Source organism: Anastrepha obliqua, chromosome 1, assembly GCF_027943255.1.
Source record: "Anastrepha obliqua isolate idAnaObli1 chromosome 1, idAnaObli1_1.0, whole genome shotgun sequence".
NCBI lineage: Eukaryota > Metazoa > Arthropoda > Insecta > Diptera > Tephritidae > Anastrepha > Anastrepha obliqua.
Window position 1 is genome coordinate 1,211,430 of NC_072892.1, and position 72,089 is coordinate 1,283,518.

Sequence of the window (72,089 nt, forward strand, 5' to 3'; positions counted from 1 at the left end):
GCTCTGTACGTCAGTCACCAGTTCGCCGTCTTTGTTCTTACAGGAAAACGCCCCGGTCTTAAAACCTTCTGTAAGCCGAACTGTTTGGTAGAATTTTCGGGCGTTGTTCCTGGTGGCCAGCATCTCAAGCTCTTCGCACTCACGTATTTCGCCCTCTCGTTTCTTCTTTCGGATAATACGTCTCTCTTCCTTTTTCAGCTCTCTGTAGCGATCCCACATGGCTCGCGTTGCGCCCGATCGCAGCGTGGCTCTATAGGCGGCATCGTCTCTTTCTGCGGCAGCATGACATTCCTCGTCGTACCAGTTGTTTTTTCGGGCTCGCCGGAATCCGATTTCTTCTTCGGCGGCGGTACGTAGAGAACGAGAAATGTTGCTCCATTGCTCGTGCATGCCGGTTTGTTGGGCAGTGCTCTCTGAGAGCAGGAGTGAGAGTCGAAGGCGAATCTTCTGGCTGTCTGTTGTGATTGCAGCATTTCGATGTTGAACATTCTTTGAGTAGGTAGATGTACGTTTTTTGCTGCACAGAGGCGTGTGCGCAGTTTGGCTGCAACAAGGTAGTGATTCGAGTCGATGTTGGGTCCTCGGATCGTACGTACATCTAATACACTAGAAGCGTGTCTTCCATCTATCACAACATAATCGATCTGGTTTCGTGTTTTTCGATCAGGAGACATCCAGGTGGCTTGGTGAATCTTCTTATGCTGGAATCTAAAGACTACCATGTTTCGGGCCCCGGCGAAGTCGATCAGCCTCTGTCCCTTACCGGCTGTTTCGTTGTGCAGGCTGAATTTTCCGACTATGGGACCAAAAATTCCCTCCTTGCCCACCCTGGCGTTGAAGTCGCCAAGCACGATTTTTATGTCGTGGCGGGGGCAGCGCTCATAGGAACGTTCCAGGTGCTCATAGAAGGAATCTTTGGTCGCATCGTCCTTCTCTTCCGTCGGGGCGTGGGCGCAAATTAGCGATATGTTAAAAAAACGGGCTTTGATGCGGATTGTTGCGAGACGCTCGTCCACCGGAGTGAACGACAATACTTGGCGACGAAGTCTCTCTCCCACAACAAATCCGACACCGAATTTGCACTCCTTTACATGGCAGCTGTAGTAGACGTCGCAAGGTTCTATGGTTTTCTTTCCTTGCCCCGTCCATCGCTTCTCTTGGATGGCAGTGATGTCAGCCTTTACTCTCACGAGGACATCAACCAGCCGGGCAGAGGCACCTTCCCCATTAAGGGACCGGACATTCCAGGTGCATGTCCTCAAATCATAGTCCTTAGTTCGTTTGCAGGGGTCGTCATCAGTATAGGGAGGTCTCATCCGAGGCTTCTTTAAACTTTTCATTGCGGGGGATTTTTAAGTGGCGGGTCCCAAACCCAACGCACAACCAGCTATCCTGGAATGTTTCGCCTTCTCACTTTAGCTCACTCCCGAACGGATGTTCGGAAGCTACCCAGAGGATATGTGGGCGAATCCCGGCCGTTGTGAGCTGCTTGAACCATATGCAGAAGAATCGTCCTGGCCATTCCCAGGTGAATGGCGATCAGTAACTTTCCCCACTTGCGTGGACTTCTACGCATGAAACCATCCTCCAGCGAAAACCTAGTTCACCAAAATTAAATATGTGGCAGTAGAATCATGAAGTGTAAGCATATAATTAGCAAAATCTTAATAGCACTTCATAGAAGGGGAGTAAGAGTGGTGGCATACGCTGATGATCTGGTGCTAATGGTATCAGGACCATGTCCTAATACGACCCCAATACGATGAGATCATTCCAAGAGCTTAACTCTTCGGCCACTTGCTATTTACCACCAGATACAAGGTACCAATTTTTACAAACTCTCATGGACAAACTCCCTCACTTTCACCCAGTACAAAGTACTTAGGGATAATTCTGAACTCCAATCTTAGCTGGAAATTAAACACAGAAGAACGGGTTAAGGAAGCAAAAATTATTGTATATGCCTGTAAACGTATGCTAGGACGATGGGGTCTTCAACCTAAGTATATGCCTGTAAACGTATGCTAGGACGATGGGGTCTTCAACCTAAGTATACTTTATGGCTCTTTAAGGCGGTTATGTAAACGGTTTTATCATATGGATCTGTAGTTTGGTGGAAAGCTCTAGGGAGAGATTACAGCATCAAATTACTTGATAGAATACAAAGATCAGCCTGTCGATGCAGTCAGATTATGTCCTAGGGAGGCTCTTAATGCACTGACACACATTATTCCGATAGATCTACATATCAAGAAGATGACAACCATTAGCGCATTTAGGTTAAATGAAGCGGTTAGAATCTCTTTGGAGCAAGTGTTTTGATTTCCAGTAAAGTGTATTTGAAACCATAAAATTGTGTTTTTCTAATCGAACCACAAAACTTATTGAACAACCTAGTAAGTATTTGCGCATTGTGTTTTGTTTTTCCTAAACTCCCCAGAAACATTCATTGTAAATCCAATGTATTTCACAGATGGTACGAAGTTTTTTTTTTTTTTTTTTTTCCATTTTTCTTTATTTATTGAATCTTTCTTTTATAAGAAACTAACAATAAGTTTACAAATCTTATATACTAGAGTAATATGTTTCCTTGCCAGTGCTAAGAAACGAATTATTTGCTCAAATGAACATATATTTACATATATGATAAAATCGGTTGTGAATCTCCAATTCTTCATAGTTGGGAGCTGAAAAGGACGGGTTTCCAGTCTCCGATTCTTCGTAGCTGGGAGCCGGAAAGGCCTAGTTTCCAGTCTCCCTTAGAACTTCCGTTGTCTCTCATGTCGATTGTGAAAATGATGTTGTTTTTTTGTTTTTGTTTCGAATGTGATAGATGTGGTTGGAGGAAGTTGTGGACGGACTCTCGCGTGAGATGAGATCATTAAGATACTGCACACTTGAGGATGTCTCTTTTTTTCAATCTTGTGTGACCTTCATCTAAAAGTAGTTGGGAGCTGAAAAGGACGGGTTTCCAGTCTCCGATTCTTCGTAGCTGGGAGCCGGAAAGGCCTAGTTTCCAGTCTCCCTTAGAGCTTCCGTTGTCTCTCATGTCGATTGTGAAAATGATGTTGTTTTTTTGTTTTTGTTTCGAATGTGATAGATGTGGTTGGAGGAAGTTGTGGACGGACTCTCGCGTGAGATGAGATCATTAAGATACTGCAGACTTGAAGATGTCTCTTTTTTTCAATCTTGTGTGACCTTCATCTAAAAGTAGTTGGGAGCTGAAAAGGACGGGTTTCCAGTCTCCGATTCTTCGTAGCTGGGAGCCGGAAAGGCCTAGTTTCCAGTCTCCCTTAGAGCTTCCGTTGTCTCTCATGTCGATTGTGAAAATGATGTTGTTTTTTTGTTTTTGTTTCGAATGTGATAGATGTGGTTGGAGAAAGTTGTGGACGGACTCTCGCGTGAGATGAGATCATTAAGATACTGCAGACTTGAAGATGTCTCTTTTTTTCAATCTTGTGTGACCTTCATCTAAAAGTAGATTTCGCGCTAGTTTATTGGGATGGTCTTCTAGCTTTTGTAGGTATTTTTTGCTCAACCGTACTATTTCATCGGCTACACGAGGTATGCAAATATCTCTGTGAATGTTAACGTTCTTTATATACCATGGCGCTCCCGTGATTATCCGCAAGGCTTTAGATTGCACTCTCTGAAGTTTTTCGATATTTGAGGGCGTAGCCGTTCCCCACATTTCTATACCATATGTCCATATTGGTTTTAGCATGGCTTTATATAGTAGCACTTTGTACTCTAGAGGTAATGCTGATTTCGAATTAAGCATCCAATATAGGCTTTTCATTTTAAGCTTGATATTCGACACTTTCTTTTCAATATGATTCCGCCATGTGAGTCTTCTATCTAAGTGAATTCCAAGATATTTTATTTCGTTTTGCTGTGGTATATTCTGACCATTTATTGTAACTGCAGGACAAGTTTCTTTTCTTAGAGTAAAAGTAATATGCACGCACTTGGTTTCATTAACCTTTATTCTCCAGTTTTTAAGCCATACTTCTGTTTCAAGTATATGCCTTTGTAATATAGACGTTGCTACTTTTGGGTCTGTGTGAGTGCAAAGTATTGCAGTATCATCGGCAAATGTTGATGTCATTGTTTGGCTCGTCGTTGGCATATCAGATGTGTATAATACATATAAAATAGGGCCCAGAACGCTGCCTTGTGGAACTCCAGCGTCTATTCTACAATGCCGAGAGAAAAAATCTTTTTGCTTTACAACAAATTCTCTATTAGTGATATAGTTCTGCAGCAAGAGGTGTACATTCGTAGGCAGTAAACTAGTAATTTTGTGAATTAGGCCGCGGTGCCATACCTTATCGAATGCTTGTGCTACGTCTAAGAACAGTGCAGTGCAGTACTGATTTTTCTCAAAGGACTTTCGTATAAATGACACAATGCGATGAACTTGCTCAGTTGTACTATGTTTTGCTCTAAATCCAAATTGGTGTTGAGGAATAATATTGTTATCTTGAATAAAGGGCATTATTTTCTGCAAGAGCAACTTTTCAAATAGCTTTGAAAGTATGGACAATAGACTAATTGGCCGATATGAGGATGCTTGGCTTAAGTCTTTCCCAGGTTTACCAATCATAATGATTTGAGATAATTTCCAAGCTTTTGGGTAGTAGGCAGTACGAGAGATGGCGTTAAATATGTGCCTGATATGAAGAACGGCAATATTGGGAAGCTCTTTTAGCATTTTTGGGGTGATTTTGTCGTAACCTGGTGCTTTTTTAGGTTTAAGTTGATTAATAACTGAGACTATGTTATTTTTTTTAAACTTTATTGGCTTTTTTGGTGGTTGCAATATGTCTAGTGGTAAGCAAGTAGTTGCAGAAGACTGATTGGGAGTGAAGACAGATTGCAGATGTTCAGCAAATACACACCCTTTTTCAGAATCCGTACGTGCCCAATTACCATTACCTAGCCGAATTGGTGATTCGTACTGTATGGGCCGATTTATATTTTTTGTGGCTTTCCACAATGCGTAATCTGTTTGGTCCGTCGGAGTAAGATTAGAAAGGAAATCATGAAGATGCCTCTCCTTTTCTTTTTTAAGGGCGCAACGCAACTTAACTGTGTATTCATACAATAGTTTCTTGTATTTTGGAGAACGATATTGTTGCCAAGACCTTCTCAGCTCTCGTTTCTTTTTAACTAAATCTTCTATAGTCTCATCAATGTTTCGTTGAGAGTTAACACGACTTTTATTATTTGTGGCCACTGCTGCCCTAGTAGCTCCATGCATTAGTTCAGTCAATGTATATATCTGCCTATCGATATCAATATCATTCTTTAAAGGAACATTGGTTTTTATATGAGTGCTAATGTATTTCTTATATTTAAGCCAGTTTATGAGATTGGGATGGGGGAGCTGATTACCCGCTGTTCTGGTGCAAGGACTACCTTCCATGGTTATAATAGACGGAGAATGGTCGGAGGACAATTCCAGGGATGAGGACGCTGTTACAATCTTGCGATCAATACCCTTTATAATACCAAAGTCAATCAGGTCAGGCATCTTCTGGCGGTCAGATGGCCAATATGTTGGCTGTCCTGTAGATACAACATCAAGTTTTGATCTTAGTATACAACTAAAAAGTTGCCTCCCTCTAGGTGTGACCAGTCTAGAGCCCCAATAGTGGTGCTTGGCATTGAAGTCCCCTGCAGCCATAAACTTTGGCCCAAGTTTGGCAAAAAAATCTTTGAACTGTTGTTCGGTTACAATTTGAGAAGGAGGGCAGTACACAGCTGCGATAGCCATTGTACTGGAAAATTCTTGCAGTTGAATAATAGTGGACTGAAGGTATTCTTCATTAAATTCCTCAAGTACACTCCCCCTTGGGGGAGCCTGTTATCCCTAGAGGGCGCGTCCCCAGGTGGTGGATAGGGGAACACCTCCCAGATATGGAAGGTAGGAGAGTAGGTCTCCCGCGAACCACACAGGCCGAAGACGTAAACTTCGTTAAAAAAACTCCCTCAACCCAAGGTGTGATGCGACCCGTGCCTATTGGGTGGGTTTGGCAGCCGGGGGATTAAACAAGGCTGTCTTTGAACGGAGCCCTCCTGATATCAGGCCGCCTCAGGTTGTAACGGTGGCCTTGCCATGGTATGGGGCGCTGCCATGGTCGACCGGTTATTTCCCCTAATTCCTCCTTGGTCACCGCGCATGGCGACATGCGCAGCCCCTTAGGCGGGGCAGGTGACCGTACGAACCAGAATAATGAAACCAACAAAAAAACCAAAATCGGATAGCGGCGAGAAACAGACGGACAAAGTGACGGAAAGACAAACGGACGCACTGACAGCACAAGACAAACAAACGGACACACAAACTAAGCTACAGGACAAGCAATCGGTCACCCATGACAAACTGGGGATCGGATCTTCCACGGAGGATGAGCTCCTGGCCTCCAGCCAGGAAGCAGTTGAGGGTAAAGCTGTGGGCCACAGCACGCCAACAACAATAAATAAACCGACAACATCCGCTAAAGCCATGGGGCAAAAGCGTGCCAATAAAGGCCCATCAAGGCACAAGCTCTACCAGAGGTCTCTCGCTATCCTTGGCAGGATTCGTAAGAACGAGACCGAAGGTAAAGCTCATCCCAAAGATGAGGCTGACAAGGCAAGGTGTCAAAAGGTGGTGGACGAATATCTGGCATTCCAAACCGCCCGAAAGACAGAGGCCAAGAAACGTAACCGTTCGCAAGACGAAAACAAAAGGGCAGCAAAGAAGCACAAGATCTCAGATCAGGTTGCGGTTGTCCCCACACTTACCAAACAGTTCAGTGAGGTGGCACGGGACCACCTTCAAATGGCACTGGTGGACGAAACTTCCAACCGCGGCAAACCTGTGCTTGAAAAATGGTCGGAGATTGAGGCACGGTTGTCTCGCATAATCGTCGACCATGTCATGGCGAACCCGGAGGGTCAATCGCCAGGTTTCGACTCGGTGGAAGTGGTTCGCGGTTGCCGGGTAATCAAATGTGATGACCAGTACTCATTGCATTTCCTGAAAAAAGCGATTGGCGAAATTCAGAACAGCTGGGATGGCTTGAGGCTCAAGCTCATTCTAGCTAGCGAGATACCACGAAGGCCGAGGGCTCGCATCTGGATACCAAACATGGAGTTTGAAGCCAATCAGCTGATTCCCTATCTCCAGGCTCACAACCGCGCAGTGCCGATGGCCGACTGGTCGATCATCAAAGCGGAGGCTCCGCAAAAGCACAGCGTGTCGTTCCTCCTTCAAATTACAGAAGAGAGCCTTGAACCACTGCAAAAAGTGGAAAATAAACTTCGGTTCGGCATACGGAAGGCCCAGCTGAAGATATTCCGTTCTGCGAATCCGGAGGAGGAGCAGGATGAGGTTGACGGCACCAGCGAACTGCTGACTGGCATGCAGTTAAATGACGCCGAACCTGCGGAAGCAAACCACCTACAACCTCAAGCAATCGTCGACATTAATAAACATGAAACGACGGGACACCTGCAGACTTACGGCAGTCATAACTGGCTTCTGGTCTATCGGAGAACAAGCCGCCAAAATGGGCATCCCTCACAACACATACTGTCATAGTTGTAAACAACCGGAGAAAAAAGAAACAATCTTCCATTTTCTCTGTGAATGCCCTGCCCTATGGAAGGACAGAATGTCAACCCTGGGCAAACCGCTGTTCGAGAGTCTCGAGCAGCTGTCTGGCTTAGACATCAACAACCTAATAAGGTTCCTAAACCGCACAGACTGGATATAGTCCTGCTGTAAATAAATGTTAAACAATTTGGTAACGAGGATGTGGCAACAAAATGGTGCGGAAGCGCTAGTTGGATTCTGGATGAATCACCACTCTAACCAACCAACCAACACTGTGCTTTAGACGTTTTTTTATTAATATCGCTGTGCCACCACGAGCCATGTTTCTAGGATGTTTTGTATCATAGAAAAGATATTCCGGAATTCTAAAATAATTTTTATCTGTAAGATGAGTTTCAGATATAAGCATAATGTCAATGTTATTTGATAATAGAAAATTATAGACTTCGAGCTTGTGCTTGGTGAGACCGTTTGCGTTCCAATGACAAATTTTGATTCTGTACATTATGGTTTATTTAAAAGGGTTTGCATTAAAATGGTTTGATTTCTTATCAGATCCTGTATCATGCTTTGCATTCCAACCATAAATTGATTAAGAGTTTGCACGAGTGTTTGAAGCATAGATTCTATACTGCAATTATTAATGTTATTTGCTTCCACATTTGGGTTGGTTTTTAGGACGTTTGCATATGATTGGTATTGTGGTTGTGCTATTGGTTGGCGACTAGAAGAATTTAGATTTGGTACTGTTGTAGGTGGGACAGGTTTTCTATTTGGCAGCAATTCTTTTTGTTTTATTGATAAAAATACAGGACAGCCCCGATAATTAGCAGTGTGGTTTTCTCCACAATTGCTACATTTTTTAGCACTTGCATCTTGTTTTGGTTTGCTACACGTGGATGTGGAGTGTAAGTCACCGCATATCACACACACGCTTGGTAAATTACAGTAGCTACGAGTGTGGCCAAATTCCTGACAGTTTGTACATTGTACGGGACTCTTACGTTTTAGTGGTTCTTCTATTGAAATTTTACGATGCAGTAGATAACGCAGGTTGTAAATAGGATGCACTTCGCCTTTTTTTAATAATTTTGCTGATGGCTCAAGTTCTATACGAAACATTGGTTGCGGAACTTTGTTTCGGTTTTTTATATTAAATATGGACTTTATTTCAAATCCCGCTTCTTCCAGTGCTCCCTTTATTTCGGACGGATCTACATTATGCTCAACTCCTTTTAAAATTACTATAAGGCCCTTACTGCTTTTAAGCTGATACGTGTAGTACTCTTTCTTAAGCAAATCGAAATTATTTACTAACTTTCTAAAATTTTCTTCCTCGTAGATTTGAATTTTGGTCTCATGTATGTTGCCTTTCATAACAGAGACAACATGAAAATTGTTTGCACCCAATAACTTCGCTAAATTGTTTACAAGACTGTTCGAATTTTTTTCTCTTAAGTATATTGGGGGCGGTTTAGACTTACTGCCTGTACTTTTACTCTTGGTTATTTCCTCACTGTTGTCTAGTATAGCAAATCTATTCTGGGACAGGGAGCCGTCTTCACAATTTTTTTTTATTTTTTCTCTTTGTTTATCAACTGTTTGCTTTTGCGGACTTAGTTTACGCTTTGGCTGAATGTTCATGTAGCGGTCTAACCCAGTCTGTATGACCGACTGTTTATTTTTACTCTGGTTTGGGCAGTTACTGATTAGAGCTTTCGTAGAGCTTTCGTGAGAGAGCTTTTTTTCTTGAGCTGTGGCTGTAGATCTGTTCACAGAAAAGCTTTGCTTCGACCACGGATTTGCTGATTCTGTAGAGTCTGTAGAGAGTGTACTCACAATTCGATCAGAAGTTTTTCCGTTGGTTTGCGAAATGCCTTCTGACTGGATTTGCGAAACAGAGACAATTTCGTTTGCGCCAAAACTTATTGTAAGCGGGGAGATTGTACGCCCGTTTTTGCTCCCGTTGATGAAAGCTGCTGCATCGCCGTTCTCATCAATGCTGGCTGAGCGAACGCGCACTGACGGCGGAGAACGTCGGACACTCATCTGTTTGCACTTTTGGTTTTTTGGTGTTTTATTTTCGTTGATTTGGTTATTATTTAATTTATTTTGTTAATCCCGGAGTAAACCAATTTCACTTAGGCGAAACACGACCGGTTTAATTAGGGATCTTGGTTTTAAATACTTTATATATGCGGTTGTAAGCGATTTTTTAGAGAGCGTTTTAAAAACACGTCCGTTCTGTACGTACACAGATAGTATAACTGATGGTACGAAGTCCACTAGAATAGTCATAGGTCTTAGGAGTTCTCCGCCAATCTTAAATGTATGCTTCTAGATTACTACAGGAAGGGATTGGATGTTCCCCTTGGTAGCTCTTGAATACTCGCTATCATCTTGAGAGCCAGGAGAGTGTGCGGATGCTTTGAATACCCGCGCCCTATTATACCAAATGACAAGTTTTTGTTGGCCCATGGAACTTCGCAGCCAATGAAGCTAACTCAACCACAACTTTTGGCATTGCCGGATTGGATGTTAAAGCCGTAAGACTCAACCTCATTTAGAATTCCCATTAATTGGAAGACGATAAGGTGAAATCATCTGAGTAATTATTTTCAGCTGTGTTCCGATCCCCGGACTAAGGTTGGAACAATTTAGTTTGCGAATCATCAGTAGACTAGTTTTCACTTGGCTGCCCTGGTATAGTTCAATATTATTTAAAATTTCTTTGATTTTGCATTAGAACTGGCCATCAAATTTTCAAACTGATTTATTCAACGAATGGTGACTAGATTTTCGAAATTACATGTTTTAAAAATAGATTTGATAATTTCAGAATACGTTAAAGACTTTTTTGGTTTTTTTTTCGAAGTAAGTGACTTTGTTTGAGTATAAGGAGCACAACTTCTGGGTTATGAAAAAGTTCCTCGACTAATAATAATATCAATCTAAGGGTATCTCAATTCATGCACTTTTTTGGAAGTCTTAGCTCTAAAACTGAAAACAGAGTTGGAGCTTCCGATTTTGTTGGCACATTTTCGAACGGCCCTGGCATCTGTTCGATGCTCATTACATGAAAATTTTCGAGCGCGACCTCGAGTATATCGAATAATTCGAGCAATGTGAATTGGCGCGTACACCCTTTTTGGGTGTTTGGCTGAGCTCCTCTCCTGTTTGTGGTGTGCGCCTTGATGTTGTTCCACAAATAGAGGGACCTACAGTTTCAAGCCGACTCCGAACGGCAGATATTTTTATGAGGAGCTTTTTCATGGCAGAAATACACTCGGAGGTTTGCCATTGCCTGCCGAGGGGCGACCGCTATAGAAAAATGTTTTTCTTAATTTTGGTGTTTTCACTGAGATTCGAACGGACGTTCTCTCTGTGAATTCCGAATGGTAGTCACGCACCAACCCATTCGACTACGGCGGCCGCAATAGTTTTGATTATTTTGACTTCTTTTAGTTTTTTGCAATTATTTATACACAGAGAATGGAGAAGTTTTACAAACTCTTTATACACAGCGCTAACGTCGTCAAAAAACTAAAGGAAGCTGACAAATAAATTTAACAATTTTCGTTTAGCTGCTCAAATAAAAGTGCTCGAAAATTTCGAACAAACATTTGAGCAGTCGAGCAAGAACAAGTTTCGAACGAGTATCGAGCTACTCGATAGCCTTCTATCTGGAGCCATAGCTTGAATGTTTATGATTTGTATTACAGTAAGTTTTCTTTACCAATATTTTCATAACAATTTTGCTGATGCCACAAAACATTCACCTTCATACCGTTTTTTTTCAAAAGGCATAACCAAATCTTGAGGGATTCCGAGATTTTCATTTTGTATCATCACTACTTCCAAAGCTCGTGTGGCTGAGATAGTACGCCATAATTTTATAGCACGGAAATTAACGATAAGCAGAACAAAATAGAAAAAGCATTGTGCCCAGAAAGCTCAAATGCGAGTAAAGATAATACACATAATACAATAAAAAAACAGGGAAATAGTGTTTCATCCATCTAACAGATACAGCTAACGCATTGGTTCAACATGAAGGCCATTTCCACTGAAAGAATAAATCAGCAGCAGAAATAATGAATATGAAGACCCACATCTCCCAAAAATCAGCTCAAAAAGGCAGAGAAAAAGAACCTAAAACAAAGTAAAACAACAGATCAGTTTTCTTAGTATGCAACATAAATATATATATGTATTTTATTTCGATAACAACAAGACTTTCGCCAAGCGTTAGCAAGTGGTGAATAGATGAAGCAACCGGTATAAATTAACACGTATTAGCAGCACTGGAAAAGGCCTGACAAAAATTACATTTGTTTGTGAAAACAGTGAGTTATACCAGTTTTATGAGGCACCACCCACTTGTTAGAGGCGAATCTTGCTCGATAACTTTGTTGTTGCTTTCACATGACTACCATTCGGAATCCAGAGAGAATGTGGGTTCGAATCTCGGCGAAACACCAAAAATGAAATTAAGCTTTTTCTAAGAGCGGTCCCCCTCGGCAGGCAATGGCAAACCTCCGAGTGTATTTCTGCGTAATATCTGCCGTTCGGAGTCGGCTTAAAACTGTAGGTTCCTCCATTTGTTGAAGAACATCAAGACGCACACCACAAATATGAGGAAGAGCTTGGCCAAACACCCAAATAGGGTGTAAACGCCAGTATATATTGTACATACACGAGATGTGTTCAAAAAGTATCGCGAATTTTGAATTTTCGCTGGTTACGTATATTCGAATTTCGATTTTTTTTTGGCGATATGTTGGTACTCATGTCTCTCACTCATGCCAACGAGTTCGTTCATTTTTAATGTTCAGTTAATTGTTGACAGCTGCTTTGCTTACACGTGTTTCGGCTCGTCTTAGATTTTTACCTATTCAAAAAGATGGATCAAAGAACCTTTATCAAATTTTGTGTGAAAAACGAAATTAAGTGCGCGGATGCATTCCGAATGTTGACTCAGAGCGGTGTCATACGGAGAAGCTATTTTGGACCAAAGCAACGTTTATCGGTGGTACAAAACGTTATCAGAAGGCCGGGAAGATGCTAACGACGAAAAGCGTGCCGCACGCCCGAGCACTTCAACAACAGACGAAAAAATTGATGTTGTGAAGAAAATGGTATTGGCCAATCGTCGAATCGCCGTTAGAGAAGTTGCTGAGGACCTAGAAATAACGATTGGCATGAGACGGGTCGCCGCAAAATTCGTTCCAAAACTGCTCAATTTCGACCAAAAGCAGCATCGCAGGAACATTACTAATGAGATATTGGACTCTGTCCGCGACGACCCAAATTTGCTCCAGAGGGTCATAGCTGGTGACGAATCATGGTTTTATGGTTATGACGTGGAAACCAAAACTCAATCATTTCAATGGAAGCTGCCGCACTAACCAAGACCGAAAAAAGCGCGCCAAGTTCGGTCGAATGTAAAAGTTTTGCTTACCGTTTCCTTCGATTGCAGGGGCGTTGTGCATCATGAGTTCTTGTCACAGGGTGAAACGGTCTATAAGGAATGTTACCAGCAAGTTATGCGCAATTTGCGCGAAGCAATCCGCCAGAAACGCCCGGATTTGTGGAAGAACAAAAATTGGTTCCTGCTTCGTTGCTTAGGCGCGACATTTTGGCCAAAAACAACACACTAATGATGCCACCGTATTCCCCAGATCTGGACTCCTGTGACTTTTTCTTGTTCTCGAAACTGAAAAGGCCATGCAAAGGTCATGAAAGGAGGATGCTACGCTACGATTGACGAGATAAAGACGGCATCGAAAGAGGAGATGAACAAGAAAAGCACAAGTGCATAATATCTCATGGGGATTACTTTTAAGGGGACAAAATAGCTATTAATGAATAAATAAATAATTTTTGAGTTGTTCAACCACACAGACTTTCCTTTTGCACTTGTATTCACGAGCAAATAATAAAGTGCTGATATTTATCTTAAAAAATCGATTTTTTATGTCTGTCTTTGTCAATTTCGAATAATCGCTTGTAGTTAAGACTTTTGTTTCTTCTCTTACCTTGATCTACTTTTAGCATGTTGGGTTACTGTTTTGTTCCAATGAAAAAAATTAAATTTGTCAAACTACGTAATTAGTTATTCATCAGGAATCAGGAAATCAGTTATCATTCAGGAAGCTACCTAAAATACCGGTACATTTAGAAATATTTTGTTATACCTTAAATTTACTCTATTCAGTTGAAATTACTCTACTTCAGTACAATCTCAGAATAGGCCGGAGTAGCTTATTTCAACCCAGCAATTTCGCTTTTTATTGAATTTATGGTTTTTTGACTTGAACTGTTGCACTCATAAAATACTCAGAGTTTTATTTATGAATCTATGTTAGACAAAGAAAAGCCAGATGGAAGTACTCTACCTAAGTATCATAAGTGCAGTTATAGTAAATATTTTGCCGTATTGACATACCTAATTTTAGATAGAGAAAGCAAATATAAAATAGCGCAAACATTCTGGTGATTTTCTATGTCAAATTCGCATCTAAAAATTTGTTTATTTTATAATTTCATTTATTTTTTAAATTCGTTTATTCTTTAAATTTGTTTATTTTTTAAATGGGTCATTTTAAATTAGCCCTAAAAATGATAAGGTGGATGAGTAGATTTGACATTTTTTTATTAAAATCTCAGTAAAATCGTAGTACTGTGCAATGGTTTAGGGAAATTCCGAGAACTCCAAGCTATTTACTTCGAACTTATTCAAGTTCAACAATTAACAATATTGAAGTTAATTTTCACCCAGATTGGCAGTTATAATTAAACGAAAATAAATAATTATGTGTAGGAAAAATGTGTTGAAATATATTTTATTAAAATGATTTTCATCGTGTTTGCTGTGCATTTGATCAAATATTTGCATACCCACATTTGCACCACATCTACAAAGCCGAATTTATCTATATCTATACTAATATTATAAAGAGGAAAACTTTGTTTGTTTGTTTGTTTGTTTGTAACGAATAGGCTCAAAAACTACTGGACCGATTTTAAAAATTCTTTCACCATTCGAAAACTACATTATCCACGAGTAACATGGATTACATTTTATTTTGGAAAAAAATAGGGTTCCGTAAGATATTTGGATTTTTCGGACACAAACTGAAAAAAATCTTATATATAAAATAAAGTCAACTTTTTGTGTGTGTTCGCTAACCGGCCGTGTCTGCACCGAATTTAACCAAACTTACACACATTGTTAAGAAGGTATTGAAGATGGTTTCCGTATAGTTTGGATACCTATTGGTGGATAGGGCTCGAGATATAGGTCAAAACGTGGACCCGGGTAACCTTCGGATGTGTATGTACAATATGGGTATCAAATTGAAGCTGTTGGTGAATGCTTTAGTACAGAGTATTTTTCATGCCGCTCCGTGACTGGGGTCTCGAGATATAGGTCAAAACGTGGACCCGGGTAACCTTTGGTTGTGTATGTACAATATGGGTATCAAATGGAAGCTGTTGATAAGTGCTTTAATACGGGGTAATTTTCATACCTATTGATGACTAGGGTCTGGAAATATATGCCAAAACGTGGACCCGCCGTGTCTTTGCACCGAATTAAACCAAACTTACACACATTGTTAAGGAGGTATTGAAGATGGTTTCCGTATAGTTTGGATACCTATTGGTAGATAGGGTCTCGAGATATAGGTCAAAACGTGGACCCGGGTAACCTTCGGATGTATATGTACAATATGGGTATCAAATGGAAGCTGTTGGTGAATGCTTTAGTTCAGAGTATTTCCATCCGCTCCGTGACTAGGGTCTCGAGATAGAGACCAAAACGTGGACCCTAGAATGTGTTTGTACAATATGGATATCAAATGAAAGCTGTTGATAAGTGCTTTAATACGGGGTAATTTTCATACCTATTGATGACTAGGGTCTCGAAATATATGCCAAAACGTGGACCCGCCGTGTCTTTGAACCGAATTAAACCAAACTTACACACATTGTTAAGTAGGTATTGAAGATGATTTCCGTATAGTTTGAATACCTATTGGTAGATAGGGTCTCGAGATATAGGTCAAAACGTGGACCCGGGTAACCTTCGGACGTGTATGTACAATATGGGTATCAAATGGAAGCTGTTGGTGAATGCTTTAGTTCAGAGTATTTTTCATGCCGCTCCGTGACTAGGGTCTCGAGATAGAGACCAAAACGTGGAGCCTAGAATGTGTTTGTACAATATGGATATCAAATTGAAGCTGTTGGTGAATGCCTTAGTACAGAGTATTTTTCATTCCGCTACGTGACTGGGGTCTCGATATATAGGTCAAAACGTGGACCCGGGTAACCTTTGGTTGTGTATGTACAATATGGGTATCAAATGAAAGCTGTTGATAAGTGCTTTAATACGGGGTAATTTTCATACCTATTGATGACTAGGGTCTCGAAATATATGCCAAAACGTGGACCCGCCGTGTCTTTGCACCGAATTAAACCAAACTTATGCACATTGTTAAGTAAGTATTGAAAATGGGTTTCGTAAAGTTTGGTTGTAATTCGGAGCAGTGGCAACGGGTACAGCGTTCTTTTGAGCCAGCCATAATGTCGCTTACTTTTTTAACGCTTGGAGCGGAACTGAACTGTCAAATTGACAGTGTGAGTTACAATGTGTCAATATTTCTTTCTGATTTGGATGCCATAAGGAAAAAACGTAAGTGCAACATGTAAAAATTGTTCGTGAATTTTTTTGGAGTGGATTTTGGAACAGTGAATAATTTCTTACGAAATTTGAGAATTTAATGTGAAATCCGAATGTTCAAATGAAATTATGTGTTCGTGGAAAAAACATATTGTTTCATTTTTTTTTGAAAAATATAAATGGATAATGGTTAAAAAAGCTCCAATGCTTAATAAAACATATAAATTGAAACGAAAAATTCATCGATGATCAGGAAAAAAGACCATTGTTTCTTAGTTATTCATATGCGTTGATTTGAAATTTAAAACAATCTTCTTTTTTCCTGATTTTCAATTTATATTTTATATTTACTCAAAAACAAATAAAAAAAACAAAAAATATTGTTTATGCCAAAGCGCTTGAATAAAGAATAAAGAAATAAATAATATGAAAACCATATATTTTCTGTTCTAAACCATATCTATTCTATTTTAGTGTGCCCAGCGAAGGGGGCCGGGTTTGCTAGTAGGTATATAAGGGAATGACTTGAAAGGTAAATATTTTTCACAGCTCACTAGAACTCGTAAAAGTTGATCAGAGAAAGCAATAATGAGATGCAGGCATATACGTATGTATGTACATAGAATCATAAAGAGCTCTTCTACTGCCCAAGATAAACTACACCACTTTCGCCCCCTCCCTTTACTTGATAAATTCGTGCTTTAGGCACTCGATTTGGTGGTTTTGTAATATTAGAAAGGCAAAAAAATTGTTAAGTACTTAGTGGCTTTTTTGTGAACTTAAAAGCAATGTAAGTGAATAAATTTCTAATGAATATTTAAGAACAACAACAATTTGAAATATTTCATATTTATTGCCAGCATTGAATTTACAAGAATCTACATATTTGCACTAAAATGGATTCAAGTTTAGACTTTTAAAGACTCAGCTGGCGCCTTATTCTGTAACTCGATTCGAAAACAAAAATTTCAGCTTGCGCCTTATTCTGTAACTCGATTCGAAAACAAACATTTAAGCGAGTTCGAAATTTGTATACTTGGTAATGCCTTAAACAGAATTTCAGTGGATAGCTGCTCCACTCCTGACAGAAAGTTCGGTCGGTGGAACTCCAATTGGGACGTGATGGTTTTCAACTCACATTTTGTGGTTACAATAAAATGAATTTTGTAGAGAAAACATTTGCTATCGTTTGCTATATCAGTGAAGCAACTTGCTTCTTTGCTTGTTGTTTGCCTGGTTCTGCTTGTAAACAAACAAATTGCCATCAAGTGATCAAAAAGGTAGCTTTTCAAGGTGTCTTCAACTCAGTGGAGGAAATAGAAATTAATCTAAATTCTCTCGGCTTAAAAATAACCCACGGCAATATTCCGTCAATCCCGTTACACACTGTCTACTGCAGTTCTGTTTGGGGCATAACTGTACTTTCGCATTTTCAATTATATTTTCGTATATTTTTTATATTTTTGTTATAAAAAAACGCAAACTGACAACTTGTAAGTTACTCAAATTTTTACGTCAAATTCATTCGAATTTCGCAAATAATATTCGTTAGCTTTTGAGTTGAAGAAGGGGAAAACAATGTGAAAAATTCAAGTATTTTAATACTTTTTATGGATTCAGCTAGCAAACCCCAGTCCACAGAACAAAGCTAGTTTGTAAATATGGTGGCATTTATGGAATCGTATAAAAATTTGGAAAAAGGCTATATAAAGTGAGCTGATGCTAAGCAAACATTTACAAGTTTTTGGGGGTGATTAGATGGAGGCGGACCACTCACGCGGCATGTATCATCACGGGTAAAGGTAACCTTTGGTGTGATTGTGCTGGTTCTGCAAACCTGTCTCGCCCTATTTCATTATTTTTATATTTATTTATTCAGTAATGTCCAACGCAATATCGCAAGAGGCATTTAAGAGATTAAGTCATAACTTCAATACAAATATTTCAGAATATTTATGATTAAATGTATAAGTATAGTAGAATTGAATTATCAGCAAGAAGCCGTTTAAGTTGTTAAAAATCTATACAAGTTGAAATTGATGTTTAACGAATTAATAATACATTAGATACAAGATATAAATCCACAAAGTTTGAGAGATGATCATAGTCAGACAACGTTCTAACTAAAGGCGCATTAGCTCTAAACAATTTCTTGCTAAAGCCAACGGAACATTAAACTGTATTATTTTTGTAAGAGCCGGGCAGTCAATTTTCCATTACCGAGATCAAAGATCAAAGATAAATATGCCGCCTGAAGTCTACCTTTGTCTCTTAATGGTAAAATACTAAACAATCGACAGCGAGATTCGTATGATGGTGTGAGTGAATGGAGTACAAAACGCAAAAAACTTTTTGGAACCTTTTCTACTCGATTTATAGGACTGCATGATAAGGTATCTAAATAAAAGCAGCGTAATCTAATTTGGAACAAAAGTAAGGTATAATAATTTAAAAGTATATGGGTCAGTAAAGTGCGAAGAGTGACATATTCCAAAAAGCCTAAATCTTTAATCCCACCAGAGGAAGCAATATATGTATAGTTAATATGATAAGAGGTATTAAGGGGTTTTTGAAGCTTCGAAAATGTGATTTCATTACATTTTTCATTATCAAGAAATAGACGATTCATAATGCAGCACGAAAATTAATTACTCAGTTCAGACTGTAGGACGGCAGAGTCACTAAACATTCTTATTTCAACATAAACTTATAGATCATCCGCGTAGAGAAGAAATTTTACACAGGAAAAACGCGAACAATTATAAAATACAAATAATACATAAAGGTCTTAAAATACTACTCTGAGGTACTCCAGAGGTGGCCAAGAACTGGTTCGAAGAAGAAGCTCTTGCAACAGGGTGGTTCAACTTTCGCATGGAGTTAGCGAAACTTTTATAGAACGCTTACACAAATTCGAGTCGAAATAAAATTCAAATAGAATCTACTTCCGAATCGACTTGTAGAATAGGATCACTGATCTGAATGATCATTTGAGATTGAGGAAAATTTGGTGATTCGGCTTTTGTCATTGCCATACTCAAGTTCGCAAGTTGAGCGCCTGTTTGGCATAGATAATATTTATATTATTATAAATGAATATTATTATAAAAGCAAATTTTGTAATTATGAATACGAAATTCAGTGAAAATGTCCACATTTTTTTTACGCAATCGTTATTAACGAATATATTATGTGTTTAATGTTTATTTTTTACTTTTTTTTTTTAAATAGAAAAAAGTATATTATTATTTGATTTGAAAATAATTTAGTTCTTTTCTTTCCAAGTTCTGGTGCTTCTTGAAATTCAAAAGCTGGCAACACTGATGAAGTGGCCTTTAAGTATTAGAGAGAAATATTCTACCAATATTTATTCATTATTTTGCTTGTTAAGGTTGAATTAGAGGTGCCATAACGATAGCCACCGATGCTTGCTGATCGATCCAACCTTTGTGTAACACTGTAATCGATTAGAGATGGCATGCCATAATGCCGTAGTCATAACCGTAACTGTACAGGCCAATTGAATTTTGGTTTTTCGCCGTAACCATAAGCAGCTGACTGTTGATTTGCTGCATTTGCTCCTTGTATCAATGAATAAATTACTAACTTCCTTGTCACTGTTCATATTTTTATCTTCTTTTAGTTTTTGCACTTTCGAAATGAACAAATAAATGATAATATGCCAAACAAACAATATCAAATAAATATGGTGACAGTAAATATCGTTATGGTTAAGACTTCGGTTAAGGTACCTCTAATTTACCTTTTGGTGATGACAAGTCTTGGCCAAGCGCGGAGAATAAAGATTCAGGAGCTATGTTGCCAAGGTCATGAGCGTATTGATTCTAAGGCGCCAGCTCTTAAAATATTTAATACTGAATCATTAAATATAGAAAATGAAATGTCCGCTTTATGCAGGAAATGCCAAGTGGATAAAGGCATGGGGCAAAAAATCTCATTCCGAAGCTATTGCGATAATTTCTCTATTACCTTTGTCGTGCGTAGAGCTCTAATCACGTGACCTCTAGCTACTTGGGTAAATTATGTAAAACAGTGGGGTGAAAAACCAAACAGGAAATAAAGGAAGAAGGGACTTTACATTGGAGTATGACAAACAAACGATGGCTAATTCCATTTAGATAACCCCTTCAAGCTGGTTAGAAAATTCACTATGTGTGTAATGATTAAACCTACAATATCCGCAGGTGTAGGAAAAAAGTTAGATCCCAGATATCTGAATCTTAGCTCGACCAGAGCAGGATAGCTGAGAAAAAGGTGCTGAGATGATTCCACCTCATCCTACAGACCGCTTTTGCAGTAAGGACTTCAGGCAAACCCAAGTCTCAACGCATGGATACCGGAGTCGGCTTCACACTGTAGGTCCCTCCATTTTTGGAACAACATCAAGTCGCACGCCACAAATAGGAGGAGAAGCTCGGCCAAACAACCAAAAAGGGAATACATGCCAATTATATATATATATATATATAATTTTCAAGCATATACTCCATATAGAATTATACAACTTTTATACTACTATTTCTTTTTACTTTCTTTTTAGTGTTTACAAAGTTTGTTTGTTTTAGGAGATCTTCACGTATTTAAATGTGAAAGTTTTTATTTGTTTATTTGTACACACATAGCTTACTCCTATACTGTTAATTCTATTGCGATAGGATTTTGGTGAGTTAGCAACATTTTTTCTTTGAGATATTTTGGTTCTGTAACCCAGGACTGACTCACTTACGGCTCTGAATATACTCTCACTGGGGCTGTGTGTATGTATAGATGTGTTTACTGTAAAGGAGATATAAAAAATTAATATATTATATTTAACAGCTTAACTCATTAAGGGGCGATGATGGCAAATATGAACCTTAAATAGAATTTCGGTTGGTTCAATCTCAAGTATTTTTTAGTGATACATGATAGGGTGGTAGCGAAACTTCTTCTCACACAGAGGAGGAGCATACTCTGATGGGACTAATTACGGAGCATGGATTTGAACGAGATATGATTACCATGATCGACGACGGTCCATTGAGCACATCTTGTTTAGAGCAAGTGAATAGTACAGAGCATATCCACTGCCACTGTTCACCTTACGTCGGACTAGAAACATATTTTTGGGTTGGATATACTGATAATGTACGCTCGACATTCTCCTTAATCTGCGATAAGATCTGCTAAGATTAATAAAAAAATCTTGGAAGTTTGCCGAGGAGTAATAAATCCCTAACTCATCGGTTGTTTTGCGGACGACCAAAGGGCCACAAAAAGTTTTCTCCATTTGCGAGTATTTTTGCCAAAAGTCAAATATGGATTTCGCTCCAGCTTTTGTTTGTCGGTTGCTATGTCTGCTTCTAGTTTCTAGCTCCAGGTTTTCACGCGTCTGCCCCTTCGCCGGCTGCCTTACGGATTTCAGGTGGCATTCTCGAAATATGGCCAAGCCAACCAAATTTTCAGTTTGTAATTTCTGATCGTACCGCAATTCGATTGGTACGGGTCCACGGATGATATTAGATATATTATCGGGCGAATAGATGCGAAGGATTGGGCTTGAATATTCGCAAATGTCTCATTCCAAGTTTCGCAACCGTAAAGTGGAGTAGATTTAACGTTTGAGTTGCGTATTTTGAGTTTTGTGCGCCGTATTATTGATTTGAGTGTGCCAAAAGTTCGCTTGGGTTTTTTTGCGGTTTGCTTGAGTCTCCGTTAGCAGATATTACACTGCCGAGACTGCTATGCTGTTAATCCGAAATTTCTTCATTAGCGGTCGCCCCTCGGCACGCAATGGCAAATCTCTGACTGTATTTCTGTCATAACAAAGGTCCGTAAAACTCAAGGTCTCTCTTGAATAGTTTTTCACATTTTTCAGCCAATCAAAGAGTTAAATGTTTCCAAAAATTAATTTTCATTAAAACAATAAAAATAAAAATGTTGGGAATACATTCCAGATTTTTTCCATCTGTGTTTTTTTTTGTTTTGTTTTTGCATGGTATTTATATTTTTTTTAATACACAAATGTCCATTTAACAAAATTAAATTGAAATAATCTGTTTTGGTTTGTGTGTATTTTTGAATAATTTTTACAAATTTTGCTGCCAATCAAAGAGTTAAATATGTTTTCGAAGAAGTTTTATATACTCCGGTATAAACTTATCTAATCACCAGGCAGATTCCAATATAACTCCAGCCAAATCTAGATTCATCCGCACGTCTACTTGTATGTATGTACATATGTGTAATTGACCTGCCAGCTTGCCGCTTATGCAAATGTTATAATTAAAAAATTGAAATTTTAAGCACACAGATAAACTTCGATATAAAAACGAGCGATGGAAGGCCGCGTCAGCTGTCAGTCGCCGTGATTGATATGTGGCAGATGTACGAAAGTAGAAGCTGAAAACAGGCAGAAGCATAGTTAGAGCAGTTAATTACCGAAGTACTTACTTTGATTTGAAAGTGAGCCGAAGTGAATACTGAGATTTTGTTTCTAAAACCAAATAATAATCAAAGAAATAGAATAAATATGTCCAACTCAGCGAACATCTCGATGTGGAGTAAACGGTATCGTATGCAAATTTTGGTAGCAATTGTTGGTAAGCAAAATTAAAAAAAAATACGCTATTAGTGAAGTTAAAAGCCTGTAGAAAAAAGGGCTGTGAAAAGTCGCCTATAAGACTTTACTTTGACATCTTCGTTCGCTTTTCAACCAGTCAAGTTTTCTTAAATTGCCGAAGAAATTTTTTGCCAGCGAAGGGGTGATATTTATATTATATTATTGCACCCATTATTGGTTATTGGGCGGAGCTCCTACTCCAATTTCGGGTGTGCATCTTGACATTTTCGCCACAAATGGAAGATAGATTTTTATAAAGAGATTTTTCATAGCAACCATATACTCAAAGGTTTGTACAGAATTAGAAAGAAACCTTTTCTATTGCTTTGATGCGTGACTACCATTCGAGGGTGCGAATCTCCGTGCATGAACTTTGAATAATAGAAAAAGTTGTGTCTAATACCGATCACGCCTCGGCAGGCAATGGTAGGTCTGTAGGTCCTTCCATTTGTGAAACAACATCACAACACCCCATAAATAGGAGGAGGAGCTCGGGAAACGCGTCAATTATTATTTTTTTATCGATTTGGGATTTCGTGCCCACATCCGCTACCGAATGTTAGTCACGAACAAATCCATTCGGTCACGGCGGCCGCTGCTATTAAAGTTTTGTTATTTACTGCTTCAAGAATTTTACGAATCTTACCAGCGTTTGGGTAATAGACTTTCAATTATGTACTGGAGGTCTGTGCTAAAAATATATTTTGTTTTTTATTGCGCAAGTCAAAATTGCGACTTTTGTTCATAGTGTCTGTGAAATAGCTAATAACTGCCTTGAAATGGTGGCCATGGCAGCGCGAGCAGCGGCCTTTACTTCACTACTTTACTTGTTGTTTTTATAGCAGCATAAACATTCCCCATACATGTACGGAGAATACTACTGGAGCGGCAGACTTTGGAGGAGTTACATTCAGGTCGTCCCAGTAACGAAGAACCGGCTGTCGTGGGAACGTCGTTGATGTTCCTAATTTCCATCGACTGACAAAATCATTTATCCCTGCGTTGGGCATTCAGGTCTGGTCAGACTTTTTAGACTTTAGACGTGAATTTAACATAATGACTCGAGCTTTCAGGTAGCTTATTAAAATTTAATTTTCTATCGCTTTATCCTTTGAGTAAGGGTCTTCGAGCAGGATTAAAAAAGGCTAGACCCGAGTGCCCAACCAAAGGTTTTAAAAAAGGTGTTCAACGGGAGCTTAAGTAAGCTTCACATTGTTAAAACTTTAGGAAAGAATAAATAAAAAAGGCTGTGTGCTAGGAATTCGCTACCAATTCAAAAAATCGACTAAAACATACTTCCAGTTTAGTTTGAATATTTGAGATTTTAGAATAAACAATTTTTCATATTTATTATTGTATATAAATACTTACATATTTGATATTTTCGTGTATTGTGTTCGCCTCTTTCCAGCTCATATTATGACCTTCACACATGGCATTAGCCTGGGTTGGCTCTCACCCATCATTCAGGTGCTGCAATCGTCTGAATCACCGCTAAATTTTACGATTACCACAGAACAAGTCTCTTGGATTGGTTCACTTTTCGGTATTGGCTTTCTGGTTGGTAATATTTTCTTTGGACTCACTTTGGACCGTTTGGGTAGGAAGCTCAACATGTACTTATTGGCGATTCCCCATATAGTGAGTTTGGTGTAAATTTAATTTAGTGAAATAAGTGGAACTATTTATTTTTAACATGAAAACCCAGATCCCACGATAAATGTTACTGTGTAGCAATATTTTTAGAATCCATTAGAACTGTATTTTATTACTCAGAAAAAATCTTAAGGGGGAAGTCTACTGTGACAAGGGAAAAAACAGGCTTATTTTCCGGATTTTATTTCTAACAAAATATTGCTCGTACATAAAATCTATTTAAACTCTTATCTTTATTATATATTTAAGTTTTTGAAAAACAAATTTTAAGTCAAAATATTCAAAATGGCCGCAGTGGCACTTCTGCAAGCGCAGGTCCGCTTTTCTTAGGTGCCTAAACGGTGTACATGAAATCTTACGTTTCGGTGATCTAAAACAAAAAAACAAATTATTGTTATCATATACATAGTATTGACTCTCGTCTGACGTAGGATTATGTCGATAAAAAATTTTGGCGTTGAAAAAAAAATTCTTGAAATTTTTTTCTTTTTTTTTGCCTAAAATTGATGTTACTATTGTTTATAACAATTTAACAAATAACGATATCAAAAAAATCCTATGTCAGACGAGAGACACTATTACAGAGAATATATAATTAAATTTTTAAGCTGATTCATTTATCAGAACTCGAGATATCGTGTACACCGTATAGAAAAGCGGACCTGCTTTTGCAGAAGTGCCACAGCGGCCATTTTGAATATTTTGACTTAAAATTTTTTTTTCAAAAACTTAAATATATAATAAAGATAAGAGTTTAAATAGATTTTATGTACGAGCAATATTTTGTTAGAAATAAAATCCGGAAAATAAGCCTGTTTTTCCCTTGTCACAGTAGACTTCCCCCTTAATAAGCTGTGAGCCAACTCGACCCTTAAGTAAATCCAAAAAATCTTTCCGGTGAAGATGTGCTTGAAATTTCTAGGTTAGTTCAAAAGTAATTTCACACGAGACCCAAGCCTTTTAAGAATATTAGAATTGTTGAAAGGACACATCAGCTGGGATCTTACTGGCTCTAGCGAATATAAATCTGCGCTATAGATGGTATAATAATAATGTCGTACAATAATTTCGCAAAAAAAAGAACATTACATGTTGAGACATAATTCTTCTTCCTTACACAAACTTTTATCAATTCTTTTTTATGTCTGTGAAGTCCCTACTTTTTTATTTCTCCGCACTTAACAAGCAACATTTTGGCCCAAGAAGGCTGTACTAACAGTTTAAAATAAGACCCATAAATTATAGACGACCATAGTCGATTTAAATTTGTTTAATAAAATTAATTCCATATCGAAATCAAGTTTTCATTTCAAACGAAATTTGAGACTGAATTTAAATTTTTCATCACGTAAAAAGTTTGGTATAAAGAGTAGTAAAGAGATATAATTCATTTGTTGATGATTAATTGCAATCGCGCCGATCACTGGGCTCATAGTTTTAGCACAAATGAGACACATTGATTTCGGTTATCAGCTTTTGCACAGGTTAAACCCATGTCAGGTTTCCGTCTATTCGATCAACGTCATCTATTTTGCAACGTTACCATGAGCCCCTTGAACGTCTTCTATTTCGTGCTCCCTATGGATTACAGCACAAAGCAGCTCTGCTGACTTCGTGCGCGGGCCTGCGTCATTTGCTTTCCCGAATCTCAATACGTATCGGCCTTTGGTTACATTTACTGAGTAGAACCGCATTGAGACCCAGTTTTCGATCCACCAGATACATAGAATTCGACGAAAACAGCGGCTCATAAACATTTGTGTTTTGTGTTGAAAAGACTCAACTTAGTTTTTCTTATCAGCTGCTTCGAATACCAAACTTTATTTTAAATCGCCTAGCGCCTTTCGCTTTAACGATTCGATTCGGTTCGTGGTTTTCTTGACTGAATATTGTTTGGGGGCGCATCAAAAATGAACACACAAATAGAAAATCCGGCACATTACATAATTTTTCTTCGAAAACAGAGCGACAAGCCAGGTGGCTAAAAATGTGCAGAGTGCCCAAGTGGCCAAAGGATAAAAATTGCACAAAAATTCATTTGGAACCATTTGAATAAGGCTGAATACAAAAAGAAGCTCGATATATGAGGGTCCGACGAATTATCGAAAAAAACCGTCACGAATTGAATTTCCATTTGTGAGCTACTATTAAATCTCAACAAAGTTTTCCTGAATTTTGAAGCGGAGGGTGAATGTTAATGAAAAGCGGACCACTTAGGTCAAGGTAAGGCTAAGCCAATTGTGGTCGGTTGCGCTGGCGCAAACAGCGGCCAATTTGGGATTGACGTGCAGAAAAGTATTGCTTGGAGCTTGGTGGGCTTGTCAGGGCATCGTTTACTATAACATAAACTTTTTCCCTATAGGCAAACTTTTCATTCGGGCCTGTGATCATCCAGTTGTAGCCAATTTTAGCCAATAGGAGTGGATCAGGCTTGGGCCGCATATAACGATAATCTCCTTGACAAAAGTTTCGGAAGCTTTGTTAAGAGCCTTTTATACAACCTTCTACATAGTTCAAACGAGTAGACCAATAAGCGCGAGGCTTTATATGAGAGAGGGTTAGTGGAATTTCTTCAAAATGATTATTCCAACTATGTTCAAAAAAATCTAGAATGGATTTTGTTTTATTGTTATCTTTAATTATTAATTATTATTTATGTCTTAAACCCTTTACCTTAAAGCAAGGTGTGGGAGACGTGAATCTACTTCCGTGCCTAAAATGAGAACTTCGTATCAGACACGTAATGACTTTTTCTGACTAAAAGTGAAAAACTCGTATCAACACACTAGAAAAGCTTTCATCGAAAGGGGCACACACAATCGTCGCTCGATTCATAAGGCGAAGTGTTAATAGTAAATAATTTTCTTCTTCTTCACCATCTCCCAGACTCGCTGTTTCCGAAGCGCACAGTTCTCTCGAACACTTCAAGGGCAGCCCAAATTATATGCTGCGATTATCCGGGCAATATGAGTTTGCAGTTCTTTCTAACCTGACGCTGCTTATGCTATTAGGGCGTCTACCCAAGTAAAGCGTTTTTCAGTAAGAGGTTAGTTAGGTTGATATGGTTGCCCAGGGAATGGGCACACTTGGACGAAGAAGGATTCGTCCTTTGTGATGCCATTATGGAGGGGTGAGGCGGGATACAGGGAGAGGGCGGGGAGAGGTGGTGCTGGGATAGTTGGGAGCGTGCGGATTACGATTACGAACGATGACTATGTTTGCGTCAACCGCTTTATGCTGCTGATGAAATTCATCAGATTTTTAATGTCAACGCCAGCTATATCAGCAGGCGTGACAAAGAAGTAGGAGCCAAGATGCCTAGATCTTAGCCCCGCCAGAGCAGGGCAGCTAAGGAGAAGGTGCTGAGATGATTCCACCTCATCCTCCATACATCCAGCGCAAAAGGGACTCGAGATCATTCCAAGTCTCACAGCATGCATTCCTCGCGCATTGTGTCCTGTGAGAAAACCCACGAGATTAGAGAGCTGAAATTTTGTCAGCCTCAGAAGCTCGCCCGAGCGCCTGCGGTCCACACGTGGCCAGAAGGATTTCGCGACCTTACACGTTCGTGTACTTGCCCAGCGCTCGCTGAGTTGGTGCGATGCCCATCTTTCCAGGAGCAGACCGCAGGTAGTCGGGGGATCCCAATTCCCTCCCTTCGCGGGGAAATCACCTCGCATGTCCCTTGTCTGGCCAGCTCATCCGCCTCACAGTTTCCAGCAATGTCGCTGTGACCAGGAACCCAGATGAGGCTGATGTTAAAGAATTCGGACGCAGTCGAAAGCGAGGTCAAGCATTCCTTGACCAATTCCGAATGCACCGTCGTAGACCCGAGGGCCCTTATTGCCGCTTGGCTGTCGGAGTAAATATTTACTTTCTTGACCGTTAATACGCATTTGAGCTGCCAATAGGCTGCCTCCTTGATTGCGGCTACCTCTGCCTGGAACACACTGCAGTGGTCCGGTAGCCTGAATTTGAGTCTGGTGGGGAGCTCCTCGCAAAAGACTCCTCCGCCAACCTTTCCTTCCAACTTCGATCCATCCGTGAACAAGTTCACCATGCCCTGTCCCCAAGTGTAGCCCTCTCTCCACTCTTCCCTTGACGGAATATGAGTGGAGAAGCTTCCGGTAGGACTAAACGAGGGTATACACTGATCCGTTGACAGAGGGATGAACTCGAAGTTTCTGAGAATGCTTGAGTGCCCATAAGTGAGGTTAAGCTTATAGCTCCAGCCCCTCAGTCTGATTGCGGTACGCGAGGCGGCAATTCTGCCTGCAATGTCTACGGGTACCACATTTAACATTGCGTTGAGCGCCAGAGTAGGAGTCGTTCGAAGCGCCCCACTGATTCCAATGAGTGCCGACCTCTGGACTCTCTCCAGCTTCTTCACCAATGTCGTCTTCTCTAGTGAGTTCCACCAGACTATGACTCCATATAACAAGATAGGCTTTACAATAGTATTGTATAGCCAGAAAACAACTCTAGGCGAGTGGCCCCATCTTTTACCAATAGCGCCCTTGCATCCATACAAGGCGATTGTTGCTTTCCTCACTCTTTCCTCAATATTGGGCTTCCATGTGAGCTTGCTGTCAAGGATAATACCTAGGTACTTAACCTTGTCAGAAAGCATCAGCGGAGCGCCCCCTAGTGAGGGAAGTTGAGCTCTAGGTATTTTATGTTTTCTCGTAAATAAGACGAGCTCCGTCTTAAGAGGATTCACCGACAGGCCGCAGTCCGTTGCCCATCTAACAACTACGTTAAGATATCCCTGCATCAGGTTGTACAGAGTATCCACAAATTTTCCTCTGACGATTAATGCGACGTCATCCGCGTAGGCAACCACCCTGCAGCCCCCTTTCACCAGCTCCTCCAGCAAGTCATTTACAACAGCGACCCAGAGGAAGGGCGAGAGAACACCACCTTGCGGAGTGCCCCTACTCACCTGCCGGTGAATGGAGATGCCGCCCCATTCTGCCGCGACCGTTCTGTCGCTGAGCATTTTATAGATAAATCTGATCAGGTCGGTTTCGACCCCCAGTTTACCCAGAGACCGGGTGATTGCCTCCGGGAGGACGTTGTTAAAAGCCCCCTCGATGTCGAGGAAGGCGCCCACCGCAAGCTCCTTCTGAGAAAGAGACTCCTCAATCTCTTTCACAATTGTGTGCAGGGCAGATTCGACCGATCTTCCCTTGCAGTAAGCATGTTGGGTATGCGACAGCCGACCCCGAGGAATTTCGCTTCTTATGTGCAAGTCAATCAGTCTCTCAAGGGTTTTTAGCAAAAAAGATGAGAGACTGATTGGCCTGAAGTCCTTAGGGGAGACATGCGAGCACTTGCCTGCCTTGGGTATAAAGACAACCCTCACGGCCCTCCATGACCTCGGTATATAGCCCCTGGCTATGCAGCTCGCATAGATAGGGCTCAACCAACGGCATGATACCTCCACTGACTTTTGCAGTTGTGCAGGAATGATGCCGTCAGGACCAGGCGACTTGAAGGGTCTAAAGGATTCAATGGCCCAAGACAGGCGGCGCTTATCCATCAACCAGCCCCGGTCTCGAGTGCAGGTTGATCTACTTTCCAGGCCGGTGCTGCTAGGTGCTGGGCTCGTCGGAAAATGGGCGTCGAGAAGTAACTTTAGTGACTCCTCGCTGCTCATCGCCCAACGTCCCAATTCGTCTCTTAAGTACCCCAAGGGAGCGGAACTCTTCGTGAGTACTCGTCTAAATCTGGAGGACTCATGGCAGCCCTCTACGCTTTCGCAGAAGCTTCTCCAAGAGTCCCTCTTAGCTTTCCTAATTTCGGACTTATATATTCCTAGCCCTGCCTTATAAAGCTCCCATCCCGAGGGAGATCTTATTCTTTTAGCCCTGTTAAAAAGGCGTCTGCATGAGACCCTAAGCTCAGAGAGCTCCGCTGTCCACCAAGGCGGTTTTTCCTTCCTGGGAAAAGCTTTTGTTGGACAAGAGGTTTCAAGGGCGTTGTTGCAAGCTGAGGTGAAAGTCTCCACCAGTTCGTCGATCGCTTCTTCCGATAGATCTTGATTTCCTCCCGGTGCTTTGGGGAGTAGGTTCAGTAGATTTCTGTTGTATGCATCCCAGTCCGTCCTCCTCAGGTTCCTGTAGGGGGATCTTATTGGACGGGTTTGAGCGAGAGAGAACTGAATGTACCTATGGTCCGAGAAGGAGTGAGCATTTAGCACCTTCCAATCGGAGATTCGGTTTATCAGTAAAGAAGAAGCCAGAGTGAGGTCAAGCACCTCCTCTCTGGCTGCGGTAATGAAAGTGGGGTCTTTACCCCTGTTACAAATAAACAAGTCCTCGTTTAGAATATAATCAAAAAGTGACTCACCTCTTGCATTGATGTCTGAACTTCCCCAGCAGGTGTGATGGGAGTTCGCGTCAGTGCCTATAATAACGCCGATTTTCCTGCGTTTTGCTTCAGCTAGGGTTTTCCTTAGCAGCACCGGAGGTGGTTCCACCTCGTCGTCATGTGCCATGTAGACTGACATCAGCCATAGTTTCCCAGGAGGGCCCTCCAGGCTCACCGTTACAATGTCTTCATTGCTGAAATTAGGCAAAATAAATGCATTAAGTTCCTTTCTGATGAGTATACAGGATCTTGGTTTACCTGTCCCGCTATACGCCACCAGATTGTAGCTTTTCGTCCTGAGCCCAGAAATGCCGTTGCTGCTCAGCCACGGTTCCTGGATCAGGACTATGTCAGCTCCACCTTGCTCAAGGTGGATTAGTAGGTTGGCGGACGCCGCCTTAGAGTGTTGAAGATTTATCCTCCAGTATCCTCTCCATCACCCCAAGGACGGCGTCCTCGCTTTCCGAGGCCAGAAGCCTCTCCTCCTCCGCCCTGTCGAAGAACGACCCGATGCTTATGACGGACCCCGGTAAAGAGCGAACGTCATCAGCATTGTCACCCTCCGACATGACGGATTCCACTTCCATGTCCACAGGAGCTTCCTCCACTGTGGGCATTACGTCTCCCAGCACGTCCGGATGTGCAGGGGCATCTCCTCTGGCATCGGTTTGGTAGACTTTAAGGACTACCTTCTCGAAGCCATAGTTAATGACCCTTTTTGCTTCAGCGAGAGGACTGAGGGACTCTGCATTCAGCAGAATCAGCGCTTGCCGATAGGATCCCTCAGTCTTCTCCACCTTCGCCACCCTCCAGTTGTGTGTGGGAAGTGTGGGGTTGCAGTAGCGGAGGATTTTCTCCATCTCCTTCGAGGCAGAGGGTTCGGAGGGGAGCCAGACACGTGCTCGCGGACGTACAGGTAGATCCTTTCGGTCCACTACCCTCAGCTTAGCTCCCTCCCATACCTCTCCCACCAAGGCTACTGCCGCCCTGTACATTGAGGCTGACCGTTCGTCAGCGCAGACGATTCTTTTATATGAACCGTAGTGCCATCCTGCACTTTCACAGCTTGGGGGGGGGGGGGGCCAGGGTTTTCCCTCGCTACCCTCATAAATACTGCGGAGATGGCGGACGCTACCTTCTTCCATTCCTCCCTGGAGATGGCGCCGTCATCTTTACCGCTGTCCATTACTCCCAGAATGATCGAGCCCGCCTGTTTAACGACTTCGCTAAATGATTTTGGCGGGCCACCACCAATCCTGGGCCCCTTCTCTTGCGGGATATCCTCTTCCAGGGAGCGTTGTCTCTTAACTCCCGAGTCCGGTTGTGGCGCATTCGCTTCCACTCCCTTTTCACTGCCCTCCTCTGCTCCCCTAATGACCTTCCTGGCCCACTCGAGCGTCTGGGAATGCTTCTCAGATACCTGAGAGTCATTCTGCCCACCGTAGCGCTCCAGGATCTTGGTAGCCATGCGAAGATCAGAGAAGGACCGTTTACTCTGCCCTAGCTGCCGTTTAGGCTTAATGGAGGATCCCCGGAGAGATGCTCCCGAAGTCCCCGGAAAACTAGGGGAAAGCCCCTTGCTGGTGCTGGCTTTCCCATCCATCGCCCCTACTTTAAGAATTACAGACGGTTCCGCCTGTCTTCCACTACCTATCAAAGGCGGGTTCCCACCTTTTACCCCCCGATTAATATTGAAAGTCGATTCCGACTTTCCCTCGGTGTCTCCCTTGGTTGCTACCTTACGCATCGATTCCGATGCGTTACCCCCACTAGAGACTGCCCCCCGGGGCAAAAATTTCCTAGGAGGCGATTTCGCTCCTCCTGTCTTGAGGGAGTTGGTTTTGGGACTCGGTTGTTAGTTGTGTTGTTGTTGTTTGTTGTTGTTGTTGTTGTTTTGTTGTTGTTGTTCATTATTTTATTGAGTGGGTCCCCACTCGGAGCCGCTATCCAAACCCGTAGTGTGTAGTCGTCCTTAAAGGGTCCCATGGTTGTCTGTGCCGTAGCAGGGAGGCCATGCGAGGGTTGACGCATGTCCTTATGGGGCATGCGTTCAGAGCCAGACCGGACACAAAGACGGGAGTCGTCTCAACCGCACCTACACCGCCAACCCAATGGCTACGGGTTTGGAACGTACTCCGAGGCCTGCCAAGGTTTTAGCGGGACGGGGGCAGTCACGTCATTAGCCCACCAGCCATTTCTGCTGAGTTTCACCTCAGCATACTCAGGTGGCAGAATGCTGCGACTACCAGCACAGGTCAGAAAATGTCTAAAAAAAGTATTGAAGAAGAAGAAGTCCAAATCAGAAAGCGGGGGGGTCGTCATCGTTCAGAAAGGCCGTTAAGGCCGCAGATCATTTAGCGCTACCCAGGGTGCACCACGCGGAGGCGATCTGCCCTACACCCCTTTTTCAGTAAGAGCGCTTCAACTTTTTTTTTGAATAAAACACAAACGGTTTGACTTTTTTAACTAATTTTTTTTTTTATTATCGAGTTCGAACATATAGATTTAAGTATGAAATTCGATTTCTTTTCCATGACCACCGCGTGCACGTTTTACGAAGTCCAATCGTTGAACCCAATTTTCGACAACTCTTTTGCATAAATCAGCCGAAATTCTAGCAATTTCGCGTTCAATATTGGCTCTGAGCTCACAAATCGTCGCCCGCTTGTTACTGTAGACCAATGGCTTCACATAACCCCAAAGAAAATAGTCTAGAGGCGTCAAATCACACGAGCGCGGCGGCCATTCGACCGGTCCATTTCTGGAAATAATGCGCTCATCGAACTTACTCTTCAACAAATCAATTGTAGCGTGTGCTGTGTGGCTTGTGGCCCCGTCCTGTTGAAACCACATGTCGTCTAAGTCCATACCATTCAATTGCGGCCAGAAATAATCGTTTGTCATGTCGCGGTATCGATTTCCATTTACAGTAACGTGGCGATCGTTCTCGTTAACGAAAAAATATGGGCCAATTACGCCGCCAGTATGTAAACCGCACCAAACAGTGATTTTTTCGGGATGCAACGGTGCCTCATGAATCACGTGTGGATTGCTTTCTGCCCAGTAACGCATATTTTGCTTGTTGACAAAGCCATTGAGCCAAAAGTGAGCTTCATCACTGAAGATGATTTTTTGGAAAATTTATAAATGTTCATAAAAAATTTGCACGATTATTTTCATAAAAAATTTGCACAATTTGCAATCGTTGCTCAAGTGTGTAGCGTTCCATGATAAAATGTATACTAATGAAGTTTACAAATGACAAGCGAAAAATAAAAAATATTGCGTCGTTCGCCCTCCCTATTGGAAAAAAGTTGAAGCGCACCTATTGAAAAACGCTATATATGAAGTCCACTTCTACATGAAAATTATAACTTCCAACAGTGAACTTAACACTAAGATGGAAATGCGCTGACTATTTGTTTGATGATAGGAGATACTTCGTTTTGTTCTAGAACCAAGTTTAATCGTATCGTTTCTTTTGCAAGTGTAGAAAGCTTTGAACTGGCAGTGAAGTTGTTGCGACTGATGGTATCAGTATTTTCGACTAATAATCCAGGATAGGAAGTTACCTTAGAAAAGCTCTTAAAAGAGCTCATAGAGATCTTTCACAGTTCTCACGCGACGGTCGGCAGCGGCACTTAAGCTGACAGACTTAGTGTGTCCTGAATGGACTGATGTACTTATCTTGTCGGTGATTTCCTCCGTTATCACAATTTTGCAGCTTAAAAAAGTATTCCGTCTATAATTTAGGCCTATTTTGAGTGTCATTCACCATACTACCATCCCTAAGCCAACAGGAAATCATCTTCATCCTGAACCCCAATTCAAGCCAGTTATAATTTTCTGGTAGGTCTCTCGAGCGTTTTATTCTCTCTATTTTTTCTCTCTCTCTCTAATAGGTTAATTTAATAATAAGAATAATATAGTTAAATAACGAAGTAATAATTCTTAATCACTCAAATCCATATAGCTCTTCTGGGTCTTAAGCTATGCGGCACAGAGCATCGACTATTTGTATGCGGCACGTTTTTTTGCTGGATTTACGAGCAGCGGCCTCTATGTGGTCATTCCAATATTCATAAGCGAGTTATCAGATAAAGAGTAAGTATGCAAGCGAAAATAATAGAAGACTAAGTAAAAATAAGATGTGAATCGAGGATGATTCATTAAGACCCAACAAAAAATCGCATAAATCTTAAAAGAAAAGTACAAAAATTCATTAATTTAAAAAAATTAAAATAAAAGCTTATTTTTTTACACTGATATAAAGCAACAAATTTCAAATTACTATTTCCATAAAAAAAAATTGTGAAAATATATGCCAAACATATTGCAAAAATTAATAAATGTATGGACACCCCTAATGCATGCATTACTCAAGATTTGTTTTGATTTAATCAAACAAAGGACCTTTATAAGTTATATAAACGAAAAAAACATAGATTTATAATTATGTAGGTAGGCAGGAAGAAGTGGCTGTCGATCTCTAAACCAACTCACTTAGACCACTGCCGATCCATTGCGATAGCACAGTGCCAGTTTATCTGCTACTCCTCATTAAACCATTTTGTTTTAAGTGCAACCCCATTGATCTGGCTGTCTCTAAATCCTTAAGATCATCCGTATCATTCAAAAACGATGCGCCAAAGAATCTAAACTTGCCATGTCACGCAGGACAATGTCCGAGAGAATGCTTGAAAGACTCTTCCTCGTCCTCATTCTTGCAACTTAAGCTTTAGTCGAAATGAGGCTCAATATTTGAGAATGTGGAACTAGGAGGCAGTGGCATGTGATCAAAGCAACTAACATAGAGACGTTTTTCCTTGACCAATTGGATAGCGCTTTTGAGCACCTAACGTCCCATTTTTTCCAAATTTCCATACCCAGAGAGTTGACATTTAAGATAACAAAAGAAATCTACAAATGCATGAGCAACCCTAATGTATGCGATAACTTAAGAACTTCACTTCGATATAATTATAAATTTACCTTTACATAGCTGCAAAGCAACAAAAATTTAAATACGTAATTTGATATTTCAAAGAATAAAAAAAATTACATATACTATAGCGGTATGAACACCCCTAATGCAAGTATAAATATATCAGTAGACGAAACATTTTTCAACGCCCACTTATTTCAACACACCTGCCAGCAGCTGACTTACATTGAGAAAGGCTATGGTTTTTTTAGTGTTGATACAAAGTGAGATAAATACAAACCTACACACATTTACGTAGTTGCTCAGAGAGGAGTGTGTTGCTGATAACACTGGTTTACAGCAAATGTGGACAGTGGATGATATTATCCATTTCCTATGCAGAATCGCTCGCTGATTCCGAGAATCGAGTTATTTTTTATGGACAAGTTTTCAAGATATTTGCAATTCACCGTCATTCAGCGAAAATTTCTGTTTTTTATGTACTCCCATAAAACATTACACCTGTCGTTAGACAATAAGTAATTTTATTTACAACGAGATATTAAGAAGCTAATGCCCTCCAGCTTATTTAAAAGAAATATACGGAGCATTTAAAACAAGTGACCAACAATGATAAATGCGATTAGTTGATGATTAACTGCATAGGCAATTAACTTAACAGGACCCGGGCCCTGCCTTGCTATGAGACAATACACCATCAAGGAGAAGCTTAAGAGTGAAGATCTAAGGCTAAGGGATGTTTGCTAGCACCAAACATTGGGACTACGCCTGGCGAAATCAGTATTGGGAGGGTACAACCAAAAGGGATTTAAAAGACTCATAACCCTCCCCAATGATAAACTGCAGACTGCGTAGTCATCTACACATTAGCGGGATATGGTCCACCGATGCTTGTAATTTCTACCACCCAACTCTAACCTGAGTTTAATAAGGGAACTGGGTCTGGATGAGGTATGTATGTAGAGGGCTAGAGGGCACAAAAGGTCATGAGATCGAAGTGCAAACACCGAAGCAATCTATCTAATCTAACTACTATGTATGATATGTTGGTTTTCGATGGTTAAGCCAACTTCAGGTAGTTTTTTCTTTATTTGGGATTTATGTGAGTCAATAGTCGACTTATGTGTCTTCTGCTAGCGCTTTGTATTGTCTCGTCAATAGTATCGATATCAAGATCGCGATGAATGTCTGCGTTGGATATGCAGGTGCAAGGTGCATCGGTCATAGTCTTGAGTATTTTAGGCTGGACTTGTTGTAATATACTTAGATTACTTTTTGCAGCAGTGTTCCAAACCTCCATATTTCTTATTTCATAGCTTCCATATTTCCAGATCGCTGCAATTGTCGCTCGATATATAATATTATATAAGTACAGCGAAATAAAGCAATGCTAATTTGGACTGAGGTGCAAGCAGCCAGTAAAACTTCTTGAAACGATTTTTAACTTGATTTCGTTTTTTTTCCTTTATATGGTCCTGCCAATTTAATTTGGAGTCGCTCAAAATGCTCAGATATTTTGCTTTGGTGTCAATATGCACGTCGGAGTTGCCAACCATAATTGGTCAGGGTTGGTTGTCCTTCGATTTGCGTAGTTTACTTGCATTGTTTTATTTGTGTTAATTTCGATGAGATTTATGATACCATTACGACTGTGTCATCTGCAAATTTTGCAGTCATGCTGTTTTCGGACTTCAGTACCGGTGGGCCAGCCGTATATGAGAGATATAACGTCTAAGGCACTGCCGTGGGAAATGCCTGCGTTTATAGGGTGGATGACTGCACTTAACATAGAATTTCCTAACTTTGATGTAACTCTTAAACATCAGGTGAAAGTCATTAGCTAGAGATATTTTTAATTTATGGAGCCACACAGAGTGCCATGCATTGTCAAAAGCTTTAGCTACGTCGAGGTATATGGACATGCACACTTCTTTTTATTGAAATCATCATTAAGCTTGTGAACTACTCTATGAACCTGCACTTCAGATTTTATAATAATATTTTTAGGAAAAAAGAAAAACATAAAAAAATAACGCATTTCATAAAAAAGACTAAAGAAAAGGGGACCAAGGATAAAACTTTGAGGCACACTGAAGCCAACCAAACAGGACGGCTTCAGCCAGCCTTGCACATTACCCTTTAAGTTCTTTCCGTAAGTTACCTAATCATAAACTTCACCGAACCATCAGAAAATCCAAAAAATTCTTAAGCTTTTTGCAACAAAGGCCATGATTTACCTAATAAAAATGCCTTAGAGAAATTCAGAAGGCAAAGAGGATATAAGCCATCGTTATCAAATTGCTGCCTTTCTCCATCAAGCTGCAAAGCAGCTATGCTTAAGTCTAAGCCTAGACAGCATTGGGCACAAAATAATATATTTTCCTGAACAAATGATGAAATTTACCTTTACCTTAACGACTCGCACGCCTTTAAAAAGGCTGGTAAATTGTATATTTAATTCGTTATTGCATTATTTTTTTCTGTTAAAATGTGAAATTATTTCAGTTTTTACAAAATAAATATAAAATCTGAAATTATTAATCATTTTAACAGAAGCTAAGATTGTTCAACTGGTTCCTAAGATGCGAGTTATTAAGTGGACACACTTTAGTTGTTTGGCTGAATAACGGTAAATGACTGCATCTCCGGAATCAGCAGAATTCTGCATATATAGTAAGTCAAAATAAAAGCAGAACAAAATTCAAATTTGTGAACCTGTGTAATTTATTAGACTAACCATAAAGATACACTAAAAACTTATAAAAACTAGCAAAGGGCAGCAATCGCTATCGCGCAGCGTACACATAAATAAAAAGCTGTTGGAGATAGCTATTAATATCTACACCTGTTCATACAATCATACTCTTATTTTATCTTCATCTCATAAAACAAATTCGAGTGACCTAAGCAATTTGTAGGCCAACTAAATTTACGTTGTTGCTAAATTAAAAGCAATTGCCCGAAAGTGAAACTCAAGAAACTTATCATTTGCTAGAGAGTTACTTAGCGAAATAAACTCGCGATGAAGACTCGCATCACCTTAAAATAAATTCTGGCAATCTTCAATGTATCCGAGTTAGTTTTATAAGCTCTAATAACAGTAAAACCAAAATAAAACTATTTTTAGGCATTTACGATCAACGAAACTTCTCAAGACATGCACTTCTTATCGCACTCAGATAATGCCGCGCATTCCTTCTGGAAATGTTTAATCTTCTCCACACTTATTTTTTGAATTTTTCATTTGATTCACTTTTTTAATTTATTACTTTATTGATTTATTTATTAACTTTCAGAATTCGTGGCGCTCTCACTGCCATGGCTATGGGTTTCCTCAGCACCGGCATTTTGGTTGGATATGCATTGCCCGCATATCTCGATTACTTTTTGGTGCCTTGCATAATAATCATTTTGCCAATTATTTATCTGATTGCTGCTTGGGCATTTCCGGAAACGCCACAGTGTCTGCTGAAGCGCGGACGAACTGAGAGAGCGGAGAATTCCTTCAATTTCTACAAGAGCATTCCCAAGCGGGAGATGGTTTTGAGTCATAAATATAAGAGAGATATGGAACTGCCCGAGCCGACAATGCCGGCGAGCAGTGAGTTTGATGAGCTGAAAGAGATGATATTGTCGGGTGGGCTAGCGACGCCCATTACTATTAAAGACTTTTGTAAGTGGCTAAGTGGATATGCGTAGTAATTTATTTATGTACTCGTAGAGAGAGCAGATGAAATCACAAATTAGGCCTGGAAGTTCAGTTTTATGTAGCCTATATAATGTATGTACGAGTACATACAGTTCGGTTCACTTGATTAGGAGCAATAATTTTTGTGAATGAACCTGCAAAGCAACCGTATTTGATCCAAGGTTTTCTGGTAATACAGTTGCAATATTGTGCTTGATTTATTGGTTCACTTGAACAGAGGCGCTCAATTTGCCTACATTATTTGCGCATTAAAGCTGTGAAAAGGGATAGCTTGTTTAAGCATTCATTGTGCTTGGTCGATAACTTTTTAATTCTAATAAAATGGGAAAGCAGAAAGGTTTAACAGATCGTGAAAAACACAAAACGATATCTAGACCTCAGAGGTATTTTCAAATCGCCAAATTCCTAAAAGAACTCCAAATGTTGTGGATCATTACGTGAAACACCTCTGAAGGCACCTCTACGGTAACAACTACAAAGGCAGAACTGCGGCACCGAAGGAAACCCGCAAAATCCTTAAGATTGCATCAAATTCCGCGCTTCTAACAGCAAAAATGAGGAAATGACAAATGTTGCAGTCGGCAAATCCATTGTTTGAAGGGCTGTTCTAAAAGCGCCACATCTGAAGCATAAAAAAGCCACATGACCTATAGTTCCATTACAAATAAGGATCCCGGTGAATAGAAAAAGTAGTATTTATTGACAAAAAGAGGTTCAATCTGAATGGGGCGAATAGATACAATTACTGTTTCCATGAATTAAGAAAGGAGAAAAGGCAGTTGAGCCGACATATCGTACTATGGCGCGTTCGAATTGAAAATTGTAGACTACCAAATACCGTTAATTGGTAATTGCTTCTTCTCTTGATTTATCAGAAATCCTTGGGTTACTAGATCAAATACGGAGGCTTTGGTAACTATTGGTATAAGTTATTGCCTCTAACCAAGTGAACTGGACTGCGGATAGCGAGGCAAAACTTGAAATGCTAATATTTCACCCATATCATCTAAAATTTTTATTCAAACTTCTAAAGTACGCCTGAGAATCAATTTAAAAGATAACATTAGCTACAGCTTTATTTGTAAATCTAAATTTTCAACTCAGCTTCAACCCCATTTTCTACTATAAACTCAGCCCAAACTTCAAACGGAAAATATTTCAAGCTTTATCTAAAGCTTCAGTTCACTCTCAACATTCATTCAAACATAAACACAAACTCATATGTAGTCTTAACCCCTAACTCAACGTCCATCCAAACTTTTACTTCAACATCAGCTATCATTTCAAATTCAAGCGCAAACTTGACTTTAAACTCAACTTCAATCGTAACTGTAGCCTCAACTACAGCAGCCTTCTCACTCTCATTCTCATTTACATTCGCATAACTTACTAACCAGTTTCAAATCTAATCTAATCTAACTTTCCCCATTTCTCGTTTTAGTAACCAGGTCGGCCATGTTCAAATTTTTCACCGCCTTCATTGTATGTATTCTCAATCAATTCTCGAGCAGCTTCGTCTTTGTCAGCTATATGTCCGCCATTTTCGCTTCATCCGGTTCAACGATGGATCCCAATGAGTGCACCATTTATATGGGTGTGGTGGAGATAGCAGGCACAGTGACTTCAACTGTATTGGTGGAGCGTTTCGGCCGTAAAGTGTTGTTCCTTACTTCTACAGCGACTATGGCTGCTTCGATGTTTGCCTTCGGCATTTTTGTGCAATTTACTGATGAAGCGACGAAAGCGCAATACGAATGGGCGCCAGTGGTGTTGATGGCATTGGTTGTGTACACGGCTGCTTTCGGTATTGTTGGGTTGACCTACACGATCATTGTCGAAATTTTACCAGCAAAGGTGAGTGAAAAGAGCGACTACATACAGGGTTTGATTGAAAAGTAATGAGCCTTCCCGCGCGGAGCGCCTGCCAAGCGATCAACCGAATCGGATGGTGGGCCAAAATGATCGTTGGACCTTTCCCTTCCACTAGAAACCGGTCCCAGTTCGCTGGCAACAGCGGTGCAGTCAACATCACTCCGCGCGTGAAAGCTGTTTTAAAAATGTGTTAGGATTTTGCAGTGGCGAAAATGCAGCGATCGTTGGAGCAACGGTACTCGATCAAATTTTGTGTAAAGCTAAACAAAACGAGTACCGAAACCATTGGGCTACTCAAGGAGGCTTACGGGTACCAATCTCTGTCCAGTGCCCAGGTAAAACGGTGGCACAAGTCGTTCAAGGAAGGCCGGGAGGACGTCGAAGACGAACAGCTATCTAGAAGGCTTTCGACGACGCAAACAGACGAAGATGTGAACCGGGTTCGGGTATTTTTGTACATTGACCGTCGCGCTAGTCTACGTCAGATCAGTGAGTTAAATTTAACTTATTACAATGTGCGGGAAACCGCGTCGGCCGGGTTCGGCCCGAGCTCGTCAACAATTGGACCCTTCATCACGACAATGCGCAGGCGCACACCGCATTCCTCTACACTTCTGCATTGGCCAAGATGGGAGTTCTGGTGCTTCCCCACCCTCCCTACAGCCCAGACCTGTCCCCTCCGGACTTCTACTTGCTCTCGCTCCTGAAAAGAAAGCTAAAGGGGAGGCGTTTCGACTCCATCGAGGCGATCCACAAAACTGTGACAGCCGAATTGAACGCGATTCCGGCGGATGAGTTTAAAAAATGTTTCCTGCAGTGGAAGGACCGCTACCAGCGGTGTATTGACGCTCAAGGGTCCTATTTTGAAGAATATTAGTTGTATAAGCCAAAAGGTTTAATAAAACTGCTTAAAAAAATAAAGCTCATTACTTTTCAATCAAACCCTGTATATAGGTAGGAGAAGAGATGATGGAGTAAAAGGATCTATAATTGATTTAACATATCAGTGTGAAATTCATATATTTTAATTAGACTGAATGTGTAAAGAACGTGTAACGAAGATGAAGAAGTTATGTGAGAAAATTTTTATAAACATAGAAAATTTATATAATAATGCAAAAATTCTATTTTCCACTTTATCACCTTTTCAGATTCGCGGCCAAGCTCAAGCGATCAGTATGGTTTTCATGAGCATTTGCGTGTTTGGTGCACTTCACCTCTATCCAATGTTCCTTTACAACTATGGCCTACCGGTGACTATGTATTCCTGCACTGGGGTTTGCATTGTTTGTGGAATTTATTTGATAATTTTCCTCGAAGAGACGAGAGGCAAATCAATGGAGCAAGACTAGGAAGGCACAGAGTAATATCCAAGTCCGAGGAATCTCAAAGACGATAATAAAAAAAGTATAATGCATTCGTTTTAGATGCAAAATATGGAGTATTTTTTTATAATAAAAATAATGTAGTTATCTAATAATAAAATATGATAAAAAAATCAGGCCTAGCCACAGCAGGGAGGAGTCGCGATAATTTAGATTATTTTTATTTGTATTAAATGTAATTAAAATTATCAAGCACTGCCTGCTGTAGCTATCGGCTCAGATTAGGATATTTATTTCTCTTGGCACACGAGTTCGCACGAAAATGAAAAAGTAACAAAGTTTTCAAGCCTCGAGCCACCTCCTCAAATTAGTGGACTACTCATTATATTAGTTTGGGGAATAAGTTCGTAGCGTTTTTACCGAAATATTCTATTTAAACAAAAAATAATAATTTTATCAATAAACTGAAGGACCTCCCATTCGATATCTTGGAGTACAGCTTTGAACACTTGTGTAACATGGAGCCTGGCGTTGTCGTGAAGAGGTATGGTTTGACCATGTGGATCAGGTGTTTTCAGCCTCATTCCCGCGGTGTAGAGCTCCATTGATATACTCGTATAGCCACCATTTCTTATCATTCGTGACGATTCGGTATAAAAAGCGCTGTTTATGACCACGTGTTGCTCGATGGTGAGCGAGGTACTAAGGAAGATGCTTTGAAGGCGACTTTCTTTGTTTCTTTCGTTGAGCTCATGCGGTACACAGGCTCCCGAATTTTCTGTAAATTCCATTGAATAAAGATGATTGAGAATCGCTTTATGATCGCAGTTCATTTTTTCGGCCAAATCACGACTAGTTTGGCGCCAGTTCTCCTCCAAAAGTGATTTAGACGTTCTTCATCGAATTCAGAAAGCTTCCCTCTGCCGGACGTGCTATCGACGTCAAAGTCGCCATTTTTGCTATAGACGCGCCTATGATACCTTTTCCATACACGTCGAAAATGTCCCGGACTATTCCCACAGCTTTTTGACCTCCAGGAAGAGCAAAGAAAATGTTGATTTTTTCCTTCTGAGTATTCCATTTCTAAGCCTCAAACCTAATAGAAAATCAAATAGCTCAAAAATACAATTAACATGGTTTTATAGAGGGGAAAGAGTTCTAATCTTCTAACTTATTCTCCAACCCTATATTTCCTTTCCCAGTTATTTTATAGTTTGCCACCTAAGGGGACACACCGGTGGCCGCCCGGGTCTATGTAGTGTGGATTATTCTGCCGTTCATCGCCATAATTACTATGCGTTCGCCCAAGATTCTACAAACGTAATCGCTCCACATTTTCTTCCTTTCTCTTATCCACCGGCTTACGTCTGTTGCTTTACAAATCTCTCTAATTTCGTCATTTGGTCTTCTTTCATGCAATGCGTATCCTGTTATGGCCCGTCGTGTTTTCATTTTGACTGTGCTTATATACTACTGGGTTATAGAAGTGTCTGCTCTTGTTTCCGCCGATTACGTTAGAATCGGTCGAATGCATGTCTTATATACTATTAGCTTGCTTTCATTGTTCATGCATTTGTTCTTCCTTTCGCCGATCTTAGGCAGCCAGATAGTGTTGCTGCTTTGTTTGCCGCAGTCTTCCTCTATAGTTGTTATCTCTTTCTTAACTCCTTTTTTTTAAACTGGAATACTGTTTCCCCATACATCTGGTATTGTTGCTGTCTCGAGTATTTTACACAACAGATTATGTGGTTCCTCACAAAGTGCAGTCCTCCTCATTATTAATGTTGTTGATTAATGGAACTTTCCTGTTTTCCAATTTGGTGGTTGTTTCTTGGATTTCATCGAGTTGCGCGATGAAATAGATATGCTATCTTGTCTGTTGTCAAACAGCTTTCTTCAGTCCATGTTTGATGGTTCTTGTACTTATCAGTTCATTTATAGGTTTCCAAAATTTTGTACTGGCTCCGTAACCTGAACAAACCAATAAACGAACTTGCCCTGTTTTTTTTAGGATTATAATATCATACATCTGACATATCTGGTTCTTTCACCGCTCTAGGTTTACGTTACGTCAAAACTTAACTACTTCAAATCTAAAGGCCTGTACGTTTCTTACGGTGAATGTAATTTAGTAGATCATATATAACAGGTTGGCCAAAATAAAAATGGTTAAGTTATGTTAAGGGTTTTAGGGATTTTTTTAATCAGGGTAGTTCTAACTTCTTCAATGAGTTTCTTAAGCTCAACTTTTAGTCAGCATTACCACAAGCACGTTTCTAACTCTGTGAAAGTATAAGCAAAATACCACCGTCATTGTGGAAGTACAAGACATGGGTTTCCCAAGATGATGTGCGAATAATTTTACATTGAATATCCAAATGTTTCCAGCATTATATATAAATGGAGCTTACCCCCTCTTTGGGTGTTTGACCGAGCTCCTCCCTCTATTTGTGGTGTGATGGTTTCCACAATATCAGTTGTCGAACGACAGATATTTTTTATGAGAAGCTTTTTCAAGGCAGAAATACACTCGGGGCTATTCTATTGCCTATCGAGGGACGACCGTTGTAAAGATAAACCTTTCCTATCATTTTGTGATTTCGAGCGCACAGTAGGCTTCGAATCCGGGCACTGCTGAATGATACTCACGCATCAATCCATTCGGCTACGGCAGCGGCTAGACAAGTACAGCAGTCTTAAATCATACGCCTCACGCTTTGTGACTTCTGTCAGTTCCCTAAAGAAACACGTTCAAGAAAAATATGAAAGGTTTGAAGCCGTTGAAACTGTAAAATGGAAAAAGGCAACTATTCAAACAGAGCTGGCAGAAGAATATTTCTAGCACTGTTTCAGACAATGGAAAATTTCCACCGATCATCCGAGAAAAAAATGCGTTTAGTGAGGTTGAGAATAAGTAAATACGTAAGCAGATAAAAAGGAAATGCTTTACGCTGCCTCCGTTTATGAATAACCGCACCCGAGGTGCTGCGCACTGGAACAGCAGCCCTTGGTCGGCAACACCCAGCGCCACTCCGCTACGTAGAACCGGTTGCCATGGGAATGAATAGCCACACCCCTTAAGAATTAGCAGATTTAAAAATTATGATATTTTCAAAAGCCTGAAATTTTTTGTAGTGCCATATGAAAAATAAAAGCACACATTTTTTGTTGTAGCTGCCGAAAACTCTCCTTTAGCTCACTAAACTTCTGTTTAAAATTGCAACGGGCGTGGGATTGAAAAATGATTTACCATCACATGCACGAGGCCGAAAAAATAAAAAAGAAACAAAAGAAACATACTTAACAGTTTGCTCCAACAACAAACTTTTTTTGTTTTATTGCTTATTTTGATTTCGGCCAACTCAAAATTATTGCAAATTTAAACTACTGCACGATCTTCATAGGCGATCACCTCTCAATTACCTCCACTAGCCAGTTGTTGCAGTTGTTCAAGTAGCAGATGTAGTGCATGCCTTAGTTGCAAGTGGTCAAAATTATTAGCGAAGGAGTCAGCAAGTCAGTCAGTCATTGAGTCAGCCATCAACCAACAGCTCACAAAATTTGGCGCTAATTTGCGAGCCATGGGTTATGGCGATTGCGGCCGTGTCGAAACTGTTAATACAGAAGACATAGAGCTACGAACAACAACACTTGGCGTACGCCCTTTAAACTCAATACAAATTCTTTCAGATATGTTGAAATGCAATTCACTGATTCCTCATAGGTGTAGAGAAGCGTTTAAATTTAGTAAAATGTTGCAAAGTAGAAAATTTGATTTGCGGCGGTTGGTTGTCTTTCCACGCTGCTGCTGTTGTTGATGTTTTTGTGAACATGTTGGAGCATTTGAATTTCATATTTGCAGCCTCACCCTTTAATATTAAAATACTAGATTTATGGGCTTTAAGTCAACGTGAAGAAAATTTATTTTACATTCCCACTTTTGCCACGCCAATCGATTGGGCCTGTGACGGTTTAATTGATATTTTTTAAGCCAAATATCAACGGACAAACTCTGTCTTTATCAACCAGTGCAAAGTACTTAGGGGTAATTTTGGACTCCAAACTTAGCTGGAAGTTAAATGTCGAAGAACGGGTAAGGAAAGCAGAAATTGCTTTATATGCCTGCAAACGTATGCTTGGAAGAAGCATACATTATGGCTGTATAAGGCGGTTATACGACCCATTTTATCGTATGGTTCGGTAATTTGTTGGAAAGCTCTAGGGAGAGAGTACAATACCAAATTACTCGGCAGAATACAAAGATCAGCCTGTGCAATAACGGTCGGTGCAATCAGATCATGTCCTAGAGAGGCTCTCAGTGCACTGACACACGTTATTCCAATAGACCTACATATAAAGAAGACGGCAACCATGAGTGCATTTAGGTTAAATGAAGCGGGTCGCTGGAAAGGAAAAACTTATGGTCACGCTAGTCTATTATTGCGACAAATTCAGTTAACCTCGGTGAGGACTGACTACATCGTCCCGATGGTAACGTTCAATAGGAATTTTACCACACTCTTTCCATCTAAAAAAGAATGGAATAAGGGATTCTCTCTAAACAACTTCGATACCACAGTCTATACAGATGGCAGTAAAATGGATTGTGGCGTTGGGGCTGGTATATATTCTCATAGACTTGGAATTGAAAAATCTCTGCATCTCCCTAATATCAGCAGCGTCTTCCAAGCGGAAGTACTAGTAATTGGGGAAGCCTGTAGGTTACTAATCGCAGATTTCTCTTTTAAGGGCAATATCGTTATTCTTTCGGATAGCCAAGCCGCAATCCAGGCGCTGGACGCGACTATAACAACCTCTAAAGTGGTGGAGCAAAGTAGGAATAGCCTCACCAACTTGAGTGAAAACCATAGAGTAACCTTAATTTGGGTCTCGGGACACCGGAACATAGAAGGTAACGAAAAAGCTGATGAACTGGCAAGAGGGAGATCTGCCATGAATAGCGCTCTTGCAGTACCAGTACTCACTCCACTAGGTGCGGTCAAGAATGCAATTTCCCTAAAATACCTTCGAATTGCAGATTGTAGATGGAGAGACCAGACGAAATGCAAAATCAACAGAACGTTATGGCCCACCTACAACCTCAAGCAATCGTTGACATTAATAAACATGAAACGACGGGATACCGTAGACTTACGGCATTCATAACTGGCTTCTGGTCTATCGGAGAACAAGCCGCCAAAATGGGCATCCCTCACAACACATACTGTCATAGTTGTAAACAACCGGAGAAAAAAGAAACAATCTTCCATTTCCTCTGTGAATGCCCTGTCCTACGGAAGGACAGAATGTTAACCCTGGGCAAACCGCTGTTCGAGAGTCTCGAGCAACTGTCTGGCTTAGACGTCAACAACCTAATAAGGTTCCTAAACCGCACAGACTGGATATAGTCCTGCTGCAAATAACTGTTAAACAATTTGGTAACGAGGATGGGGCAATAAAATAGTGCGGAAGCGCTAGTTGGATTCTGGATGAATCACCACTCTAACCAACCAACCATCTACAGTAGAGTCGGGGTAGAGGGAACTAGTACGTGCAAGGACTATTTTCTCAACCCAGATTGTCCCTTCAATCGAGGTTAAATTAACTATGTACAAAAGTGGACGGAGAATAAAAAAGCACTGCAATATTTGTAATATCAGTTTGGGGAAAGATAAATTCATTACATCGAATTGTCCAATTTGGGTCAAATATGCACCGTTTTATTGCATAATTTGTTTCTTAAAATAGAAAAAGGTAGCTTCACAATGCCTCTCTCATAGAACCCCACTGGCGAAAAATTCTAAGAAGTTTTGCAATGAGAGAAAAAGGTGATAATCGCTTGATGCCAGCTCCGAACTATATGGTGGATGCATTAAAACTTCCTAACCGAGCTCCCGGAGTTTTAGACAGATCACTACAGATGTGTATGGCCTGGCATTGTCCTGATGGAACATAACATCTCCTCTGTTCTCCAAACCTGGCCGTTTTTGGTCAATCGGTAGCTCCAAACTGTCCAGTTGACGACAGTAGAGATATAAATTTAGTGTTTAGCCATATGGTAATAAGTCATAATAAATGATTTTTTTTAAAGTCCCACCAAACACGCCACGCTACCGAGGGCATAGGGCAGCCACTTTGCATTTCGGTTATGGAAAATTTCATGAAAAGGATATTGTCCTGTAAGCGTGGTCGTGGTGGTCATTTGCCATTAAGAAACACCATACAAAAGTGGATGGACAATATAACAGCACTGCAATATCCGTAATATCAGTTTGAAAAAATAAATTAATTATATCGAATAGTCCGATTTGGGTCATATATGCACTATTTTATTGAGGGTAAAAAGTGATAATCGTTTGATACATTAAAACTTCCTAACCGAGCTCCCGGAGTTTTTGACGGATCACTACAGACGTGTATCGCCTGGCGTTGTCCTGATGGAGCACAACATCTCCTCTGTTCTCCGAACCTGGCCGTTTTTGGTCAATCGGTAGCTTCAAACTGTCCAGTTGTCGAAAGTAGAGATATAAATTTAGTGTTTAGCCATATGGTAATAAGTCATAATAAATAATTTTTTTCAAGTCCCACCAAACACGCAGTAGAACTTTCCTGGCAACATTTGAAAGGGATTATTTTTAGAAAATAAATCTCATGAACGGTTCTACACAAAATAAATAAAGATTGCCCAATCAGTTGAATATTCGTTGTTTATTTCAAATTAAAACCCGATACCTCTAAATTGATCACCCTTTATTACGGTATTGATATACTTTAGCGGGGTTCAAGTTGGATTTGAGCGTCAGTAATTAAATTTGTATCCGATTTTTTCTCCTAAATGCCAACAAATGTCGATTATTGTTCGACGGCCTAAAAGTTAATTATCCAACTCAAAAATTTTCTTGTTTTTGCTTCATTTGCTTTTTTTTTAATATAAATGCAAAATTTCAATTCAATTGTTTGATTTATCCAATTTTTCGCAAAATTTGTTCCGAAGCAATTATTGGTTTTTTTTTATTTATTTACTTTTCTCTACGGGAGTACTTTGCATTTCCTCTAAGACAGTTTTTTGTTGCTTTAATTTTAATTACACTGTGCAACAAAATGAAAATTATTTGTTTATTTCACTAAAAATTTGTAATATAATTTTTTTTCAGTTTATGTCAGCTAATATAGTTTTAGTTTATAGTTTTCATATTCTATTAAATTTATTTTACTATGGAGTACAATTATATTCCTACTAGTTTTGCACTTAAAAGTAGAATCTATGAATTTGTATATGACTTATGACTAAGTTTTTCAATACAGCTCCAGTAAATGAGTTGCAGATCCTAACAAATAAATACGATGCTATTCAAGTTAAAAAGGTGGACTGGAGTCCTAAATAAACATATTTACATAAATTTTATGAGAGGCCCTATCGAAAGCCTTTGAAAAGTCGGTGTAGATGGCATTTATTTGATAGCCAGCCATAAATCTCTCGAAACAGTCCTCAGAATAAATTGCAAGGTTAGACAGACCTCCCACTAACAAAACCATGTGGATTCGGACTTATAAAGCTAGACACAGCAAAAATCAGCTTTGAAACTGTTATCAATTTCTTAACAATTTCATAATTTGTGACGTTATTTTTATTCCTACTTTTAAGGATTGGATTTATATGAGCATTTTTTCAATCCTGTAGAGAGCGACTGAATTAAAAATTAACAAAATGGCTTTGTAAGTGGCAAGCAATTTTTAAGAAAAGATGATAGAACACAAACCTCTGACGAAGAACAAAACACAAAAGCCAAAAAAAAAAACAATTTTTAATATACATACTTTTCTAATCTTTCGTAAAGAAAAAAATTAAAATAAATAGAAATATATAATATGTATAATGCTGAACAACCTTCAACATCGATATCTTGACGCTCTCAACAATTAGGCTTTCATGAATCGAATCGACTGTTCGCAGAACTTACCTGTGGACGTGCTCAGGGTGGACATTTAAATGATGTAATTTTTCACATTTAATTGATAAGAGCTGTATTTTGAATAAAAATAGTGAAGCCTGAAAGAATCCAAATTTTTACGTGATTTACTTTAACCCTCCTTTGGACGCCTTTTTTAAAACCTTCGGTTGAGCACCCGGGTCTGACCAGCCCCCTATTTTGTTTGCAAAAAATCCAAAAATGTCGACTCGCATCATTTTTTCTGAGCCAATCCACCTCCTTGTAAATACAAAGCGTTGCCAATGCTATGACATCTAAAATTGCAAAAGAAAGCAAAGGTCCATCGAATTTTTGGCCGTATTGATGTGAAATTTGTGACCATTTGATCCATGCAATCGATGCCAGCTTTGTGTTAATTATAATAAATATTGGGTGATGGTTTTTTTGCTTCGTCTTCACAATCTTTGGTATATTGAACGGTGGAAAGTAAATTAATCACTCTCTTCTTTTTTGGCACAAAGGTTTTCGTGAAACCAAACAGCGACGAAAGTACTGGACGAGAGTTGGTCTTTTTCATTTCTGGTGAAATGCAACGTTTGTTGGATCGAATGTTGCCAGCCAATGCAACGCTTTGTATTGGCAAGGAAGTTGCAAGTTGCTCGACTTTATCGAACACATTGGTCCTCGCAAACATCGAAAATCGTGTGACTAATCCAATTGTTGCTCAATTCACTATTCGCTTGGCTATGGAAACCAGTTACTATGACTGGGAATATTGTAGTCAACCAAATCCATAAATATAAGCAGTTGGTAGCTCAATGAATGAAAAAGATAAGAAATTAAAGATATATTCCTGCGATACTTGAAAAATTAATTATAAATGCGGCTCATTTGCCAGTCAGATCCAAGGTACCCAAGCAAAAGTGTAACTTTTTAAATCCCTTTTTTTGGTCCTGCTCGAGGATTCTTTTTAAAAGGTCACATCCATAAATCGATAGTAAATTATATTTTAGGAAGCTTCCGGGAAGCTCAAGTTCCACGTCCAAAGTCGAAAAAGGTCTGGACAGACCGGGGTGCCCAATTTTACAGTTTTGCTTATAAAATAAAAATTATTAAGAGGGTTCTATTTAAAATAGTTTTGGCTGGTTTCAGACATGGCTTTTCCATAATATCTCAGAACTTCATATAAAATGAGAACAGTAAACTTGGAGCTGGAATAAAATTAAAACAATTACTGATATAAATATTTGGTAAAATAAATGTTTTTTTTTATTTTCCATACACTATCAGAAAAATGCTTTGACCTCCCCCCGGGATTAAACATTTTTTAAATTTTGTTGCACTGTGTAACTCGTATTTATTTCCCTATACAGTTATTGTGCTAGTATGTGTGCCGGCTTGTGTAGGTATTATACAAATACATAAGTAGGTAACCTCAACAACTTACAAAATTGTCTTTTCTTATCAGCGAGTTCAAAGGTCCAGTCAACGCCACAGCTACCACCATGCAGCCAACAAAGTGGTCTCCTGCTTCCTACTCTCCTCCCACAAGATAAGTAAGCCCCATAGTCGGCAGGGATAACTGTTGAGTGGTCGCAAACGTTTGAGGCGTCTCAAGTTGCAAGTTACAAGTTACGACTGCGCAGTTTGTCGTGTTGCATTTATGTAACGCTGTCACCGTGTGCGGGCGTTGCGGAGCGCAACTATCAACCGAAAGATTAACACATTTTTTTTTTTGCTTTCCTTTAGGTTTTATTTAATTTTTATTTTGCTGACAAATATTTTCCGCCATTTGACAGTGGCTTCTTCAATTTTACGCTCTTCAATATCTGTGTCTTTTCGTACAAATGTCAGCTAAACAATTTGTAGTTGAGTTTGTGCAATGTTTCTCAATTTCATCTTTCTTCTTCACGAGTGTTGCTTTTTTGAAGCTGACGTTAGTTTTTTTGCTTTATTACAGTATACCTTTTCTTTGATGGTTTGTGTCAATAGCGTAATTTCATATTTTGTTTAGATTTTGTTTGGCTCTTTTGGCACTGTGTGTGCCTAATTTTTGGCAGGAGATAATTATGGAGAGCCATTTTGATGGATTTCAATTTTCCGCATCGTGATGTCAGCCACCAACGAATAAAGACACAAACAAATTTGAACTTAAAAATCTTTCCTTCTCCTTCATAACGTGCGCATGATTTACGGAGATTTTAGTTGGAAGCTATCAGAAGATTATATCCACTATTACATATTTATATTTGCTGATTTTAGTACAAATGTAAATATTGATCTCTATTCTGGTTGTTGGAAGAATAGTTCCTTAAGGTATTTGGCACTGCCGATTGCAATTTAAGAGTGCTCTGCTCAATCCATAAGAAGGGTGATCCTGCAACCTGTGCCAATTATCGCGGGATTATTCTTCTAAATATCACCTATAAGCGTCTAGAGAGCGTATTGTGTGAAAGGCTGGAGTCCACCATCAACTAACTGAATGAATCTTATCAGTGTGGTTTTAGGCCTGGAAAGTCTACCGTCGAAAAAATTTTTACAATACGCCAAATCTTGGAAAAGACCCATGAAAGGAGAATCGACACACATTATATTTTTGTCGATTTAAAGCTTCATTCGACAGTACGAAAAAGAGTAACCTAAATGACGCGATGTCTCAGTTTGGTATCTCCGCGAAACTAATACGGCTATGCAAGTTGACGTTGCTCAATACCAGCAGCGCCGTCAGAATTAGGAAGGACCTCTCCGAACTGTTTGATACCAAACGAGGTTTAAGACAGGGTGGCTAACTTAAAGTGGACCAAAATGACGTAAGCGGTTATCGGGCCAATTGAGAAGAAGAAGGCGAAGAAGTATAGTGAATTGATAAAGGGTGATCTGATTGTAGGTACTTTTTCCAATAGGATTTTCTTTACGGATCCCGACTGACTACTGTCAAACTAAATGCATTATTTTTTCAGTATTCATTGACATTTCATCATGGAAAGGCGTTCGCCTCAACAACGTTTACAAAGCGTTCAACTGTATTACGAAAATCGACGCTCTGTGAAAAGTGTTAATCGCACGCTCTGGCCAACTTAGGGTGTACATATCCGTTCAGCGATAAGCCCATTTTTGGCTTAATGGCTACGCCAATAAACAAAATTGGCGTATTTGGGCTGAAGAGCAGTCCGAATTCATTCAAGAACTGTCATTGAAACAACAGTTTGGTCCGGTGATATGACCTATGGGCTGAATGAATCATCGGCGCATATTTCTTAAAAGACGATGCTGGCACAAATGTAACAGTAAATGACGAATAGCGAACGCTATCGCGCCTTGGTAAACGACTTTTTGATGCCGAAAATTGAAGCACGTGATCTCCACAACAGTTGTTTCCACCAATGCTTTGTGAATAAACCCATTGAGGCATTGAGAGTTATTCACAAGATACCGACTGAAGACCTCCAGCGAGTCATCTAAAATTGGTGTTTACGGATGGCCGAATTCCTGTCTTTTGAAACAGGTTATTTTCAAAAAATAAATGTCATGAATGGTTCTACACAAAAATAATAAAGTTTGCCCAATCAATTTTAATTCCCGTTGTTTTATTTCAATTTAATTTTAATTTCATTTGGACTTACGATGTACATCTATGGGGTACTGCTGCCAACTCAAATATTGAAATATGTACTACAAAGATTTGAGACTAAATTACTCAGGAGGTTTATAGATTGCCCGTAGAATGTTTATGATGATGTTTATAGATTGCCCATATCTAACCAGTTAAAGAGGAAATAAAAAAGCATAAATTTCTTTCTTTACTTTAAATGTTTATTTGTTGCATAATGTACCTAATTAGCCCACTTAATTTTTTATCATAAATAACTTTTTACCAACTAACTTTTTCTCTTCGCATTTATATCTATTTTTTTTTCTTTTTCACCTTCTCCCGAGGTCACTGTCCGCTTTGCGAGTTCCAATATTTCCTTTTTCCTTTCATTTTTTCTATGGCTCGTTCTTGAATTGATTAGAAAAATGCTGCGCAATAATCGTTTTTAATTTCTTTGATTCCTTTTCATACTTTTTCTCTGCGAAATAGCAATGTAACATAAATTATAGATTATTTGAAAATAATAAGAATTTTGCCGCTTTCTTTCTTTCTATATTATTTCTTCTAAATTCTTGCAGATTATTTGGCTGCAAAGCAGAGGAAGAAACCGAGGTGCTAATTAAGCAGACCTGTCAAGGTTAGGTATTTCATAATTTATTATAATGTTCAATTTTTATTTCTAAAAATTCTTAATTATGTAAGCTGGTTATTATCGAATGTTAAAAACGTTTTATTTTGTGTTTAGCACCGACTTCTTTTTTTTGTTTGTTTGTTGAAGCAGATTAGAATTTATCTGATTCCCGAAAACGGCAAAGCAGTTCGTTGTACTCTTTTTCATATGCGCTGAATGTATATTTCACCGATTCTTTGTTGTTTTTCGTCTGAAGAATTTTAAATGTCGGTTATGCGAGTCGCCAACGCAGAACAACTTGGCCCTGTGGGAAAGTTAAGTGTAAAAGTTTAGTATAAAACAAAACAAGCAAAACAAGCGACCATCAGCAGTAGTATCTTAGTCAGCATAGGATTTGTGCGCTAAATAAGTCGAAGTTACCTTAACCGCGACTGCCTTTTCAAAACTAGAGCGATCCGAAGCAAATGTGTGGCAAGCATACACCCAGTTATGAGCTTAATAAACCTGGTAACTTTACTTTACCATGAAAAATTTGCTAAGGTATCTGAGGGTGCTTGACTTCCCACGGCGAGAATCCAAAATAAAAATATCCAAGGTGCGCCATCTAGCGTGTGAGACTTGAAATATACAGCGGCGAGCGGAACTGGCTAAATATTTGCCTCATTCAATATTTTTAATTGCTACAGGGTAATTTTTCAAAATGACGCTATCAAATGTTCAAATTAAATGCCTCATTCATTGAGAAATAAAACATATTAATTCAAGTCTACAAAATGTTAAAAAAAGTATTCATAAAAGTAATAAAAAATTATATTTAGACAATTTAGCTCGGCGATAACTTTTATTGCATAAAACTTAGTATTAACATTTTTTGTACAGACTTTTAACCTTAAAACCGCTATTCGTACCTTTCGGCATTCCTTCCGAACTCTTAACCATAGTTCGTCGATGTTCTTTCGGTGTATTTTGTAAGATGCTAGCCGTTTCTTTAGAATAGCCCATAGGTCTTCAATCGGGCTTAAACCAGGCCTCTGTGCTGGTCCAGTTAAAAAATTTTCGCGGCATGTTTCAGGTCCCTGTCTTGCTGAAATAGCTCAACGAAATCCGGCAAATTGGGCTGTGAGATATCAATAGTCTTCTTTTTAAGTATATAGCACTACGTGAAGGCTACCACCGCCATGCTTCGTCGTTTGTTTTACATGACGCATTTGCAACTTTTTATGCGGTTGGTGCTAGTAATACTGTTTCCCATCCTACTAAATACGATTAATACGGGTCTAATCGGACCATCATTTCCAGGCGTGAGCACTACAGTGTTTGTACTGTTTGCAGAATCTGAACCTAGTTTTCACGTTTTTTTCATATAATGCTGGCTTTGTGGCATGATGGTGGCCTCCAACCGATTTTTGTCACCGCTTTGCTGCAGCATGTGTGGCTTCTTTTGGTGTTTAGCTACTTGATGAGATAATAATCACTCCATTACTGGCTCATCCCTGACCGAAAGTAGATTGAGGCGTCTTTTTGTAACCTGTGGAGCCTTTATACTCCGTCGTTTAAGGATATTAAGTACAGTTTGATGGCAAATTTCCAAGCGTTGTGTTATTTCCCATTTGCAGTTAAAGAACCAATTTCATCTTCAACTTTTTATCACCCTTCCTCATTTCGATTAATAAATAAGAATATGTAGATATGTTTTCCTTTAACTCCATGTGAAATACGCTCAGAAGTTTACCATTGTCTGCCGAAGGGCGACCGCTATTAAAAAAATACTTGTTTCTATTATTTAGCGTTTCATGTCCATGGCTTGGAGCCAGGGCAGTATCAAAATTTACCAACCACCATTCGGCTACCCCAAAATAGGTGTAGGTAAAAACGAATGATTTTTTCCTAAGCGGTTTTTCTAAATTTGAAAGTACAAGGTGGCGCAAAATTAATCACGCTATCAGAGGACTTATAATTTTTTCAAACGAAGTACATCAAGCAATGGAGCGCGTAAAGATCAAAATAAAAATTCGTTTCAGCCAAACTAATATTTTTTTATTTAGTAAAAAAATTTTTCAAAAACAATATCGGCTTTTTAATTCCGCGCCATCGGTATAATCGTTATCGTTAAGTAGGGAACACTTTTTTATTCAAGTGACTTCCACGGCTAGTCTTGAGTAGTGGCATATAGAGGTCTTTGGTGAAAATTTGCCTCTAAGATGGGCATGAAAGGTTCAACCCCTAAGAACGACAGCGAGTTGATGTTATAAATTAGTAAAAACCAGGGCAGTAAAACCTCCAACGTCTACTTTTAAAATAAGTTCTACTTTTACTGCCTTAGATTACCTTGGGTTATGTTTCTCACTTCGATTAGTTCAGCTGTCGAAGATTTCGATGTGGTAGAAGCAGACAAAAATGCAGCCATCAACGGAAAGCTATAATAAGTAAGAACTCAGCCTACCTAATAGTTTCTAATTAGCGCCACATAAATGGCATAAGACAGAAGCAAATACCGCCTCGCCCTATTGGCTTTTATTTGGGAAAAGTAGATATTTCTACTGCTAACGTTAAAACACACGTCGGCAGCGGCACTTATTTAAATCAGCTTTAAATCAGGAAAAGCGTGGGAATAAGTACACATCGTCGCGCCAAATGCTTCTTCTATGCAACTCTTACCTTTCGCCGGCATTTGGCAACAAGTGCAAAAGTTAATGCGGGTAAAAATATAAAAATAAGTTCAAAATAAATAGCGCTAAAAAATATAGTACCTACCAACTTTATTACACCGCTCACTAAATAAATCGGAGTATGTAAATTTCACTTAAGTTCAAATCTAAGCCAGTAAAGATGCTCATTTTGTGCGCAGTTGTTATTACATACACCAACACTTAGTTAGCTCCACTCACGACTCTGCGTTGTACTCCAATGAATGGAATCGTACCTGTCAGACGCAAAGATGCCCTTTTTCATTCGCTTCACTAAAAGTGTCAGTGTATGTGTGTTGTATGATGCTGTGTGGGAGGCGGTAACCGACAAAGTGTTAATGGGTATGTTCCCGCTGGGCTGCTAAGTAACGAAAAACTAATCTGAAATATATTATTTGCAAGTGAAGAATATGGAACTTCGCGCGCGCATGCGCAACTAAACAGCAAATGAGAAAGAGTCGTTGCAATTTATGTGTGTCATGTGCTCGTTGGCATATGAAAAGTGAGATGAAAATAGTTTGGTTTAGCATCAGTTCAGGATAATCCAACGTATTTTAGCGCCCCAAACATCTCCCCTGCCTCTGCAGCGCCCAACATTCTAGTGCCAGGCGCATTATTTGCCAACTTCCTCATTTCGCTTGTTAACGTTTGGCAGTTATATTGTTAGACCTGTTGTTATCTACTACAGTTGTCGTTGTTAGTGTATTGCCCACAGCAGCCTTGTCGCCTGCTCTAGCAGTTGTTGTTGTTCTTACTGTCGCAACCGAAAATGTCTCAAGCCTCTAACTACTTGACACGTTTAGCACGTCTCACGTTGTTTGCTTTTTGTTTTTGTTTTTTATGAAATAATTTCGTTCGGCATTATTTCCCTACTTTTTTCCATTTACTGTTATATTTTTTTATTATTTTTTTTTGTTTGCTTCTTTTTTTGTAAAGACATTTATCTTTTACGCTCAACCCCTAAACACTGGAGCACTCCTCCACTGATTACAAGCTGTACGCGCAAGGTATTGAGGCGAAATGAAAGTCTGTCAGCTTTTTGAAGGTACCCGGTCATATAATTTGCACTGTGATCATGCGCGTGAGTGTATGTATGTGTGAGTGTGTGAGTAACATGCACTATGCCGTCCTACCCATTGTTCCATGCCTTCGGCCGTCTGTGAAAGTGTTATCGTGTAAGTATGTTAACTTTTAAAAGGCACTGTGAAAGTTATAGGAATGTGAGTATATGCGAGAAACTACACAACTTTAACCTTCAAATTTTGTTCGGAAGTTACGGTCGGTGTAGCCGAATGGTTAGTGCGTGACTACCATTCGGAAGTGCGTAGATTCGAGTCTCCGTGCATGAAACACGAAAATGATGGAATCTAATCACCCTGGCAGGCAATGGCAAACCTACGAACGTATATCTGCCATGAAAAAGCTCCTCATAAAAAATATGTGCCGCCCGCAGTCAGCTTTAAACAGTCTGTCCCTCCATTTGGGGAACAAATAGGAGAAGGAACTCGGCCCAAAACGGATGTAAGCGCATATACTTAGTCCTGCCATAAGTGCTGTTACAAGTTAAGTTCGTAATAGATTTTAAATTATAATACTTTTTGTAATAAAGTTAGTTTTATTTAATCATGAAAATATTAACAAAAAAATTTAAATTTTCATTCAAAATAGTAACCATTTACTTTTACACAAGCCTTCAAACAATTAAGCCATTCAACTATTGCAGCACGCACGGTTTCCATGGATATTAACGACGTTGCTCGAACTAAAGATTACTTGAGACCCTCCAAATTTCTTCTTCAATTATGACTACTAACTGTAGTACAATGGATTCAGATCTGGACTTCCAGACGGCCAATTTTCTGCGGCTGCGAACGCATGAATATTGTTTTTTAGCCACTGCTGGGTGGTTTTTGCCTTAAAGTTTGGAGCGGAATCTTGCTGGAAAATCCAACACTCTCCATTAAAGAGAGTACAGCTCAATTGCTTCACCACGCCTTCTAAAACATCATCCTAGTACACTCTTGCCTCGGTCTTAATTCCTTTTTCGCAGTAATGAAGATATCTAAAGCCTTTACACGATACTCCCCTCCAACCCATTACTGAGACTGGATGGTAGCCACGCTGAACCCTTGGAGCAACATTTTTTGCATCTTTAGAAATTTAGTTAGTATAGATTTTCTAGTTTTGCTTATTATAAACTTCGTCAACGGTAAACATTTTCTCACCTATACAGAGAATATTTTCATGGCCGCGGACTGCGTGCCACCGAAAAAGCTGCTGGCATCTATCGAGCCTAATTATCTTCAAGCGCGCTGTCAAAAGATGGCCAGGTGAGCGACGGAAGGCTTTCATGTGGAGATCATCTCTAATTAGTCTTGACATGGATCTGTTCGATACATTCATTTCCTTTTATAGCTACACTAGGTCGAACCACGCGAGGGCGACCACTTCTTTTTCTGTCTGTCACTTCAGACGTTTGGGAAAAACGATTGATCGTGCGGTAAGCAAACATTCTTAAAGAATTAAGTTTTTTCAACAATTCGTAAATCTCACTTACACGTTTACACCGCTTATGTAATGCAATCACTGCAATGCGATTTTCTTAGCTCCCCACTCCACGAAATTTGCCACGAAACTAATTCTAATTTATAGTACATAATCCATACGAACAAAAGCAAAAATAACGGAACTTTAGCCCGTCCCTATCTCTTCTAAAACCTGTGGCGCTTTTCAGAAATTTTAGAATGTCTCTGATTTCCGCAGAACTGAGATCTTCTAACTGATTAACACATTGTCTACCCAGAATAGTAAACCTACGTCTGGATAGAACAGGACAATGTCACAGTAGGAGCGAAATTGTCTCTTCCTGCTCCTCATCTAGAGAACTTCTACAGAAGTCATGTGTTCGCACACCCCTCCTTTGTGTGTGTCTACCTGTTAGGCAGTGCCCCGTTATGACTAAAATCAGTGTGCTAAGACTATGCTTATTTTGGCTTAGCAGAGATTTTGTGCGTTTAGCATTGAGAGTCGACCACAGTTGTCGGGCGATTCTGCAGGAGGTTTCCTTACTCAATCTTTCGTTCGCTGTTCTTACAATTTCTTTGAGGATAAGTAGCTTGCATGTTTGTAAGGGTATGCCTATGTCATTACCCATGTACTCATCGGACAATTTCTCGCTAGTTCATCGGCTCCACTGTTACCCTCAATGTCGCGATGGCCAGGAACCCATACCACCTTTAGGCGAAATGACTCAGCCATCTCCTTAAGAGATGCACGGTATTTCAAGGCTATCTTGGATATTGGAGGTTGTCGACTATTTTGTGAAGGACTTTATTGCTGTTTGGCTATCAGTAAAAATGTATATATCATTTCCAGATATTGCATCACACTGTATCAGTGTCGCGGCTTTGATTATTGCCATCAGTTCAGCCTGAAAGGCACTACAGAAGTCGGGGAGCCGAAAACTGAAGAAGATCCCAGATATTCGTAGTATACACCTACGCCCACCCTACCCTCGAGCTTTGAGCCGTCTGTGTATACATGGATGGAGTCGACCTGCCTTACATCGTCCCGTTCCCACTCTTCCCTTGAGGGAAGGAGGGTCGTGAACGCTGTAATGGCAAGTGAAGGCATAATCCACCAGGCCAGGAAGTCCCAAAGTTGTATAAACTTTCTAACTTTCATAATCAACTATCAAAAGAATTTCTATCTTCTTATCACTAACTTCGCACAACCGCTTTAACACAATGTACCGTAATGAATCATTTTATACTGTACAATGTATACAATGTATGTATGTATTTATGTGCTTAACATACTTGCATTCCGACATAACTGTAATATAAGCGAAATTATGCAAAAATTGCGAAGTTTCCTCTACTTAAGACTTATCAAATTGAAGGTTCCCTCCACAGACAACTCAATGAAAGAATTTGTGTGGTCCCCTCGATCGAGTAGTTCTCTCAATCCGGAGTTCTGTCTATTTGTCAATTTTTTCACACAAAAATTCCTTCTAAGAAATATAAAATTGAAAGACTGTAAATATGAAATTTAGAGCACTTAAAAATCGGTAAAAATATAAGAGTCGAACGCATGCGCCCTTCTCTTGCCAATTTCCTTTTCAGCGATTTTTGTGGAATTTAACCGGAAATCACGAACATTTTTGTATCATGTATTTGATTTCGGTTTACAGTAGCCACAAAAGGAAATTCATATACCTATGTACATATTTTTCTTTTTTGGTAAAAATCGTATTTACTTATGCAAGTATTTGTGTAGGTATAGGGTTACCGTCAAAGCATTCCTGGGATTTATTTTACTTTTGTTATTATTTCTCTATGGAGGTTGAAATCTACATATTTTTTGCATCACGTAACACTATGTACCCAAAGGTAGCCTTGTAACCGCGTAGTGCACGAGTCAGTGTAGGCACAACTTTGCTAGTGTTTCAAAACTAACACTTTCACCAATTGCAGTGGCATACCTTTCAATGTAAGACAGCGCGAATGTCGGAAAGAAAATCGCAAGTAATCGCACTCCTCGTAGGTTGCGAACGTGACGCCCTGTTTGGTTAGGCGTATGGCTGGGAGATGTGTTCTTTTCCAATTCTAACAAAATTCAATAAATTTAGTGTATACATTTAAATAGATCATTAAAAAGTTGGGCCCTGAAGTAATTCGAAGAGTTAATAGCGAAAGCCGAAGACCACTTGGGCCATGTATGAAGAATGAATCCTTGAATCGCCTTCCTTATTTTTATGCATTAAATTTTATACATTTTATTATATACAGGACCGCTCGCATTCAGAATGTCAAAAAAAAAAAACATAACCATAATTTTGACTGTCATCAATATTCTACCCTATTAACCCTTGCGACAGCTCGAACAGTGCGAATTAGTATACAACTACAACTTCTAAAAGATAGATGAGACTCTGAGGTAGATGAGAACAGAGAAACAAAACCAGCTAAAACATATTTTGCATTCTAACATCCCTCCCCCAGCCCGCAATAACATGGCATCTTCACATTCTGTAAGTTGGACTCTAAAATGCTCTTAATAACTTTCTATACTCATATCTAATACCTTTAGCATCAGTTGTACATTTCTACTAAATCCACCAAAACATCCACAAAATGTGTTGATTCTAGAAAATAAGCAAATTCAGTGAAATATTGTTGCTCAGCTCCTTTAAGCTATGAATATTATTGTTTATCCAAACTCCTCAACTTAGACCATACAACGCCGAACACCTGAGCAGTTGCGCCCTACTCCCAGTCAGACTCCGTAGACAGTGCCCTGCAAGATTGCAATCTGCACTTTTTTTCAGACAATTAATTGAATAAATGAAGATCAGTGGCCAGACCGAATATGTTATTCTAGACCTGAGCGCTGTTGAAACTTAGAGACACGAGAACCTTTTCTGAGACTAAGGTACCAAGAGTCAAGCCATTCTGGACCAACTCATCAGCCATGTGTCTATCATAAATGTTACGATGCCCTGGCGCCGAAATCAGAGCAAACACAAATATATTCACCAAGTCTAACAATGGCATTGACCTATCGAGATAAATGTTTGCTAAATAGATTAGATTAGATACAGTACTTTTTGGAGCCTCACGCGAAGATATATGCTCCAAAGCGTTCAGTGAATTCTATATCCTTCCGTTCATCTCTAGTGCGAGTGCTGGCTTTGAACAACCATGTCGAAAATCGCGGTTGCCAACCCCATTACGAGCTTTTCCTCAAAGCAATACTTCTTACCGAATCACTCCATCCCCAATATTATAACTCCATCTCTATTAAGCCATAAAATAATGTATTTTTATAATATAGAGGCGACAAGGCACTGACTTGCGGAGTTGTTGCTGTAGTGGCATAAGCATTTCCAATACATGTACGCAGAACGATGCTGATGGGGCCGTCCTTGGTCGCGTCGTTCCGGTAACGTAGAACCGACTGTCGTGGGAACTGACTTGCGAGGTCTCTCCGCTTGGTTTTTAATAACCGCTATTACCTAGCATCAAACTTAGACTCCTCGAGCACAAAAGTGACTAAATACAGTTAGCAATAAAGTTTCCAATTACGAAATTGATAGAATACTATATTATCGTCTTTAAGGAACAATTTTTGAAAGCTTCTCAGTTGTTTGTTGGCGTAGATTACTTTTGATATACGCATATTGTGCACTAGATAGTCTTTCGCTGGCGTCACAAGAATTTAATATATCCGGATCTATAGATAACTTATGCCCTTTTCTTCACATTTTATGTATGCATCAACCTCTACCTGGTTCTACAAATCGGCTACCTTCAGCGCGAGGAAAATGGGTGCAAGCTAGTAGCCGTGGAGTCTTCATCTAGCTATTAGTCCACAACCTAATCCTTACAATGCTCCTTCTACAGAATCTTGAAAAACCAGTCGACTCTTTAGTAGGTTCCATAGAAAGCAGAACTCCCTTCAGGACCTAGTTTTGAATACCAAATATTCTTTTCCACAGATCTTTATACTCTAAATACTCTGCCTTAGATTAAATTATCTATTATCTCCTAAGTTAACGACCGATGCAGAGTATATTACTACATACATTACTTCTCATGAGCCGTATTTAGTACTAGTTTCGAACTATAGAAAAGGGAATGCAGCGCGACACAATTTATACTTTACATGACTTTGAAGTGCACAATTTACCAGTTACCTACGAGTATAACAAAAACAAAAGAAATACCAACCAGTCATAGTGAGGATTTCACTAAAAACGCACCAGTACGGTACTACCAGATTTATCTGCAGGGTATGTGCATACTGTTATGGTGAATATTTTGGTGAAATGCAAATTACACAGCAAATTACGGAGTTTATTTGTTGTTGATGGGCTTAATAGCAGTTGCTTATTGCTAGTTGAGCTTCAACACGTCAAACCAAAGCAATTAAAGTATCCTTTAAATTTTCGAAGATTTTTGCCATTCGCCTTGCTGGGACAGTAAATTTCAGCGCAAGGCTGACGAATTAAGGAAGCTGTAAGCGATGAAAAAAATGTCACGCAGTCTATTTTTTGCTTTGGCACAGTGGCAGTTCCGACTTGGACAGTTTGTGGCGATTTAGAGAAGTTACAAAAGCACGGGCAAAATAGCTAAAATTGCCTTTTATGTTTTTTTTACTTTTATAATTGCTTATTTTTTAACATTTCCTCACATTTTATGGAATATCGACTACGCCATTGCGTAGAAAGCAATACATTTTAATTCTTTTTCCAACGCCAATTTGACTTTGGGTTGTCCAATGAGTGAGGAGAAATATTTTGTTTTTTTTTTTTTGAATATCTAATATCTGCAGCCAAAATATCAAGCAAAACAAAACGCAGTTATTAAAAGAGGTCATCGAAAATTGTTCTTTGTTTTAACTTTCATAAACTTGTGTTTTCTTTCACTCAAGTGAACGGACGTGTTTATAAATCGCTCTACGAAATAGCTACCAAATCCCGGTAAAATATCCGCATAGTTGATAAATTAACGAGATAGTGACTCTAAATATCAAAAGTGCCAAACTAATTCGCTAAGTTGCACTTTGTGACATTCAACTACCAAAAACAAAAAAAAAAAAAAAACATAAATAACTAAACTACATGATGAAAAGAATAATGAGATGGCTCCTATCGTGGTCCCGTTACTTTGCGCTCAGCGAATTTGACAACTAGTTACGTGATTTTAGCTACAGTATGGCCAGATTACCATTTTCGTAACTTGATTTAGCATTTTTTTTTTGTTATTTTTATTATTTTTTGTCTCGGAGTTTTAGTTCTTTCTTCATGACATTTTTCTAGCTGTTCTAATTAAAATGTCATGTTCATATTTTTGTAAAATATACATTTTTTAATAATTATTTAAATAATTCACTCAGTTTTATTTAGCTTTACTTTTTTTTAACATCTGGTGGCATTGCACGCGAGTGCAGGTGTTGTTGGTGTTCTTCTGCTTTCGGCAGTCAAATCTCTCTCTTGCTACTGCAGTGTTGCCTAGCTTTGGATATAAAAACGCATTAAAATGCCCATTCAAAGAAAATAACCCAACAAATTTTTATTGAATCACTTAAAGAACTTTGTATGCGTGACAAATTGCCTTTAATATGTTCGTTTTTTTTTTTTAAATAAATGTGTCATGCTTATGTACAATTTAATTTATGAGGTTTTTTTGTTAAGCGAGAGTCGTTTGTTAAGGGAACGACTTTTTTGCTATATTTGAAGTTATGTAACTAGATAAGGTACTCTTTTTGTAAAAATGTCAGTATGGTTTCTCTAGTATTTTCTGGTATTTTCTTGTTCATTTTTACAATGAATATAACTCTTAATATCCTATGTCTCACTAAGGATTGATGACCGGAAGAAACGATTACACCTCTATAGTTTTAATTCGCATTCAATAAATTCAAAGGCTTTTTAAAATGTGTAAAAAGGTTTTCAATCTGAAGAAGAGTTGAGAGAGGGGCATTTAATATTTTTGCATAACCTTAAATGGAGCCAAAAATTAAATTTGCACTTTCAAATTATCAAATTTTATAAGAGTAAAAAAATTTTCATTAGCACTAAAATCTTCTCAGAGTGACCTTTTTTAACCTTTTTTTTGTTTAATAATATAGTTTGTTTTTTACCTTAAAGTTTTGGTAGCTTTAAATTAAAAAAAAGAAACAAACACGAAACTTCAAAATTTTCGGTATAAAAAAGCACTAAATTTATTGCGAAGAGCAAATGGTTGGCAATACTGCACAACTCAGTAAACGTGACGTCACGTACGCTTTGATGGGCGCAATCTTGTTTCTATCATTCTTGGCAAAGTCTATTATGTGCACGACACTAAAAACATCTATTACTGAGCAACCCAACAACTCAAAGAAAAGCCAAACACCCAAGCGTTTACGCAGTTCTCCAGAAATAAATGCAAACAAGAAAACAAGGAAATTATCCTCAAAACAACAACAGTTCACATATTGGCTGAGTAAACCACCGTCAGAGAATAGATTTGATATACTGGACCAAGAGAATGAAAAAGAAGAGACGCAAACTCTTAATTCAATAACAACAAAGCCCAAATTTGTACCAAAGCCACCACCGATCTACGTACAAAAAGTCCAAGTACTAGGCACTCTTATCAAAGCTCTTAATGAATGTATACAAAATAACTATGAACTAAAAGTACTTAAGAACAATGAAATAAAGATACAAACGAAGGAATCAACGCATTATTCAGCAACAATAAAACTACTTAAAGAACGAAATACTCAATACTATACATTCCGACCAAAGGAAGAAAAAGGGTTGAAAGTAATTCTGCGCAATATGCATTATTCACAGACATAAATGACATTAAATCTGAACTCGCTGAATACGGTCATGATGTAACAAATATTTTCAACATCCTCAAAAGCGACTCAAAAAAACCTCTACCTTTATTCTCACTGGAAATCAAAACAAATAGTAACAACAAAGATATATACAATATAACAAATCTATTGCATTGTAAGGTAAAATTCGAGCCCCCACGTCAAATAAAATCTCTTCCACAATGTCTCAACTGCCAAAAATATGGGCATACTAGAAACTATTGCACAAAAAATCCAATCTGTGTTAAGTGTGCAGGCCCGCATAAAACTGCAAACTGTTCAATCAATAAAAGTAGTAGCAATATTAAATGCGCACTCTGTGGCGAAAAACACGCAGCCAATTATAAAGGATGTATGGTATACAAATCACTGAGGGTGCAACATTTTCCAGCTCTACGCAAAAAGGAACTCCAGACTCCGATACTGAACCCGCCGCAACAAGAAAACACAGTGGAACCCGCTAGAATCGGGTTATCAACCTATGCGCAAGTAGCAGCACAAGCTAAAAAAAATAAAACAGGTATGCCTAACCCTCAAAATGATGATATTCAAGAACTTAAAAAAAATGATGAGCCAGCTCATCAATCAAATGACTAACATGATGAATATAATCACACTACTGGTCACCAAATTCGATGGACAAGCAAAGTAAAATGACAGTAGCCTTATGGAATGCAAACGGACTAAATCAACAAATTCTTGAAACTAAAACTTTTATTGACCAATACAACATTGACATACTATTGGTGTCAGAAACTCATTTTAATGACAAAAGCTACGTTAGTATTCCCGGCTACAAAATAATATGCACCAATCACCCTGACAACAGAGCACATGGCGGAACAGCTATTATACTCAGACAAAATATTATGTTTAACAAAATGGAAGAATATCAAATGGACCATCTGCAAGCAACGACGATACAAATAAATGACACTCTAGGCCAGCTTACCATATCAGTTGCTTACTGCCCTCCGAAACACAACAACAAAACAACACAATACGCTAACTACCTTGAAACACTTGGAAGAAGATTTATTGCCGGAGGAGATTATAACGCAAAAAATATGATGTGGGGTTCAAGATTGACAAACACGAAAGGAAAAGCATTACTTGACGCCATCAGAGCGCGTAATTGTAATTATATAAGTAGCGGAGAACCCACTTACTGGCCCTCTGACATTAAGAAAGTACCTGACTTACTTGACTTTTTTATCATGAAATCAATTAATCCAAACGTACTGACAATTGAATCTTGTCTTGAGCTCTCTTCTGATCACTCGCCAATTATACTAAGAACCCAACAACCACCGCAACAAAACTTAAATCCACCACTCTACAATCATCGTACAGACTGGAGTGCGTTTGCTGAGCTGTTGGAATCATATTTAGACACAAAAGTATCTTTGAAAACAGGCGATGAAATTGAGACAGCTACAGCATTTTTTTTAACGACAAAACTATTAAGGCAGTTAGTAAATCTACACCCTCTTCACCAACTAAAGTAAAGAATGACTACATGCCTGACACGATAAAAAAGAAACTAAAACAAAAAAGAAAGCTAAGGAAGAAATGGCAGACAACAAGATTTCCAGACGACAAGAAAAAGCTAAACAAATTGGGAAAAGATATAAGAGACCTACTTCAAAAGAAAAAAGACAAAAAACTTAACAATTATCTCAAAAATATTGACGCAACAAAATCCTCAAATTACACACTTTGGAAGGCGACGAAAAAAGTGGTGGGCACCACAATACATTTACCACCAATAAAAACAACTAAAGGGAAATGGGCCCGAACCACTTCAGAAAAAGCAACGGTCTTAGCTCAACATTTTAAAGATACTTTTGAAAATAATAATAACGACATAAATCTCACTTATGCAGCAAACGAGAATAAGAAGCAAATTAAAAAAGTCACACTTACGGAGATAAAACAATTAATAAAAACTGTAAAGAACAATAAATCGCCTGGATACGATAAAATTTCGGGAACAATTATGAAGCATATGCCTGACAAGGCAATAATTTACCTAAGAAATATTTTCAACGCTGCTATACGTCTCCCTAGTACCTGGGAAGTAGCTGAAGTTATAGCGATCCCGAAACCTAACAAAAACGCTACACTAGCGACATCATATCGATCAATCAGCCTACTACCGACAATATCAAAAATTTTCGAAAAAATATTATTTGACCAGATAAATCCTATTATAACAAGCATGAATCTGATACCCCAACACCAATTTGGATTTAGGAAAAACCATTCAACAATCCAACAGATTGATAGAGTAGTTCACAAAATTAATGATGACCTGAATAAAAAAAGAGTGTGCATGTCCATATACCTCGACGTAGCTAAAGCTTTTGACAAAGTGTGGCACCCTGGGTTACTCCATAAATTAAAAACACAACTACCAAATGACTTTTACCTTATGCTTAAGAGTTACATCCAAGACAGGAAATTCTATGTTAAATATAACGACGCATGTTCAGACATTCAACCTATGAACGCCGGCATTCCCCAAGGCAGTGTCTTAGGACCAACATTGTATCTATTGTACACGGCTGATCTTCCGGAACCGAAGTCAGAAAACAGCATGATTGCAACATTTGCGGATGACACAGTCCTCATGGTATCTCATAAAGATACAAAAGTCGCAAAACAAAATTTACAAAACGAATTAAATGTGACATTAAACTGGTTCAAAAAATGGAACATCGAAATTAACGCTGACAAAACAATACAAGTAAACTACACAAACCGAAGGACAACCATTGAACCAGTTAGCGTTGGTAATTCTGACGTGCATATTGACACCAAAGCGAAATACCTGGGTATTACGATCGACTCGAAATTAAACTGGCAGGAGCATATAAAGAAAAAGCGAAATGAAGTTAAAAATCGTTTTAAGAAATTGTACTGGCTACTTGGACCTCAGTCCAATCTATCATTGCAAAATAAAGTACTTATTTATTGAACGATAATTGCTCCGATCTGGAAATATGGAATTGAGATTTGGGGCACTGCTGCAAAAAGTAACCTAAGTATACTTCAACGAGTCCAGTCTAAAATACTTAGGACCTTAACTAATGCACCTTGGTACATACCTAACGCAGATATTCATCGCGACCTTGTTATCGATAGAATAGATAGATAAATAGATAAATAGAACGCACACAAATCCTATGATGAGAAGACTACCAAATAAAGAAAAATCTACCCAAAGTCGGCTTAACCGTCAAACACCAACAGATCTTGCAAAATCCGTGTAATTAATTGTCAACTAATTGTATATGTCATTGTTTGTTAACCACTTGTTTTTAAATAATATGTATATATTTCTTCTAAATGAGCTTGGGGGCATTGGCCCTTCAATATCACTCTCATTCCATCTTTTTGTAAATCAAATTACTTATTGTCTAACGACAGGTGTAATATTTTATGGAAGAAATAAAAAAAAAAAAAAAACAAGTACACAATGGGTACTAACTAGTAACTAGTAGGATGTATGACTATAACATTGATATATAATTTAAAATAATTACATGAAGACACTTTTTCCCTCATTTTTAATTCGAAGGACTCATTATTTAAACTAAAGCGAACTTTTGAAAATTCATTTAAAATTATTTCCCTATATTTGGGACAGCAGGACAACATAATATTAGTTAGATCAAACGTCTTTACCCCAAAATGCTCTTAGCAGATGCCTATGACGTGTTGGATATTTTCGGGATCACTCAAGTTACAAACTATGCAGGCGATAGAAAGCACATTCTTAAAAGGTCTCGCATTTAAGTTAAGAAGACTTCCTCTTGCACGAAAAATTAAGCTAATAGCGTAGGCAGAGATATATTTAATATCCCAAAGTTCTAAGTTAGCATACAAGTCATGTGATTCTCATTTAACTGCAGAGTCAAGAGGAGCGGAGTTTTTTCCCCCTTTTAAGATTGTCTAAAAACAAAGGTATAAACGCAGACAAAGACTTTTACTTTACCACTTTTTTACCCAATGAGCGGCGAGGCATACAGTTTCTTCAGCAAAGATGCGCGGAATCCTGTGACTTGGCAGAATAACACAGCGCAAGACAAAGTACCTGGAGTGCATGCAGATATTGCGAAAGTAAATCTGTCTCGAGGTGAATCATATAATTCGAAGCATTTGGCGGCAAAAAAATTAATTTTTTAATAAAGAAACGTAGAAGTCTCTCGCCTGAATCGTATTCGTCAATCCCCAAACTTGCGACCCATAAAACATGATTAATATATTTAAGCCAAGTTAAGTTGATAGCGCTTTTAGAATTAGCAAACTTTCTATTTAAGTGTTTCGCATAAGAGCGTTTGTATGTAGAACCCGCAACTAAATCAAATCAGGTTCATGGAGGTCTCATCGCATGCACCAGGACTCTAACATTTCTTAGAATGCGGTGAATAGAACACTCAAAGCAATACCCACGTCTCAGGAGTTAAATTTTCTGGCATATCTTTTTCAATCCATATTCCAATTTATTTTTCGAAATCAAACCGTCTTATATTTTGGTTGGATTTGGATTTACATAAGATTATTTGATTATGTTCATGTAAGAACTGAAGTCTGGCGGAAATATTTAACACCGCAAGCTCGCTGATTGTAACGCTAGAAATGTTGACCGGAAATCAGGAAAAAAACAGATACTCACACAGTACCCATTTTTGGCCCAGCGGCTATGTCAACAAGAAACATTGGAGTGAAGAAAGCCCACAAACGCTCAACTAAGCGTCAACGGATCCACAAATATTGATTGTTTGGTGCGGTTCGGGGCATAGTGACATTATGGGACCTTATACCTTTCGAAATGAGGAACGATATATCCTTTACCAGTCAATGGTGTTCAATATAGAGCGATTTTAACTGACTTTCGGTAGCCACAGCTCGACAAAGTCGATATATTCGGCATGTTTCCAACAAAGCGGCGCTAAATGGAACAAAAGCGGGGTAACGCTCGAAATTTTGAAAGGGAAGTTCGGCGACTGGGCCATCTCACGGCGATCGTCCGCCAATTAGCTACTGCGAGCATGGAGTATCATGCGCCCTCTCT

General features: G+C 39.3%; 2 protein-coding genes across 3 annotated transcripts; both read left to right on the forward strand.

Annotated features, from left to right (window-relative positions):
• Positions 1–6,511: 6,511 nt before the first annotated feature.
• On the forward strand, positions 6,512–11,170 carry LOC129235362 (uncharacterized). The gene is made up of 2 exons (XM_054869171.1): positions 6,512–6,991; positions 11,096–11,170. Exons 1-2 carry the CDS (start codon positions 6,512–6,514, stop codon positions 11,168–11,170), a joined length of 555 nt encoding a protein of 184 aa, XP_054725146.1.
• An 11,502-nt stretch (positions 11,171–22,672) lies between these two features.
• LOC129252990 (facilitated trehalose transporter Tret1-like) lies at positions 22,673–42,976 on the forward strand. 2 transcript variants are annotated; one of them, XM_054891200.1, is made up of 6 exons: positions 22,673–22,894; positions 24,326–24,555; positions 34,916–35,046; positions 39,184–39,560; positions 41,038–41,450; positions 42,620–42,976. In XM_054891200.1, exons 1-6 carry the CDS (start codon positions 22,825–22,827, stop codon positions 42,818–42,820), a joined length of 1,422 nt encoding a protein of 473 aa, XP_054747175.1. In that variant the 5' UTR covers positions 22,673–22,824; the 3' UTR covers positions 42,821–42,976. The 2 variants fall into 2 exon arrangements, with proteins under 2 accessions (XP_054747175.1, XP_054747176.1); XM_054891201.1 differs by having other exon boundaries at positions 22,683–22,757.
• Positions 42,977–72,089: the final 29,113 nt, after the last annotated feature.

What these genes read in the sequence shown, in the direction of transcription:
- LOC129252990 (XM_054891200.1), top strand. Translation starts at nt 22,825, where the DNA reads ATGTCCAACTCAGCGAACATCTCGATGTGGAGTAAACGGTATCGTATG. An exon ending in AATTTTGGTAGCAATTGTTG is followed by an intron (nt 22,895 to 24,325) that starts GTAAGCAAAATT and finishes GCCTCTTTCCAG; the next exon opens with CTCATATTATGACCTTCACA. An exon ending in TATTGGCGATTCCCCATATA is followed by an intron (nt 24,556 to 34,915) that starts GTGAGTTTGGTG and finishes AAATCCATATAG; the next exon opens with CTCTTCTGGGTCTTAAGCTA.
- LOC129235362 (XM_054869171.1), top strand. Translation starts at nt 6,512, where the DNA reads ATGGGGCAAAAGCGTGCCAATAAAGGCCCATCAAGGCACAAGCTCTAC. An exon ending in AAGTGGTTCGCGGTTGCCGG is followed by an intron (nt 6,992 to 11,095) that starts GTAATCAAATGT and finishes ATTTATACACAG; the next exon opens with AGAATGGAGAAGTTTTACAA.